The sequence below is a fragment of the Salvia splendens genome, chromosome 3 (assembly GCF_004379255.2).
Source record: "Salvia splendens isolate huo1 chromosome 3, SspV2, whole genome shotgun sequence".
Taxonomy (NCBI): Eukaryota; Viridiplantae; Streptophyta; class Magnoliopsida; order Lamiales; family Lamiaceae; genus Salvia; species Salvia splendens.
Window position 1 is genome coordinate 43,213,953 of NC_056034.1, and position 60,119 is coordinate 43,274,071.

Genomic DNA, 60,119 nt, shown 5'->3' on the forward strand with positions numbered 1-60,119 from the left:
AATAGTGAAGTGGAGTCTACCTACCATTTATAGTAAAAATGAATTGAGACATCTAATCACAGATAGACTAAATTGGTAAACTGACACTAATAATGACAGACAGTGCGAGTAACTCGTAGAATCAAACACAATGAAGGTAGAGACATTATTGTGGCCGTTGTTGAAAATGACACACAAGAAATAGACGTATACCAGTTACGGCTGAGTTGTCATAATACGCAGTCGACGACAATTCCTAAATCGAGTTTAATAAAAGTTCTCATGACAGAGTGTAGTTGGTCGACCCTCTAATTCCACTTAGATTCACTATTGATTGTCATTGCCACTGCCATTAGCTGTATGTAAAATGACAATTTTTTATGGTGATTTAGTATAATTAGTCAGTATTTTTAAATACAAACTTACTTTTATGTTATTTCAATACTCTTGGTATGCATAATTCTCCTCACACAAAGATGTGTACTCTCTCCGTCCTAAGTTACTTGAGTCGTATTCTATTTTGGATTGTTCCAAATTACTTGAGTCATTTATCTTTTTGGCTAAACACAAAACATCTAACCACATTTACTTTATTCTTTCTTTTACTCTTTCTTTTACTTTCTTATTTTTCCCCTCTTTTACTTTATTCTCTCTTCTACTTTATTTAACTCATTAAACACAGCTTTCTTAAATCTCGTGCCGAAAAGAAATGCCTCAAGTAACATGGGATGGATGAAGTATATAACTATAGTGCCGCCATCGAAATCATCATCTTCATATATGTCAATTTAATCCAATAAGACATTGGACATGTGTCAATTTTTGTTTGAAGGTGATTTTCGATGACATGAAGCATAGTTGGCATTTGGCTAACCGTTATAGTGTCAACCTAATCAAACTCATTTAACCAAAAATAACATTCAAATAATTGTTGTGCTAAAACTTTAAATAACAAAAAAAATACAAAACACATTCCTAAGGCTAAGTTTGTATGTTCATCTCAAACTCAAAATCCAATATTATCTGTGATTTTGACTACATTTAACTAAGAGTCGAAATTTCAGAAAATTAATATTTTAAATAAAATTGGAATACTAAAAAGGAAGAAGGGTAGAACTGGAATGTGAAGGGCACGTGTTTCAAGATCGAGCGACAAGAGTTGACCCGGTCATTTACGCGCTTCTCAACTGTATTAAACACGCTTTTTATAGTCCCTTTTTACTTTTTGTCGCTTAAAAATACGTCCAAGGAAACATGAATTAACCCTTTAATTAAATACACATCTTTTTATTGATCATGATAATTTTACAATTTTAATATTTAAAATTATAAATTTATTTTTTCATAATCATCTTATATCAAACTACATTATTCAATTATGTGTTTAGTTAAAACAACTCCGATTTATATGATATGACATAGTGTTGTTGACACGTCATATTTGATTTTGCTACACTAGTTTTTTTATTCTGGCAATTATGAGACGATTGTAAAAAATATAAAATAATTTTTTATACAGTTTCAAAGTTATGATTATGGTTTAAATAATAATTATACTTTAAATTTTAAAATAAGATAAATTGTGAATAGAGAAATAATGGTACTATTTTACAGATAATGCGGTAAATTAAATTTTCGTCTCATTACTACCACCTCTCAGTCCTTTTCTACATCCGCCGCACATTACTATTCATTAATGATATTTACAATAATTAATATAATATAAGTATATAATTATTAAAATATTTCATGCTCACTGCTTCAAGAAAAAGTTGTTCTTATGTCTTCTTTGGAAAATTTCAAACATCATCATTTATTAGACTCGGTAACTTGTATTTATATTGTTGGCAATAGACAATTAATGAAACTTAATATTTATGTTTAATTACCAAAAATATTAATGGCCATTTTAGGATTTAGGAGCAAGAAGCACTTGATCTTCTGATCAGTAGCATATTCCATTGAAAAACACAGCAAAATATTCAATAGTATAGAAGACAGTTTATTTCACATTGAAAAAACACAGAATTATTACAATGATTATATAGTTTGTTCTGATTAATAATTAAGCTCGAAGAATATGTCGTCGATATTTACCAATTGCCCATATTGGAAATATATTTCGATAGGATGAATAATTCAAACTGCAATTCTTGAAGATCACTCATATCCTAAGTCCTAACCATTACAAATGCAAAGTAATTAAGAAAATCACGCAAAAGAAAAAAAATAGTTTTTTTACCAAAAATTTTGAATCGTCACCGTAAAGGGAAATTAATACATAAATAATGTGATAATGTGTTATAATTAATTACCTGTTGAGGAAAGTCTCCATTTTCCAATTGCGAATTGATTAACCACCTCATTCCACGATGTATAGGTAGCGCATCAATCTCACCCTGTTTTACGCTAAATATTAAAGATAGATTAAACAAATAAAAGCCACTTACATTATATATCTAACTATAATAAACTCTAACATGAGCAATAAGGAAAATATAAAGTAAACAGAATAAGATGTAGCAATAGAAAAATATGCCGAAAATAAGGAAATTGATTGATTGATATAAGAGAGATGTTTTAACCTTGTTTGAGGCTGATAGAGAACTCTCACCCCATCCACCATCTGGTAACTGTTTAGACAATAGAAATTGACATGCTTTTTGAAGTGTTTGAGAATTATGGTAAGTCTTGCTATAAGAGCATCCACGGTGGGGCGGACTATGCCCGATGCATCGTCTGCGGACGAGCGCCCAATACATCGTCCGCGGACGATGGCGTCGGAACACGCATTGTCTGCGGTATCGTCCGCCCCACTGTGGGTCACGCGGACGATGCAACGCGTTTTCCTTTTTTTCGAAATTTTTATCTATTTAAACCCCCATTTCTCTTCCATTTCTCATACCAATAATTCTCTCCCATCTCTCAATGCGCAACCAACAAGACCATGCTCAGCTCATGAATGACATGATTGAAGAAGTTTGGGACAGCAACCGCCGTTGAGAATTTGTAGTTTTTTTTATTTCGGAGTGTAATGTTTGAATTTTAATGAAATGAAGTTTTTTTTTCAATTTTTGTAGTGTTTTAAATATTCAAATAAATAAAATGCTTAGGGCGGACTATAGGACGACCTATAGGGCATCCCACTGCAAGTGGAAGGGTAGAAGGATGAAATGCTGATGTGGCGGAGCATAGGGCGCCCTATTGGGCGGATTATAGGGTGCCGGAGTCCCACTGTGGATGCCCTAAGCTACCAAGAACCCCACTGCAAAAAATGTAGCATGTGTGTAACATGTGCCCCAATAAACATTATTCTCCTCATACATAATAAAAACACACACATATATAAGGCAAATTTTCCGGAAAAAACATTAAGTTTGGTCAAATTTTGGTCACTCTCGCAACTTTTGAAATCAGTTGGAAACAAATATGAAATATGTTATTTAACCAAACAATTTGGTATGGTGACGTCCATGTATGATTTTTGGGCTGTCATATCAGAAATACAATTTCACCGAAAGTTTTTGGTTGTTGGATAATTGCGAACAAATTCAAATTTCATGATTTTTTTTGTTTATATTTAAAGATACTACTTTTCGGGACTGTTGTGTTCAATTCACTAATTCTACTAACTAGAAATAAATAAAATCCCAAAAATAATTTGCTTAGTCTCCAAATTTTATATGATGGAACTGCATCATAATCTCATTTGCAGAATCAAAACATATATATATCAAAATTTCGTGTACATAAAACCATATCCCCATGTTATACATTAAAAAGCACCATTATACTACTAAAACTAATCATATTCTAAAATTTGCTGTCGTTGCCAGGACAATTGATTTATTACAAACTGTACAAATACTAACTATTTTGTGGGAAATAGTAAATATTACTAGCACTTGTAACTTAATCATGTGTGGTATATAATATAACTATGCTATGCTCCAAGAACAAGTCGATGATATTCACCAATAGCCCATATTGGAAAGATATTCCGATAAGATGAATAGTTGAGAGTGCAATTTTTCATAAATGCTCCAGTCATATCACCCTGCTCAACCCAAAATCAAATAAATACATTATTAGATCAATTTGATTTATGTATACATAAAAATTATGTGATTTTATGTCATCTCCTTAATTACCTGCTGGGGAAAGTCCCCATCTTCCATTTGTGAATTTATCAGCAATCTTATCCCACGATGTACGGGCTCCGGATCAATACCACCCTGAACGACACGAAACAAATATAACTCTTAGATTTATGATCATTGCAAACCGTACAACCAAATCACACATAGAAACATATAAAAGTAAATGTGACTTTAAATCACGTACATATCGAAAATCACGTATATCCCATATTAAATTTCAAAATTGTTGCACTAACCTGTCCAGCTTTCATTAGTGACAACAAAGCCCATGAAGTTTGCACCAAGTTTGATCTGTTACCTTCAAGATTAGTGTATACCTACATATCCCACAAACATACATATTATTCATACATCAATTAGGCTAAAAAATACATCAATTAAGTACTCCTACAACCTTGTCTCTGTTAGAGAGATAACTCTCACCCCATCCACCATCTTCCAACTGTTTAGACAAAAGAAATTTACATGCTTTTCTGAGTGAGGGAGAGTTGTCATATGTTTTTCCACATGCTGCCAATGCTTCCACAGCAAACCATGCACCATAGGTGAAACATATGCCCCAATAACCAGTCCTACATAATCATAATCATAATAATAATAATAACCAAAATCATTATTAGCAATATTTTTTTAAAATATTCAATTTTGTCACATCTTTCTTTCTTTCTTTCTTTCTTTCTTTCTTTCTTTCTTTCTTTCTTTCTTTCTACGACAGTATTTTTTATGTGAAAATTGAATCGTAGGGTACCTCTCTAAAGCTTGTGACATTTTACGTTAAACATTAAAACGATGATAGCAAATCGAATATTTACCAAGAACCATCACGCTCCTGAACGTCGTCTATGTACTGAATTCCCCTGGCAATGCTGATCTCAATCTCCTTACTTCTGTAGCCCTTGTGCATCTTTCTGAACATTGCTAGCGCCTGTACGGCCGACGACGTGCATTCCACATGTCTGCTTCAAACAAACACTCATAGCTGAATTCCAAAATTCACAATAATATACTTATTTAGATATGTTTTTAACACACAAGTATATATCCCTTCATTGCAAAGGCATGAGTTCGATTCCTTTTTTTTCAAAGTAATTCTTCATCACTTACTCTCGTTCAATCAGAGTATCTTCAAAGAACTCCGTGGGGTTGAATTTCTGAAAAACAAAAAAAGTACATGGGATTTATATTCATGCATTTTGTAGATTGTTCATAGAAAAGTCGTATCGTGTAAGATGTTTTACCTCCAACCATCTGGGTGCTTCGTTAGGCTCCCATGCCGGGAATCCGCCATTGTCGCTCTGTAGAGACAAGATGACATTGACAGCATCGTAGATGCGCTCCATTTCGAGTCCTTTTCCCACCTCTTCCTCAGCCATTTTAGATAGTAGGAGTGCACACTGCCAAAAAAAAATCATGTTGTAGGAAAGAAAAATTTTAAAAAAGTAAATCTTGTAGAAATCCATGGGTTGCATCTTAAAATCAATTGGTGATAAGAGGAGAGGCTCGTGAGACTTATATAGTGGATTAAGCTCTTTGTATACACCGACGTGGGATATTATTATATTCATTTTTATGTTTCAATTGCCAACACTCTCCCTCAAACCCTTCAAGGTGAACTTGGAGGGGTTGGACTTTTTTTCTGATCGATTAGACAACTGACCCAATTTTTTTTTCCGATCAATTGGACCACTGGCCCAAATTTTAAGCCCAAATATGCTGTTGGATCAGTCATTTTTTCGGTTTTAGCCCAGATATACTGCTGGGTCAGTTAAATATGACCCACAGTCGGCTATCTGCTCTAATACCATGATAGAAATCCATGGGTTCCATCTTAAAACCAATTGATGATAAGAGGAGAGGCTCGTGAGACTTATATAGTGGATTAAGCTCTTTGTGTACACCGACGTGAGATATTATTATATTCATTTTTATGTTTCAATTGCCAACAAAATCGAACATGACAAATAGTCCTTTTTTGCCATTTTAGTCTGTGACTGTCCCGTAAAATTCACTTTTTACTTTTAGAAACATTTTCACCATATGTTACACTATGAATGACGTGGGACTCACTATTTAGTTAATACTTCAACTAATTTTCTTTTTCTCTCGTACTTTACCTTGAGTCCTTCGGACGTGCAGTCCGAGACTTGCCAGCCATGGTCCTGTATAGCGAAGGTCCAAGCGCCTTTACTAGTGTGGCGGTACATGGCTTGATAATCCCCGGGCGGGTTGTCACGAACCTGCGAGGCTTTTATAAAGCCGTGTGCCTTTTTCAGTGTTTGTGCAAATTCTTGAGAAAGATTAGCCGACAGAATAGCTTGGATTGCGAACGCAGCGTCCCACATTTGACAACCAAACGTCTGCACATAAAAAGGATTCAACCGATGTAGATCGACCGTTGAGGAGCAGAACGAGAGCGAGAGAGAGAGAGAGCATGCCTGCATTTTAAGGCCGTCTTCGGCTAGCCAGAAATAGTCCGGTAAACGAGCAAGATGGCGTTTGCACGCCTCCGAACCGGGATCCTCCACCCAGCAAGCCAACAAACACAACGCCTAATTAAGAGGACAAAACATTAGTATACAATAGTATATTTTTCCAATGCAAAGGTATATACCTTCTCAACATTTCCTATGCAAAGGTATCTAGTGTTGTTGTCCTCGTAATGAATATGCTTCATTGCAAGTCCCATTGCTTTCTCTCTTAGCTTCGAAAACGGCCATCGCTGCAGCACTGGCTCTCCCAAATGGTGAAGGAAACCCCACAACGTATCTTGGACTAATGGGTGAGGATAGTAAAGATCTTCCTGCAAAAATAAATTTATAATTTTGCAATAGTAATTAGTATAGTGTTATAATATAATTAACATACTATTGCAATATACTCACCATAATTTTAGAATATACTCCCTCGGTCCGCGAATAGGAGTCCCGTTTTATCATTTTAGGTCGTCCGCGAATAGGAGTCCCGGTTCACTTTTACCATAAATGATAATAGGTCCCAACTTCCACTAACTCATTCCACCCACATTTCATTTAAAACTAATATATACAAGTGAGACTCCTATTCCACTAACTTTTTTCACCCACTTTTCTTAAAACCCGTGCCGCCCATAAATGGGACTCCTAATTGCGGATGGAGGGAGTACTATTGAGAATAATTTTACAATATACTCCCTCCGTCCGCCATTAGGAGTCTCATTTCTGGGTGGCACGAGTTTTAAGAAATGTTAAGAAAAGTGGATAGAAAAAAGTTAGTGGAATAGAGGTCCCACTTGTATATATTATTTTTAAATGAAATGTGAGTGAAATGAGTTAGTGGAAGGTGAGACCCTATTACTATTTATGGTAAAAGTGAAACGGGACTCCTATTCGTGCATGGACTAAAATGGCAAAACGGGACTCCTATTCGTGGACGGATAGAGTAGTCAGTAATCAACATAACTTTGAAATAAATGATAATAGTGTTAAATGGAGAGTGTGGTGAAGCAAACCATATCCCACATCGGAGAATGAACAAGAGTTGCAAGCATATAAATGGGCTACCCCAACTCCATTAGTATGAGGCCTTTTGGGGAGTACCCCAAGAGCAAAACCGTGAGGGCTTTGCCCAAAGCGGACAATATCATACTAATGTGGAGTTCGGGTGTGCACCACCGGGACCCAACAGAGAGAATAAAGTAAAACAGGGAATGCGTTTATATTTTTAGTAATGAATCGTCTTGGTTGAGACAAATAAAAAAGGAAAGTAGATCATCTTAAGTGGGACAGAGGGAATATCATTCATTGCATACGAAATTTAAAGTTTAGAATTATTTGAAGAGATATTGATATGGTTTTTAGTTAAATCTAGATTGGATACGATGGACATATACCTTTGCGCAAGTGTTTCGAGCTTTGTTCCAATTGATTTTATGATACGGTTCGGTGTAAATCTCTTCTCTCATAGATTGAATCAATCCAGTGATCGGCCCCACAAATCTCTTTCCATATAAATATGACATTGGCATGTACACCAATCTACAATAGCACAACAATTTCCCTGCAATTCTCTAATCATTAATCACTACATCAAAAATTGGCTAAAAGAGCACTATAGTTGGAAAAATTAACCACTCCACATCATTGTAAAACGAAAATTTTGAACCAATATAAAAATCTCTACTTATCATCAATGGGTTTAGTTGACTCCTATAGACTTTTGCTAGTCGGTCGCCAAGTTTAACTCACTCAACACTATATCTTGGGCTACGCATAAATATAATCAAAACCACTATATGACAATAAAAAAAGGTAAATTTTCACGTTTGAACTTTGATCAAGAACCTGGATGAACCGGTGACGATTTCGGGAGCAACCAAAACTCCGGCGGTATCGGATTGCAGCCATCCCACTCGTAAATTCCCAACACCTTAAATAACAAAAAGAGAGAGAAACATATTACCTTTTATTTTCAAACAACAACAAAACAAACTATTATCAAATTTGTTGAATGGGCCTTACACTGAGCCAGAACTTCCCCCACGACGCAATCCCGACTGCGCCGCCATGGTCGAGAATCCATTTCCGGCCGTTCGCCATCGCCCCATCCTCCCCGCCTTCCGGTCCTTCCCCGAGCAACCTCAGTGTTATATAATTGAGCAAAGAGCCAAATGTTGTGCTGGGGCCCATTATGTGGAAACCCCAACCTCCATCTTCATTCTGTTCCACAAATTAATAGTTGCAACATTAATTAATGCGACTTTATAAAATTATGACATATGATGTACTGTACTAATTAACAAAATGTGGACGTAACAAAAATTGGAACACTTTTTTTTTATAAGAAATGGAAATTAAAGAATATGACCTGATGGTTGTATATGTACCGTTTGATCTCAACCTGATGCGCTGGCGAAAGGGCATCGTCGATACCTCCGGTTAAGTACAAGGCCATCACCTGCATGCATGGGGCGAAGCTAGAAAATTATTTTCAGAGGAGCAAAAATATATATGGTGAAAATTTTAAAATTACCAAAAAGAGAATGGCTAAAGACATTTTTTAATGCAATTACATATGATCATGGTTAAATATAGCACGGGCGCGGCTCGTGTTTGACTCAATTACGTACCATCATAGGGAGGAAAAATAGAGCGCCGGTGGACTCGGCCGGCCAGTGGCCATCGTGGGCTTGGATGGATGAGTAGAAACTGATGGCGCGTTGTAGTGTCGTGGCGGTGGCTTCTTTTGTAATTTTCTCTGCTTCTTTCAGTTTTACGGCGGTTGGGATCTCGCCGCCTGGATTCTCCTTTCTCAACTGCATTCATGGTGTCAATCACAATTTTAAATCTTTAGAATCATATGAAACAAAAAAAAAGAAAAAAAAAACTAAACTATACAATGTTCACTATCATAAGTTCATAACCTCTCTTACTCTCTTTCTATATAGTAGTACATATATTTGAAAATGAAGCCAAATATCAAATTCAAATGACAAGTCAATTGAATTCCATTACTTCTCTCTCCATATACTTACAAGTTACAACCATCTTTTATGATATCTACTTTTTTCTTCTCCACATTTTTATGTCTTTTATATTCCATTTTTGCTCAAGATGATCCAATTGTAACTAATTGTGAATACTTAACAAGATATACTAATATAACTAAATCTCGACATTATCCATTTCTCAAATAAACTTAATTGTGTCCAAGTTTATAGATTTGAATCGAACTAGTAATCTGTTAACCATTAGACAGACAGATAGATAAATAGATAGACTGACGAGAGAGAGACCTGCATGCGCATGAGGAGGTCGGCACTTTGTTTGATACGAAACCTGTTTTTCTTGAATTCTTGTCGCATAATTTCAACTTGAGCTCGTTCCTCTGGAGTTCCGCCTTCTGGATCAAATTCCCAGTGTTGTCTTCCGACATGATCGTTCGTTGTCGTCAGCCACTTCCCGCCCCCTTCTGCAATCTTCAACCTCCACATTTTCCCTGAATCATCATAATAATATTTCAAGAATATTTATCTTGCTCTAAACATTATTTTTTATAGAAAATGGTAAAAATATGATTGTTACCTTTCAAATATGTTTGATGTAACTAGATGTCGTTTGTTCATGTACAATTTCTATAACAGAATGATAAGTATATATAGAAAAAAGAAGAACAAAATCTCATATATAAATGTAAGTGCAAAAACATTTTATTCTCAAATCACAATGAGGAATTAGAGAGTCAAAATTTTCCAGCCACTTGATAATCATTAAAGTTGATAACTAAATAACGAAGTACTACTTGGACGATTAGTCATTTTTCTATCAGCATGTCATTTTTAATTTATTCAAATAGCATTTGATTACACGTTCGACTTTTATATTATTCAAATAATTAAGCACCAATAGTTTAGTTATTTTCGAACGATTTCAATCGGAGAAATTTTACAACAACGAACTCATACTAGCGAATATATTATATATATAATTAGGGAAATTTCCTGATAAATTTGAATCCACTTAATTAATAAGTATATTGACTATTTACATTAGAAATTTATTGATAAATTTGAATCCACTCAATACTCTTTGACTATTTCAATCGTAGATATTTTACGCATATACATATCATTTTCTGTCGAATATTATTATTGACGATCTACATTAGACATTTCTTAATAAATTTAAACCACTTAATAGTCATATTGACGATATGACTAACGTTTTCAATTGGAGATATTTTACACATGTCATTTTCTGCCGAATTTATGCTAATATTATTATTGACGATCTACATTAGAAATTTCTTATTATTGCGGAACCACTAAGCTACAACATATGTAAATATGAATCTATTATATGTAATGGATGAATTTTAAATCCAATTATATTCTTAGCCCCTGTTCGGTTACTCTGCATATGTGGCTTTGAAAAAATCAGTAAGAGGCCCGCACCGAAGCCGGCATAACTAATGCAATTTGACTATTTTAATTAGACTATTCATCTAGCCTTACACCCTTCAACTAAATCAATCCTAGATAAAGCTCATTCTATCAAAAAAGCCTATCTCTGTTGTATCCTATATTGTTATCCGCCATTATTCTATATGGTTAACCGAACGGGCACTTAAAGTTTTCCCGTTGGAGACAAAAGATGATTTTTTTAGTAAAGATAACCTACTTTGCAAAAGTTTAAAACAAAATTTGCATATTATAAAATCTAAAAATATCATTTTAAATAGAATAAAGATAACATACCTTTTAAAGGTTGAGGTCACGGGTTCAAACTCCACCACCCGCTGGGAGACTTCCGGCCTTAATCCGCAAGCTCAGTCGAGCAGGATTAATCCGATTCCGCCGAAGGCGGATTCGGAACACATGTGGTCAAACCAAAAAAAAAGGTTGAAATAAATTATTTATAATATAGTAGTAAAAGTCTAAAAACTTTGTTACAGACGATAGAAATCATTCAACTAAAAAAGTACCCCCCTCCGTTTCTTCATAGTTGAGGCAAAACTTTTCGGCACGGAGTTTAAGAAATGGATGTTAAATGTGTTAAATAAATAGATAAAAAAGTAAGAGAGGGAAAAAGTAGAAAGTGAATAAAGTAAGAGAGAATAAAGTAAGAAAGAGATAAAAGTTACTATATAGAAAAATGACTCAACTATAAGGGAACTTCCCAAAATGGAAAAATGACTCAACTATGGAGAAACGGAGGGAGTAGTAACTTATTAGTATTATTTATAATGAAGGATTTTTTATAAAAAAATAAAGACAAAGATTATAATCGTGAAAATATAAGAAATATAATAAAAAGGATTAGTCGATTATATAAACTGCTAGTATAATTTTATATCGCACCCTCATATCGAAAATCCTGGATTCGACACTGAAGTATAAGAATTAATTATTTTCATATGGGATTTTTCAGGTCCTTATACTTGTAAATTTTGATTTATAACAATCTCAAGTTAAGGATTCTAGAAAATCCGATACATAAAGTTAATGAAATGCTGTAAAACAATAATAGTAAACAAATCTATTAAAACATAAAATTGCATAGAGAATACAAAAGTACAATTATGTTTTTTGCTATTTTTCTAATAACGTATCAATTTTACTTATTTAACGTTCTAGACTTTTCTTTTATTGTTCAAATACTTAAGTACCAACAGATGTGATTAATATAGTCATAGGAATGTGAATATGTGATTAGTTGCTAACTATATTAACACGAAGGTATTTGCATATCAATTAAATTGTACTGACATATAAATACCTTTGTGTTGATTACATCTATAATATAGACTAATGACATAGTTAACTGGTTTACAATTTTAAAATAGTTAGCAATCTTATAAGACCCTATGGTCATATGTCTATTTATTAGCCTCCGAAATTCTACCAACAATGTTATTAAGTTAGTTGTTAGTACTAGAGTATCAAAACTTAGTGATGCCATACCTAATGGTTTCGTAGTATGAACTACAAAGTCAAAATTGAATAGAGTAATTTATATATAAATATACTACTGTCTTCGTCCCATAGTAAAAATATCAACACGATCACATTAAAATGTCAACACATATTTGTGTTGACATTTTAACAAACGGTGTTGACATTTAAATATTAATGTCAACACAATGTATTAAAATATCAACGTAAGTTTATGTTGACATTTCAGTATCATCGTGATGACATTTTTAATACACTGCGTTGATGAGTTAGCAAGTTAGCAATTTAAGAAAAGTTAGCAACGGATCACAACCCTTGTATTGTGAATTTAGTTCTTCATTTAATTATTTAGGAAAATATTGTGACATTGGCGGCGATCAAATCGAGTCGCCTTTAGATGGAGAAAATGCTATAGGCTTTTCACTTTCTCCTTTCAAATTGAAAATAGAGAGAGACAAATCAATTTTTGATTCTTATATAATCTGAAAATTTAATGACATCTTGGTTTTAAAAGTATTAAAACTAACCAAAATATGCAAAATGATGAAACTAAACCTAACTTGAACTAATCGAGAGTGGTGTTGATAATACATTGGATGGGAAAAAAGTTAATCATTAATCATACTTTTAACTAATTATCAGTTAATTGAGTAATTAAGATAGATAGACTATAGGAGGCTGCAAACTACCACTTGTTTTCCTATATAAACTACCAAATTAAGTTTTCACTATATTTCATTTCATACTATTCCAATTTCACACGTAACCAATTAATCATAAATCAATGCAAGAAATTAGTGACATGAAGCTTCTCATTGTCTCTACCCTTCTCCTCATCAGTCTTATCCTCTCCCTCTCTTTAAGAATACATTATTACTCCAAACCTAAAATATCCCACACCAACTGAAACCCTAGAATTTTCCATCAAAAGTTCTTTAAGAGCTCCATTGCGGAGGACTTCTCGCCGGACGTCGGACCGGCGTGCCGGATGTCCGCGCAAAACGTCCGCCATTGGGTCGGGAGAGGCCGACGCGGACGTCCCCGGTGGACGTGAGGTATCCGCGGCCATCGACGGACGTCTGCCATTGCGGTGCCACGACGGATGTCCTGGCGGACGTCCCGATTTTCAATTTTTTTTAAAACTCTATATATACGGCTCGTTGCAAATTCTATATACGATTTTTTAAAAAACTCTAACGCATGTATTATCGTCGAAAATGAAGGCCTAAAACAAAAACATATCATACTGTCGGGATGGTTTGGCTAGCGGCAAGCTATAGAGATTCAAGGCATAACATGTACTTTGTTTGAATCGTTTTTTTGGTTTGAGATGGTTTTTTTTTTGTGAACTATGTACTTTTTTAATTTAAATATGTATGTTTTTTTTAAATAAAATCGTTGCATTTTTCCCGTATTCGTGTCAAAATTTTAATTCCGTAAATTGCATATTTGTGAATTTGCGAATTTTTATTATTGTGGATGTCCGCCGGGATGTTCGCTATTGTGCAGTAGGATGTCCTTATGACATGACAGTGCAGTGGGAATGTCCTTATGACGTGACAGGAGGTGTTTTTTGGTGTCCGCCGGGATGTCCGTACGGACATCCATCCCCATTTCGGATGCTCTTAACAAGAGGATTAATGATACTCGCCTCGTATTTTCAACTCCTAGCCGCTTACATAGAAGACGACACTTTCGTCTAAACAAGATTCTCATGGAGTCATGGTCGCGGTGGCAACGAGAGCATGGGCGAGACAGTGTACTATTGAAAATATTATATATTTTCATATTTGGATAGTACAATTTTTACATAGATTCCATGCTGATTAAGGGCCATTTTTAATCAGTGATTGATTTTTTAAATCTTATGTTGTTATACAAGCAAAAAAAATATCATTTTGGTTGGGACCTTATTTAGATCAAGACCGGCCATGTCTTATAGTGTCATTAATATTGTGAATTGTAGTTTTTTTTCAAAATATTTGAGTTATAGAAGATTTTATTAATAAATACTATACCTCCGTTTTTGAAAAATAGAATCTTTTGAAACAATATGGAGTTTAATGCACAATTGGTAAGATAAGGACGAAGAGAAAAAATAGTAAAAATAGTGTTAGTCGATTATGGGGCCTACATTATTAATGTTGTGTTAATGGTATAAATTGTAAATAAATTGATGTACAAGATAATAAATGGTTCAAATTTTTCCTAAAATAGAAAGTTTCTATTTTAAGGGACGTGCAAAAGTCAAAATAGTTTTATTTTTAAGGAATGGAGGGAGGTGTATATAATAATTTTATCAGAAAAAAAATATAGTTTCTGAATTATTGAAAAATGAAAATGCAGTACCATGAGATAGGGGGTGAATTATTTCTCATACTTATGAGATTAGACATTCTTTCATATATGATGATAGTATTTAATTAAAAAAATTGTATACTATAATAAGATTTAAGAGTGGCTACTAATTATCTACTTTCTGGAGGTATCTTTTCATTTTCAGCCTCCTGTAAAAGAATGGGCCATATTCCAAAATCCGAGGCCCTAGTTAAAGCCCAATAAAGTTGGGCTATGGGGTTTCTATATTTTTCTTTTTTATACAAACATAAGACGTATTAGGCTTTCTATTTCTAATATAAAAAAGAATGGGCCTTTATCCTAAATCTAGGCCCAAGTTAAAGTCTGATAAACAAAAGTTTCTCTTTTCAGTTTTCAGCCTTCCTGCAAAGAATGGTATAAACATAAGTTTTATTCGGCTTTCTATTTCTAATTTCAATCTATAATTTAAATAAGATACTAAAGCGTTAAAATAGATTATTAATTGATAATAATAATATATTTTTGTATATATATTCGATATATATCATATAGTTATTGAACTGATATTTTTGGATAGTGTATCATATTGTACCGAAAATAAAAGTATATAAATGATAAGTGCAATATACCAGGATTTCAATATTTTTCCATCCCTAGATATATTGCTCTAAAAGTAATTTGTCATTACTAAGTATTTACTTCCCGGTCCCTATAAATTTGGGTATCTCTTTGGAAATTTTCACTTTTGTTTTTCTCGTTGATGCTACTTTGTGTAAACATTATATAATTATATTGAATATTTGTGTTAGGAAGTGACCTATTATGATGGATATAAGATTCTCTAAAATGGACAATATTATGCAAATATAGACATATTTTTGCTCACATGTGCAAATGTGTGACATGTGACCGAGATGACTTTTATAAATCATAACCATTACAATATATTTTCTGTCGTTGTAATTGTCTATTATTGCAACTAATTTAAATTCTTTTTCTTGTCGCATACGTTGCGCCACTTGTTATATAATAGGAGGTATTAATATATTAATATTAATATGACCATACAGGCACTATAAAAATCTTTATATTGAATAATTATTTTGCACCTTTCCTTCGTGCAAGTTTGTTACCGTAGCTGTTTGTTAATAATCTAATTATTAATTTCAACGATTTATTCGAAATAATAAATTTAAATTTATTAGTCATGACAGATAAGGAGAAATTCTTGACGTTGGCCTATTATTTACAGGAATAGCTGCAACTCTTTGTATTTAGTTATTTAAATAACATTGCCGTCGTTTTAAAAAAAGTAATTAAAAAAAGAAAATAAAACAGATGATTCATGAAATTTAATTTATTATATTCGGTTTTGTTATTATTATAGTTTAACCACTGGGGTAGAAATGTAGAATAGAAACAATATGGTTTTGACATTAACTAATTACAATTTTGTCAACGTTTCTGAGGTTAAGGGCATCCACATTCGTGCTCTTACGCAAGAGCATGGATGTGGGCCCGGACCCATATTTATTCAGTTTTTACTCTATACTCTTCCACAAGGGCACAACACTCACATCCATGCTTTTCTGCAAAAGCATGCTAAAGGGTCCCACCATTCTATTATCAATTTAAATACTTTAATTACTAAAAATATTTTCACAATATTAAAATGCATTAAAAATACCCGAAATACTATTTTCAAGGCTCCCACCATTCTATTATCAATTTAAATAATTTAATTACTAAAAACATTTTCACAATATTAAAATGCATTAAAAATACCCGAAATACTATTACAAATTACTAAAAAATTAAAAATTACATAATTAAAATCCTAAAAACTAAAAATTAATTAAATTCATAATCAAAAAAAATTGAAGTATAAATGAGAGATAATTTGATGTAAAGAATGGATTATGAATGTGAGTATTTATAGATGATTTTGGGATAAAAAATATAAAAAATCAAAAAGTGGTAAAAAAAGGCTATATTTTTGGGAATCCGAAAATATTTTTTTTCCTTTTTCCGTATTATTTTTTATTTTTTATATATTTAAAAATAAATAAATTTAACCGAATAAAAACGAGCCAATCAGGAGGTGCTACGTAGGCGTGCTCTTCGGCACGGCGGTGCTCTTGCTATCGAGCAGGGCCGTGCCGTCGGTAAGAGCACAACAGCTCACAGCGGTGAGCATGGACTCGGCAAGAGCACCGATGCACATGCTCTAAAATATGGATTTTCTCTTACTATTAATAGTATGCCTTTTTTACCCTGAAAAGGTTTTGCGCGTCATTTAAACGTGATTGATTTTGTAATTTTTCCTTTGGATTAATTATAGTTCAATTTGCATTTATTAATATTTCTTTTGCTACCTGGAGTATTAATTAGTACTCCATTTACTACTAATACATTAGAAAAACAAGTGTTTTGCCCGACAGCAAAAATATATTGACTCTTTTTTAATCGTAGCCCACCGTATTGGAAAAAAGTGGAATCCCACCATAATCATAGACATTATATTTGAAATTAGTGCTTTAGCACCTAGTTTCAAATATTCAATAACATACAATTTCTCAGTTTTGATATTACATCAGAATAGTATGGCCCATAATTGATTATTTCAGAATTTGTGAAAACAATTATACGCTAAATGCCAAATTAATTTTTTGCATGTATACGCCATTTAAGAACCATATGTTTTCTTGAGTTAGGATTAATATTTAAAATAGGATTTTTTAATATTAATCCTAACTCATTAAATGTATCATATACATACATACAGACTGACAATATTTATAGCTACCCAATCGACACTCTTCATTTTAAAAAAAATTATATGTCGGAAATGTTGGGTATTTAGCATATACTACTATATTATAATAAACTACTGTTAAATGCACTTAAATGTGCTGATTAGTTTGTTAAAAATTATTATAACATGTCACTTTCAATTTCCCGAGAAGCATAGCTTGATTTTAATTAACGACTTATATCACTTTTTAAATCAAGGTTTCATCAATATGTTTTTCTAATCGAGACTATAATAATATTTACAATATTACAAATGAACCTAATTAATAACTATTTGTTTTCAAATCTAATTAAACCCTCACATTTTAAATTCAGACGACTATTGACGAATGTCATATTTATTTAATGTGAAGAATTCGAATCGCATATTTTCGATTATTGATTTCATGCAACTGTATACATATATATATTAAAAACGTAAAGTCATTAGGTAGTCAAAATTGATTTTATATAATGTGTACTTACAGTATCAATATGCTCACATGGTCACAGTCACACATTGAAATAAAGTGTATTTGACTTTCAAATATGAACGAAATAGTAAAATTACAAGGTTTCACATTGATGAATTTCAATAGTATTGAGATGAGTTTCGTGACCTCTTCCAAATGAAACTGCTGAGAAATGTGCTGCAGATTAGAATCACAGCCCACATAAATATATTAGGAATATAATATTTCTTGATTACCCACCCTTTTTTGAAGCCACCCGATTAAATATTATGATTAAAAATTGTATAGCCATCCCACTTTGACCTCTTATTATATTCGCACCACCCCCAAAAGTTGTAAAATTAATATTAGCATTATTATTTAATTTCATATCTTCTTTCCCACCCTAAGATTTATTTTTGGGTTTACTATTACTACAAAGAAGACGCCGTTTACTGAAGGCAATATCCGTCAGAAACTATCAAAAAATTGTTAGTAAACAGTATTATCGACAATAACATTCATCGATAATAGAAAATATTATTATGAGAGAACCTTGGTCTTGTTCATTCTCTAGTCAGTCTTTTGTTAATGCGAACTTTGGATACTAACATCTAATCCATGTACGAAGTTTCTAAGATATCCGTTTTTTCTCAATCTTTTAATTAGACTCAGACTATTAAAAAAATCACTTTACTGTATAGGTACACACAATGTCAAATATGAAAGCTCAACACTAAATCACAAAATTTGGCTAGGTCAAGCACACGACCATGTGTTTGGTTCTGGTTCTGGTTCGAATATGACGTACTGGCACATATCTTTATTTTATTTTATTTTCATATAGCTACGAACTAGAGGAATAAATTAATACAAAATATTTATAAAAAGCTCATAAAATCTATAGGAAAAATTAGTATAGTTTGATTCATGTCAACAAATCAATATAGTAGTCTAACCATAAATTAGTTTCACATTTTAAAAAACTTATACATGGACATAGTAAATGAGATAACCCATGACCAAGTGAGCCAAATACAGCCTGATTCACTTTGACTTGAGTGTGATTAGATTTAGCTCAACACGTTCATTAATTTAAACAAAATTTGATCTTCGAATCAATCTACAATTAAATAACTAATCGAGCCCATCGATACATGTTAAATTAAACCAATAAAATAAAATAAAACCGTGGATCTTGGCATTTCATTTCCCACATTACCATCTTGTATGCCTATAAAAAAACTCCAACTCCCTCACCAAAATCCTCACACAAACCACATTTCCATTTCCCCCAAAATCAAAATATGGAGCTCTTCTACGTCTCCCTCCTCTCCGCCTTCGTCGTCGCCGTCTCCGTCTCCCTCCACTTCCTTTTTTCCAAGCCGGCCGCGTCCGGCCTGCCCCCAGGCCGGACGGGCTGGCCAGTAATTGGAGAGAGCCTCGAGTTTCTCTCCACTGGCTGGAAGGGCCATCCGGAGAAGTTCATCTTCGACCGGATCGCCCGCTACTCCTCCTCCGTCTTCCGCACCCACCTCCTCGGCGAACGCGCCGCAGTTTTCTGCGGCGCGTCCGGCAACAAGTTCCTGTTCTCGAACGAGAACAAGCTCGTCCGCGCGTGGTGGCCCGCGTCGGTCGACAAGGTCTTCCCGTCCTCGTCCTCGTCCTCGTCGTCGCAGGAGGAGGCCATCAAGATGCGCCGGATGCTCCCCGGCTTCTTCAAGCCGGAGGCCCTCCAGCGCTACGTCGGGATCATGGACCACATCGCGCGGCGCCACTTCGCGGACGGGTGGGAGGGCCGGAAGGAGGTGGTGGTGTTCCCGCTCACGAAGAGCTACACGTTCTGGCTGGCGTGCAGGCTCTTCGTGAGCGTGGAGGATCCGGCCCACGTGGACCGGCTCGGGGGGCCGTTCGAGAAGCTGGCGTCCGGGCTGATCTCGGTCCCCGTGGATCTGCCCGGGACGCCTTTCAATAAGGCGATCAAAGCGTCCAATTTTATTAGGAACGAATTGCTGGCGATTATAAAGCAGCGGAAAGTGGACCTTAGCGACGGATTGGCGTCGCCCACTCAGGATATTTTGTCGCACATGCTGCTGACGAGTGATGAGAGTGGGAAGTTTATGCATGAGTTGGATATTGCTGACAAGATTTTGGGGCTGCTGATTGGTGGCCATGATACGGCTAGCTCTGCATGCGCCTTTGTTGTGAAATATCTGGCTGAGCTGCCTGAGATTTATGAAGGAGTCTACAAGGGTATGTTTGTTTATTCTCTCTCTCTCTCACACACAAACACACACACTAGACGTGCATTCGGAATCGAATCGGAGGTTTCGGTTTTTGAATCGTGGTCGTCGAAAACGGTTGGAAATGGAAATGGAAACGGCTTAGCTGTTCAGGCGGTCTGGTTCCGGTTCCGGTTCTAACATTTTCGAAATGTGAACCGGTAATTCGAGATTGAGGAAAATGGCAAAAACTGATGAAAATCGGAAAAGAAAGATAAAAATCTGGCGGTTCTGAATTGAAATTGAAACCGCTGAGTTTCGGTTCATAAATAGAATTGTTGATATCTTGTTTGGCTGGTTACGGTGCCTTTGGTGGAACCGTGACATCGGTTTGGAACACAAATCGGTTGTTTTTGAACCGGTGGCACTTATAACGCACACTATTATGATCCGGCAAAAATAGGTTTATTAGTAATTTAAAATTGGATTTTAGTAGTAGTAATTGGGATTTAATGGATTTTTGGAGACTTTCAGGTTAAATATTTTGATTAACTAAACTTAATATGTCAAATTAGAATTTTAGTATCATACAAATTGTATTCCGTTACTACAATTGGTTAATACTAGTGATATCTGAATTAATGTGAAAATTGGTTAATACTAATTGTCAACAGAATATGGTTTTGTTAGTGTATAAATGTGTACTTAATTAATTCATCGTCACAAAAGTAGGCAAAAAATTTATTATTAAGACAGCGGCCGGCTTCACATAGTCAACAAAACCTTCTTTTTTAAAAATTAATATCTTAGTCTCAAAAAAAAAATTATCATTATTTTAAAGTAATTGACATAATTATTTATTTTTGTGCAGAACAAGTGGAAATTGCAAATTCGAAAAAGGAAGGAGAAACGCTAAACTGGGATGATATCCAAAAAATGAAATATTCATGGAATGTAGCATGTGAGGTTTTAAGACTTGCGCCGCCACTTCAGGGTGCTTTCAGAGAAGCCATGTCCGATTTCATGTACAATGGCTTCACTATCCCCAAGGGCTGGAAGGTAATTTCACATTCTCATTAAATATATACAATTAAATAACCATCACTTTTTTTAATAAACTCATATACTATAGAAAGGAGGAAATAATCTATCACTTGTCGTAATCGATATGATTTTTTAACTATTGCACACTCATACGTGTTGTAGATCTATTGGAGTGCAAACTCGACACATATCAACCCGGAGTGCTTCCCCAATCCTAAGAAGTTTGACCCATCGAGATACGAGGGCGCGGGGCCCGCACCCTACACTTTTGTCCCATTCGGGGGAGGGCCAAGGATGTGCCCCGGGAAGGAGTACGCTCGGCTGGAGATCTTGGTGTTCATGCACCACCTAGTGAGGAGATTCCGATGGGAGAAAATCATCCCTGATGAGAAAATCGTCGTGAATCCGATGCCGATTCCGGCCAAGGGATTGCCTATCCGTCTTTACCCGCACAAAGCGTGAATAATCTTCATCTATTTAGTTGTTTGTTGTTTGTATTAAAATCTCTTCTATATTGAAATGTCAAAACTAAATCAAGAGAATGATTTATTCTCTCTCCAACATTTTTGTGTTGTGGTTGTGTAAGTTGAAATCAAACAAGTACTAGAAAAATTAATTGTCCCATTATGTACTTACTCTCCGTCTTTAATTGTCTCATTAAGAATAACACAGTTTAAGAAATGCGAAGAAATATAAATGTGCTATAATAAATGTTTTTAAAAAAGAAACGAGTGATATAAGTAAATACACGTCATAAGATTAATGAAACGAATATTTTGTTTATCGAATAAATAATTCATTAATTAAGAAATGATGATTCGTCCTATTTGTGATGTGGTGAAAAAATTTATTTAAATTTGACAAATTAAATTAGATTCCGCCAACAATATAATTAGGTCAAACTCGAATTTTTTATTATCCTACTTTGGATTGGATTGAATAGTAGTACAGGTTAAGAAAAGGAATAAAGACGTGAGAGACGAGGCCTATCATCAAGCCATGATATAGTTGTTTTAACTAAATTTATGTAAAGTTGAGAGTTTTAAATTAGTGAAATTAATTTAATATTATAACAAACATAAGACTTTGAGATTTGGAATCTAGAATTCAACATCAACTAAGCCCTCCATCTTTGACACTACATGTCACTAATCCTAAATAAATATTTAATCTCTCTCTCTCTTCGATCTTCCCTCTTAGTTAGGGGCATCCTTTATTTTAATTATTGAATTCTTCATATATGTGTGTTCGAATCACTGTTTTTAGTGGTTGATTTAGTCCACTCATTCACTTTAGAATGAAAGGAAGAAACTTAAGAGAAATTTAAGGATTAATTAATTAAAATCGATGTGCAACTAAGCCAAGCATTTTGTCCCATCAATTTAAATACTAATTCTTGACCATTTTCGTGGGGGAAACGCGACAATAATTTGAAAATATTTATATAAAATATAGAGTACGTTTTTATGATCTTGATGGATATGCTTATAATTGTTTGAATAATTAGGATATTCAAATTAATTGTTTGAAACCGTAATCAGCAGTTGAACGCAAGTTCTGACTTGTAATTGGAAAAAGAATTGGAAAATTAGGAAACTTGTTGAAAAAACATCCAAAAACCAGTATTTTGAACCAAAATCGAAACCGGAACCGATGGCATCCTTAGATCAAGTACACATATACATGTTTGCATCAAATGTCTCTTTTGCAAAGAAAAGGTTAATATGGGATAATATGACATATACTATATAAAACGTAGTATAACATAAGAAACTTATGGAGTCCTATTAGGCTGCTAAATAGCATAATTTGATAACTTTTCAAGTTGGCATATAAAAAATATCAACACGATAATATTAGTATATATATCAATACAAATCTAGCTAACATATTTAATTTGTGTTGACGTACTAATAACATCGTGCGGATATTTTTAATATGCAATATTGACAAGTTAGCAAAGTTGCAAAGTTTGTAAATTAAGCTAGTTCGTAAATTTAATTGCACCATTTGGAGATGTACGAAGACTTTTAGTTTCGTAACTCTTTCTTCTTCTTCTTACCACATTAATTACTACTACGATATATGGTGATCGCAAAATAAAACCATGTTATGGAATATCTAAAAAGTATTGATTTTAATTTAATTTTTGTTCTTGTGTTTTTATCACTTTTATTTTCTTTTTTCTAGACGTCCTAAGCATAGTTTTATTTATCATTAATTATGAGATATCTGAAACATGATCCAGAAAATGTTAATTATCTGGCTAGTACAGTCTTTTTTATTTTATTTGTATTGGCAGCTAGAAGTATTGATTTTGCTAGATATATGCACATGCATATGAGTTGTGATCTTAATAAAATTTTAGTTCAAATATGAAGGTCCAATTTATTTTATGTACTAGTATAAGACTAATAATATTGAGGTCAATTTTAAGATCCGTAATCATCTCGGACTTTTTTCATGTATACTTAGTCATTAATATACTTTAGAATTGTCATACATACATAGTATGATAGGACTAGGAGCAGTTCAAATTAAGTTCATTATGATATAGTATATGATGATATTTATTTCAAAACTTGATAATCATTTTGAACTTTTGTTCAATGTGAATGAAATTCGGTATTTTTACGTTCTCGGGATAATAAGGTTTTTATTTTTATCAATTATTTTGCCTATAATTATCAATTAAATATACGTAGGCTAGACCACTACACCACCACATAAGGTGAGAAATATAATACTCTACACCATGCACAAACGGATTGAACCTTAGATCTTTCACTAGAGAGGCTCTTATAGTGTCATAAATTTGTCGACTACTTGAACCTCTGACCTATTGGTTGGAGGAAAAACGTCTTACCAATTGAGCTGCGCTTCTTGTCAAGAAGGGACTCAAGTTCTCTCGCCAATATATAATTATATATTAGGAATAATTGTGCTACAAAACAATTTTCAAATTACAACGTGAGAACACTTGTATTAAACAGTAGTACCAAATAATTTTATTTATAATGAAAACTAACTACACTTACAAAAATAGGCACTCCAAGAATCAAACCCTTATATTGTGAATGCAACACTTCGTTCTAATCAATGTTTTAAAAACCGGACCGGACCGGCCGGTTCGACTGGTTCAACCGCGAACCGGTAGGCAGTCCGGTCCGGTTCACCCCTAAAAACCACTAGCACATTGAACCGCCGCGAACCGGTGGAACCGGCCGGTCGGACCGGTCCAACCGCGAACCGGAAACCGGTTTTTCAATTTTTCAAATTTTTTTTTTTTTTTTAATTTTGTTCAATTTTTCAAAAAAATTTTTTTTACAATTTGTTGTTGCTAAGACTTGAACACATGACCTCATCTCTAAATATCAACTTCTTTACCACTCCACCACATGATCATTTTGAAATATTATGAACATTAATTATCCTTATACATTAAATCTGAAATTCTTTTTCCACCAAAACTAATAATTCATATTAGTTTTGTATTCTTTTAAGATAATTCATTTTAATTTTATATTCTTTTAAGATAATTCATTTTAATTCTATATTCTTTTAAGAAATTGTTAAGTATAATATATTTCTTATATTTTAATTATATTTTTACAATCACTATATTTTACAATATAGGAGTTTATAATTATACATAGACTTTAATACTAGTTTTTAATATTGTGTATTATAGTTTATTATTGTATTCAAACTTAACGTCATTAAATATTCTAATATACTAATATAAGACTTGTTTTCTATAATAATACAATTAAAAGTATAATACTATAATATTTATTGATAAAACATGTAATTAAATTTTATTATTTATAACTAAATAAATAAATATATATGTATAAACAGTATTACGGTTCAACCAATGGTTCGACCAGTGAACCGGTTGAACCAGTGAACCAGTAACGACACCGGTTCGCTGGCCGGTCCGGTTTTTAAAACATTGGTTCTAATCTTATTTAGAGCAAAAATAACATATATAGATTTTATGTGCTTATCAATATTTCAAACGTAAAATGCTTAAATACACATGAGATCTATATTACCACTAAAAATAGTACTCCATCCGTCTCATGTTACTCGCACTATTGATTTTAGGCCGTAAATTTGGAATTGATTTTTTTAATGTAATTAAATTAGAATTTTAAGTGTAATGAGGCATCACTTCATAAAGGAACTCTTAACCTACACTAACATATTGATTAAATGCATTAATTCTAACTAACATATTGATTAAATGCATTAATTCTAACTTAAACTATAAATAGTGTAATGATTTTGTGACGAGCCGAAAAACAACAGTGCAAGTAACATGGGACGGAGGGAGTATCTTAAATCCACAGTTAAAAATCAAAACAAAGCAGTAATTATCATAAACTTCCTCTCCTCAGCTGTAGCCCAGGAAAGAGATTTAGCCTGATCATACATACATAAACCTGACACAAAATCAGTCACCTTTTTCCAATTCTTAATTATATGTTGTTTTTTTCAACACTTCTAATTTGTTCTCTGCATCAATCTGTAGTCATCGGTTGGCTCATACAGCACCTGAAACGAGCTTTCCTCACAGTAGTCATGATCTCCGTCTCTGCAGCCTCGAGCATTCTCACCACCTCGCTGAAGGACGGCCTAACATCAGGATTGCCATCCCAGCAGAGCGTCATGATCTGGCTCAGAGCAGGCAGGCACTCGTTGGGGATAGTTGGCCGGACACCTTTGTTCACAACAGCGAATGCTGCCTGAACGGCAGTCATGTTCTGGAACGGGAGCATCCCTGTGATTAGCTCCCACAGGACAATCCCAAAGCTGTATACATCAACCTTTTGGGTATAAGGCCGGTGTTGGATCATTTCTCTGCAATTTCATAGCACAAAGTTATGAACCATCAAGAAATACAGAAGAATAACACCATGTTCAGAAAGGGGCATTCATCGATAAAGTATTATTATACCAAACTCGAGAAGTGCAAGTATACGACCACTAAGGTAGTAAGGTGTAAGATTCAAAGTTTTGGTCTGAAGGCCATTATCAGTCTCTTCAGCAGGACCAATTTAATGGAGAGGCCTCACAACTCAAAAGGCTCAATACAAACTAATATCCTCTGTGAGTGAAATTGCTGGCATCAAGATACCACTCTACTTCTCATTGCTTTTGATAGGTTCCTGTAATGCATTACTATTATCCCACAAAAATTAAAAATCCCCACCAAATTCATGGTGGAGTACTCCCAGCTACGAAGACACCAGAATTCATTTGAACTTCTAGAGTTTGCATGTGCAAGTTGGGAGTTCAAATGCATACACTTTCATCAAATCAAAACTAACCTGTGATTGTTCTCCAACAAATTTGCCTGGGGGAACCACAAATATGCTTGAGAACTTCTCCAATCAACTACAAATATGCTTGAAAAACATCTAAGCTAATGCAGCAATTTCTATTTAGCTTGAGGACAGCTAGTATGCCAAAAATCAATGTTTTACAACTTGAATCTATAGTCCTTTGACACAGAAAAGTATAGGCATGCCAGTTCTTATTGAGGTGGATAGATTGAATATACCTAAAGATCTTGGCATATTCAAAAGATCACACAACTTCTCTTAAACTAAAGCAATTTCTAACTGTGTTGTGGTTTAAAAAGCGTAACAAAGAATAATATGTAATAACATCCCTATACCATGAAATAATACCAATTTCACCTAAAGGATAACTAAAAGCAGTCAATTACTCCCTACTCTACAATTAAGAATACACAACTTTAGACTTCAAAAACCACCAATAGGTCAGTGAAGTGAAATACAAAATCTCATGAAATTTCTAGCAGTGGGACACATTAATCATTCCAACACTGGATGAAAGAATTGGCAGGCATTGATTCCATATAAAGAAACATTTAGTGGCTAGGTTAAGATGTAGTAACATAAATGAAACTCTTCTAACTACATTACCACAATGCATTGTGGGCCATTAGCATGCCAAAAATGCTCTGATTCCACAAATTGATAATATAGTTGTCTGCTTATCTGCCCAAAGGCATACACAAAATACTTTTTAAGATCATAAGTTAAAAGAAGCAATTAGATGATTATTAAATCAGTCTACACTCTACAGTTCCCAGGGGGGAAAGGGAAATATACTGGAGGCTCACGATGTTTGTAGGTAGGGAAGAGAAAAGGAATGTGTCGTCCCCAAATGCAAAAGTATGATATCAACCGAATAAAAGCAAAGCTAAGAGAGGAGTAAAAACTTACGGGGCCATCCAACGGTATGTGCCTGTTTCTGGTGTCATTCCTTCTGTCTGTACTTCAATACGAGCTACACCAAAATCAGCAATCTTAATAGACTTGTCAGCAGCAATCAGAAGATTGTCAGATTTCAAGTCCCGGTGAATCAAATTCAATCCATGAACATATGCCATCCCCCTAGCAACATCTAGGGCCTGCTTGACAGCCAACTTCAAGGGCACTGCACGATTCTGACGTTTTGTCAAGAACTGGCGCACTGACCCACCCTTGGCATATTCTGTCACGATACACCAGACCAAGGGTTTTCTGCATGCACCAATGAAGCGAACAATATTTGGATGTTTAAGCGTAGCCAACATCATTACTTCTTGTTGAAACTGCTGCTCCATCAATTGTGCCTTCTCTGGGTCATTCTCTGGCCTTTCCAAAAGCTTAATTGCAACATCATCACCATTATATGTGCCTCTGTAGAGCTTCCCAAAAGCACCCTGAGCAAAAGCTGGTCCCATGTTGAGCTTTCTCAGGTCAATTGTCCACTCATCATAATTTCCAAGTCCTTCAGTAGGATATCGAGGATCCATCAGAGCTTGAGCGAGGGCGTCATCACTCAGCCCATGAGAAGCTCTCCCATGATTGACACTGGCAGCAACAGAATAGTCTTTGACATGCCTGAGGCCATTGTGACCCAAGATACGAGTGTGGGAATCATTCGACCCAACACTGCTGTTGTCTACTGACATCGCAACCGAGCCTCCACCATTGCTCATCTGCAAGCTCCCATAACTTTCAGTCGACATATTTGATCCCTCATTGAGCTTGTGATAAAAATGCATGACATAATTGTCATTATTATTGTTGTTTAGGCCTACAATTCCAGTAAACTTGGGAGCCTCCAACATTTTCTTTTTTAGTGTTCACCAATGCAATCTGCAGCAAGAAACCTCGACAATCTTCTTATATCTGCTGCATTAGTATTTCCACCCTCAAGCTCGCAGACCAAAACCTTCAACGACAAATATATAACAGTTTAAAATTTTTTAGCATACACTCAATATATCCAGAACCTTTCGCTTAAGCAACCAAATTAAACCCACATAACAGAATCTTTATTTTTGATGGATCATTCTCATAGAAATCCACGACCTTCCCAAACAAAACCTGTCTATAAATGAAATTTCTTACTATATCTAAAACAACAGATGAAGATTATACTACAATAACCACCAGAACTCCCCAAAATATAACCTTTTCATATGAATTCAAACGATCAAACCTAGATTCATTACTAAAGCCAATTTCTTCTTCAGTCAACTGAGCTGACCAGCATCACTAGCAATAAAATCAAAGAAGCAAGTATCCAAAATTCAGCTGTAACAATCAGAACTTTCTTCGGAACAAAACCCCCCTCTCAATGAAAATAGTAAACACCTAAATTACAGCAAAATTACAGCAGATAAAAACTTAATAAACCCTAAAATTCGCAAAATTACACGGTGATCCGAGGGCATAATCGAGAAACAAGTAGAGAAATGCACCTCGATCGAGAGCCAAGAGCCTAGGCTGTTCTCGCTGGCTACAGGTAGACGCGATAGAACTCGCAACGGAGCTCGGTGAAATTTACAGCTCTGACCCTCACTTCTCACAAGCCTGCTTACGTTTGCACATGAAACACGCAGTGATGGAGAGAGTAACGACAGATTCGGAGAAGGACAGCTCTAGAGAGAGAAATGGGGGAATCAACAGCAGATTATTCAGAGAGAGAAGATGAGAATGAAGGGAAGTATGAGCTGAGTTTCTCTCTAGTCTTCGTCTCCTTTTTCTCTCCCCATTTTTACAAATTTTATTTATCATTAATTAAATCTAAATGAGTAGTTATCCACTGTGGATCGTTTGCGTACAATCGACGTCATAGAATTTGAGTTCAAGATTTTTGATAGATCGAACTAAAATAATTAAATTTGATAATTTTCAAATTTAATCGAACCAGAAATTAGAAACTTACTCTATATGGAAATAAAAAATTGAGTAATTATACCAGGAGATAAGATTACAATTGTAAAGTTATAAAGTGGAGTAATAAATAAAACCAAATCCTAAATATGCTATTAATAAATGAGGAATATTCTATCAAAGAAGTAGGATTGACTCGTTTCATTTGTCGGTTCTTGTTGTTTATTAAGTGGGATTATCACAACTTTATTGTTTTGTTTTACACACTCACTCGATTTTACGATAATCAAGTTTGAACAAGATCGGCGTTGACTGCATCCACCGTAGTTGGATGTTTGAGACAAGCTGAAGACATGGATTCCACTTTATTACTGTGTGCAACTCTCAAAATTAAATATTTGAAGATTCCAAGTTGGTGGGATCGGAAGTTTGACTCGTTTCATTTGTCGGTTCTTGTTGTTTATTCAGTGGGTTATCACAACTTTATTATTTTGTTTTATACACTTACTCGATTTTATGACAATCAAGTTTGAACAAGATCGGTGTTGACTACATCCACCGAAGTTGGATGTTTGAGACTAGCTGAAGACATGGATTTATTCAACTTTATTACGTGTGCGGCTCTCAAAATTGATTATTTGAATATTCGAAGTAGGTGATTGTTTACACGGGATTGGAAGTTTGACTCGTTTCATTTGTTTGTTGTTGTTGTTTATTCAATGGGATTTATCAAACTTTATTGTTTTGTTTTACACACTTACTCTCTATGTCTTTTATTTTCTTTTAATGCTTGTGTTGCTTTTCGGTAGAATAAAAGGTCGTATTGTGACATGTGGCAGGAACATCTCATATGCCCACCAACTGAATTTGGAGTTTAACTTTTTCTTTCCGAATTCAATTGGCACATATCTTGGTTAACCATGGTTTGAATATATCGGATGGGGAACATTGAGTAGAATAAGTACTAGAGTTTACGACAATTCAATTAGAAAAGGATACACGTCAATTGCATCCATCATCCACTGTAGCAGCATGACGGAGACGAGTTGCATACCGAATTTGCATCAACTTTGCTTTAATTCATCACACCTCTATCACGTGTGCGAATCTCAAAATTGATTATTCGAATATTCCAAATTGGTGACGATCCTTATGAGGGATTGGAAATTTTCATACTTTCATCTCTCTTTTTGTTGTTTATTCAATGACATTTTCACAAATTTATAGTTTTGTGACTTTGTCTTTTGACACTTACTTGCTACGTCTGTTATTTTCTTTAATCCTTGTGTTGCTTTTCGATAGAATAAAAGGCGTCTTTTATTTTCTTTAATACTTGTGTTGCTTTTCGATAGAATAAAAGGCACTGTTACAACACTTGAAAGCAATAACTCATATATCTACCAATGTACATATAAAGGAGAATCATTATTCATCATCTTAATAAAAGGAAAAAAGAACAAAGGGATAAAACGACGTCGCCTGCTGATGTAACAGATCAATAGAAACTCAACTAAAGAGGGCAACTTTTTTATATAACACAAAGAAATGCATAAATACACAACAAATCTCTTCTATTACCACTAATTTGGTATCTCAAATCCATGAAGTTAAAAAAGAGAAGGGGAGAAAAAAAATCAAAACAAGCAGTTATTACCATAATCTTCCTCTCCTTTTCTCTATCCGAGGAAAGAAATTAAGCCTGATACATACATAAAGCTGACGGAAAACTTCCACTTTCTTTACCCTGTTTTCGACACATCTAGATTTCATCCTTGCATCAATCCGTAGTCATCGGCTGACTCATACAGCACCGGAAACGAGCTTTTCTCACAGTAGTCATGATCTCTGTCTCGGCAGCCTCAAGCATTCTTACCACCTCGCTGAAGGGGGGCCTGACATCGGGATTACCATCCCAACAAAGCGTCATGATCTGACCCAACGCAGGAAGACAGTCGTTGGGGATGGTTGGGCGAACACCTTTGTTCACAACAGCAAATGCTGCCTGCACAGCAGTCATGTTCTGGAACGGGAGCATCCCTGTGATCAGCTCCCATAGTACGATCCCAAAGCTATATACATCGACTTTCTGGGTGTAAGGCCTGTGCTGGATCATTTCCCTGAAATTTCACAGCTCAATGTACTAAGAATCGCTTGAACATAAATAAGATGCTTCAAGTTGAATACAATGATAATTAATTGCAGAAAGGTTTAGGCACATGAAAAGCGATCAAGAACCATGTCAAGAAGTTCAAATGCATACATCCGCAATGCAGAAAGATTTAGATGCTTGAAGACTGAAGAGCGCCCAACATAGAGAACTATTATGCCCTCTATGTAGACGCTGGGAGATAAAAGATGTATAACACGTCAAACTCTTATTTATTTTACTCAGGGTCGCAAGAAAAATTCAAGTTTACCACCACAAACTTCAAATTCAATGCAAATGTCACAAAATAATTCACTACGATTAGAGCACTATATTCCAAAATCATTACAAAAGAAGAAGCCTCAACAATCACATACTACTATAATGTAATGTTATTATTCCTGTATTTTCAAATTGCTGACAACAAGATGTCATGCTATACTACATACCTTTAAATAATCCTGAGCAAAAATATACAGAAGATGTGCATAATGTATATCTCCGCCAGATTCATGATAGAGCAACTTCTGGCAACTAACTAATCAATTTGTAGAGCAACTCTCTCATTATTTATTCAAAAATAACCCATTATATCTGCACTTGCAAGATGAATACTCATCATTGTCAATACAGAACCATAAGATATAGAATAAATGGGCCTGCCGCCTTTAGCTCCATATCAGAGGATGTAACTGAATGTAATAAATTACCCATATAGTATATAAATGGTAGTAAAAGACACTGAGAAGTGAGAAATAAAGTAACAAAAACGATAATAAAAAAAGGGCGAACGATCAAGCTGAGGAAAAAAAATTACAATTCCCAGGAAAAGGAGGGGTGGGGGGGTCACCGGACACGTAGGAAGTTAATAGGTTGAAAGGAATTTCGTAAGTTAAAAAGATATAAAAAACAAACTAAGAAAGTGTAACCCAAAAGGAAGAAAAATGTAACTTACGGGGCCATCCACCGATAAGTGCCTGTTTCTGGTGTCATTCCTTCTGTTTGCACCTCTATACGAGCAACCCCAAAATCCGCAATCTTGATTGACTTATCAGCAGAAATTAGTAAATTGTCAGACTTTAAGTCCCGGTGAATTAGATTCAATCCGTGAACATATGCCATCCCTCTAGCCACATCCAGGGCCTGTTTTACAGCCAACCTTAAAGGCACTGAACGGTTCTGACGTTTTGTCAAGAATTGGCGGACTGAACCCCCCTTGGCATACTCTGTCACAATACACCAGACTAGCGGTTTCCGGCATCCACCAATAAAACGAACAATATTCGCGTGCTTCAGCGTAGCCAACATCATTACTTCTTGTTGAAACTGCTGCTCCATAAAGAGCGCCGTCTCTGCATCATTCTCTGGCTTCTCCAAAAGCTTAATTGCAACGTCCTCGCCATTATATGTACCCCTGTAGAGCTTTCCAAATGCACCCTGAGCAAAAGCAGGTCCCATGTTGAGCTTCCTCAAGTCAAGTGTCCATTCGTCATAATTACCAAGACCCTCAGTAGGGTATCTAGGATCCATCAAAGCTCTAGCTAGGGCGTCATCACTCAGACCATGAGAAACTCTCACGTGATTGACACTGGCATCAACAGTATAGTCCTTGACATGCCTGAGGCCATTGTGACCCAAGATACGAGTGTGGGAATCATTCGATCCAACACTACTGTTGTCCACCGACATGGCAACCGAGCCTCCACCATTGCTCAATTGCAAGCTCCCGTAACTCTCAGTTGACATATTTGATCCCTCATTGAGCTTGCGATAGAAATGCGAAAAATCATAATTTTCATGATTGTTGTTGTTTAAGCCTATAATTCCAGTAAACTTCGGAGCCTCCAACATCTTCAAGTGTTTGTAACGTAGCAGCAAACAACCTTGAAAATCTTCTTATATCATCTGCATTAGTGCTGCAACAAGGACATACAAACAAAAATTATCAGCTTCATCCCACCTTTCCCTTGCAAAAGAAGAAGCACCCAAACAACATAAATTAAAAGAAACGATCTTTCACAGTTTCAAAAACATCTCAAATTAGACCTCCAACATATAAGTGAATCTTCTAAATACTTAATTATACTCTTCGCACTTTATAAAAGCCCCTTAAACAAACCGGAAATTTAAACTAAGTCAAACAATTAAGCCCTAATTACTAGGAGTAATTACTTCCTCCATCTATCCCCTTTCTTTTCATCCTGTTGTGTTGACCAAATCTGCAGCCGACAGATGTCATTTTACCATCAAATTATCCAAATTTCAGCTAAGAAACCAGAAATAATCAAACCTTCAAGCAAAATACAAAACCCCCAATACAAAAAAACACCAGCTTGAAGTATTCCCCCCCCCCCAATCAAACCACACGGGAAACGAAAAACTTCAGGAACCCTAAAATTCGTAGGCATATTGAGTGATCCGCGGCAAAAATTGAGAAATTAGGCGAAAAACAAACCTCGATCGAGCCTCTAGTGTCCTGGACGGCTTCAGATAACCCCGACAACACTCTAATGGTAGCTCGGGGAATTTACAATACTGCCCCTCCGCGACTCCGTCACAAGCCGTAGACGAGAGAAACACGCGAAGGCGGAGTGAAAGTGACGACGACAGAAAGGGAGAGCTGTAGAGAGAGAGAGAGAAGTAGCAGAGGGAGATTAAGAGAGAGAAAGGAGATGGAAATGAATGGAAGAAGTAGTAATGGCAAAGAGAGGGCTCATTAATTTAATAGTCTTGGTCTCCTTTTCTCTTTCTTTCTTTCTTTCTTTCTTTCTTTCTTTCTTGCTTGTCTTTTTTTTTCTTCTGATTTTTACTGAAAAAGGTGGAGGGGGATAGGGTGTGGGCGGAGCACGGGGGCAGTCATGGGACCCAGCTGAGGGGGAGATCAATTATGAGCCGTCGGATGGGGAGGTGGGACCCGCGTGGACATCGACGGCAGTGCACGCGCCGGTCAATATTGGACTCAGCGTGTGGGGCCCATTCCCCGGACGGTCATTTTGACTGCGTGTGGAGAAAACAAAGAGGATACAACTGAGGAAGCGTAAAGTACATCGTCTAGAAGCGGAAGAATTGGACAACTAATCAATTTTAAAATGATCATGACTTAGATGATAGTAAGTACCTGTATTTACTATGGAATTTTACATTTATTATACACTCATAATCAAGTAAATCAAATCATCTTGACGGTCAAATTCTCAGATTATCATTCTAAGATATTCACTATGATTTCATATTTACTACAGTATTATTGAAAAGTATATAAGGAATAGATTACATTTTAATCAATTATTCCGCTTATATCTTATTATAAAAATAGGAGTTACATTTTATTAATTTTTTCACCCATTTTTTTTTCATAATTAAAATTTCTGTCGAATCAAAATGGATATTCAAACTTTTCACTTTAGAACGATTGCACAAGGTATTTACTTTATTTTTTCACTTAAAATATTTTGATAAAAATTCAGATGAATTCAAGAACTTGGCATTAAAGAGAGTGAAATATCAAGGAATGATCCATCATACATATTCTTATAGTATATTATAAAGGGTCTTTTGTCTCATCGTTTTGGATGTTTGCTCGAAATTGTACTGCTATTTACGTAATTACCCATTTAGTACTATCATTACATATTATGAGTAGTATTATAAAGGGTTGATTTTATCTCATCGTTTCGGATGTTTGCTCGAAATTGTACCACTTTTTACATAATTACCCATTTAGTACTTATCATTACATTTTTAGGAATAAAATATCCCACAAAAATCTGGTGATTGCAATATAAACGTGATAATATTCCGTCATTTAATCAGAAAAATATCCCGTAACAAAAGTGTAAACTTTCAAGGCAGAATGATAAATTTACTTAGTGCATGTATGGCATTAACTTTCAATTGGTAAACTTAAAAATTAGGATAAGAGAGATTGACGAGCAACAAACAAGTGAAAAGATTCGTCCTACGAAAATAGAAACTTTTTCTATTTTGGTCTATCTCATAAAAATTACTCATTTATATTTTTGGTACTCTCTCCATCCGCCTAGGAATCCTGGTTTACCATTTTAGTCCGTCCGCCATTAGAAATCTCGGTTCACTTTTATTATAAATGTTAGGCAGACCTCACATTCCACTAACTCACTCCACTCACATTTTATTATAAAAATGAGATCCACATTTCACTATCTATTTCACTCACTTTTCTTTACATTTCTTAAAACATGTGCCGAACTCAAATGCATGGGATTCCTAATGGCGGACGAAGGGAGTAATTTTTTTTCTCTCTAATGAGGTGTGCCTCGTTCTCCATTAACAATATTCCAATTACTTTTCTTTATATCTTTCTTACTTAACCAATTATGCATTAAAACTCGTGATGTCATATATGTTTCTATTTTTATGAGACGAAGAGAGTATCATACTTTTAGGGTTAGTATATACTGTTTTTATGAGACGAAGAGAGTATCATACCTTTAGGGTTAGTATATATTGTAAGAATGTTTCGAGTGTGCATAGTGCTTGCATAGAGACTCAAACGAGTTTATACAGACTTAAACTGAGTGTATACAAGTACACTAAATCCACTTCTCATCCAAAGGAGACAAAGTATCATTATCATTATGGTTTGTTTTATACTTATAAATATGTGAAAACATATAACTTCTGCATTATAGACCGACTACTGGAACATGTCATTACAGTAGGTGACTCAATGAGTCCCTTGTAGTGTCAATTTGGAAGTTTTCTCACATAAGAGTATCCACTAAGGCGGACGTCCCCAATAGCCCCGCCCCCCTTTTATGTCCACAACCTCAGTTTTTTTTGTCCGCGCCCAAAAAAAAAGCTTTCCGCCACTATAGGCGGACACTTTCAATAGCCCCGAAATTTTATAACCAATTTTCATTTTAATTTTTTTATTTAGTTTCAAACAATTATAGTTAAAATCATCGGAATTTAAATAACTAGAAAACGAGGTAATTGGGACCGAATATTCATTTTATTGGAAACGGTAAAATTATACAACGAACATTTAAAATAAAATACAAATAAAAACGCCGCCACCGTCAAATCGGTGGCGGAGTCAGTTTCCTCATCTTCTTCTCCGTCTCCCTAGTTCCCACCGGCCGCCCCTGCCCCAGGAGCCTCATCAGGCAAGCCTAGACAGCGCTGGATCCAGCTTATGAGTTTCAAGTATATATCCTTGATGAACGGATCGGTTGCGGTCTCGTAGCGGTGGCAGACGTCCTGCAGTTGTTGCATCAACTGCACATCTAGGTTCTCCCTCAAGACCTCGTGGGAACCAGGGACCTTGGGCGGCGGTATAGGGGCGGGCTGACGCGACCGATGATCGGCGGGAGGAAATTCCAGCCTCTCTAGCGCGTCGGATAAAGGCCTGTTGTCCCGGAGGGCGTGCGCGCCTAGAGTGTGTAGCAGAGGGCTCTTCCGCTTGCTCGTCGTTCAGGTTGAATGATTGCGAGCCGCTGCTGTAGTCCCCGGCTATGTTGTGTCTAGTACGCTTCGGCCCAGGAGCTCCAGCCTGCTCTTGCGCACAGATGGCCTTGAATTTCAGACAGTGCTCGAGAACTTGATACTCCTCCCACATTGTGAACTTCGGCCAGCCCTCCGTGTTGTATTGGCCCATAGACAGTGCCTTCACGTCGGCTTCGCTCCGGCCACTCTCAGCATTGAGCAGGTTGTTCTGGTATATGCCCGCGAACCGCTTGGTGGCCGGCAGAATCCTAGATCACTTTTTGCGGAGCTGTTCTCCATCACGCGGTCTGGCATCTTGAGGTTTGAACTCGTTGTATGCCAATAGGACGCGCTTCCAAAAGTTCCCCTCGGTCTGATCGGTGCCCACTATGGGGTCCAATGTGACGACATCCCACACCCTCGCCACATGACTCCGCTTTGGTGTAGTGCGTGCCCCGTTTGTGTCCGGCTTCCGGCGCCGCTGCCTCCCTGCCACCACCGCTGCCGAAGCCGCTGCCCGAGCCGCTACTGCGGCCGCCGCCACCGCGGCCGCCATTGCTTCCACCCGCCCCTTCGGCCCCGCCGAGTCTCGTCGGAACGGGCATATCCGGTACGCCGGAACTGAGCAGACCCATCATTGTATCCAGGGCGTCTTGATCTGCATCGGTGAAAGGAGATTGGCTGGATTGGAAAGGGGTCTCCGGACGGGGATGGTTAAGCGCGTTGAGGTTGGGTCTGTAATCTCCAAACGCCGAGCGACTCATATTCCGCCGAAAAGGTTGGGGCGTCGGAGAAGACCTCCACGGCAGAGATGGAGGAGGAGTTGGACTTGATCCCCACGGAGGGGGAGATTGACTCCAACTCCACGACTGGGACAGAGAGCCGCCATATCCCGACGGCTGAGAAGGATATCCGCCATATCCCTACGGCTGGGAAGGATTGCCGCCATATCTCGATTCGTCCGAGCTGGGTGAGTCGTCGTGTCCACCGTGCATTTTTAGAGAGTGAAAGTGTAGATAGTGAATGAATGGAGAGTGTGTGAAAATGGTGTAAAATGGGGGGTGGAGGAGTGGTATTTATAGGTATAATTTTCGGGAAAAAAAAATTTGGAAGGGGCGGCCGGCGCGCCGATCGCCTTCACACTATAGGCCGGCGCGCCTATAGGCGAGGCGAAAGGGCACCGGCGCTTCCTCGCACAAAAAATGCCGGAGGACCTTCCGCCCCGGAAATTTCGTCCGCCTCGGGGCGGACGTCCTCCACACTATAGCAAGGCGGGGCGGCGGCGGGAGGGGGGGTGGGGGGGCGGCGCGCCACCCCTATAGTGGACCCTCTAAGAAAAACTAATGACACTATTGTGGTACAAAAATGAACATAATCTCAATTGAAATGAATCTTTATCGCTATCTATTGAAAGATTTCATCTCGGAAGTTTAGTATTCTTAATCTTTGAATACTCTATCTTGCCGGGTCGGTTGGAAATTACCCATTACCTGCTATCCGTTTCGACACCCCTATTCGTGTACTCCTACCATCCTATCATAAAGGATAAATTTTTTCAACTCATTTTTAAAAAATAATAAAATATAATTAAAATAGAGAGAACGTAAGATATGAGAGAATAATTCACTACATTATTCTCACTCTAATTTAACGTTCTCGTCCCTCTTAATTATTTTATAGTAAGTATATATGACTAGAATTGGTTTGATAAGCATTCATATTATCCCAATCTTATTTAGTGTAAATAAAAAATAATAAAATAATAAAAAACTGACGAATGAAAATTGATGTAAATATGGAGGCCCAATAGCATAGTGCTATACACACATATTACAAATAGCAATGAAAAATGAATCATCATTGCATTGAACCCATCCTTATATCTTGCCTTTTTGATAAATAAATTCTTGCTGATTAAATGCAGTACTACTTCTTATTCCTTTTACCCCCATTTGTTTTTTTTCTTCTGTTATTCAACGACATTTCCATATTTTCATTAGTAAAAAAAATAGAATTTTGTTTTTTATAATATTATAATTATTATTTGATTGATTTAGAACTATAAAAGTGTCAGTGAAATTCATAAGAATATAAATAAAGATACGAAGCATATCCCATAATGTCACGACTTTGATATATTTGTTTGTTGTGACAACTCTTGTTTAGAAATTTTATAAATATGAGTTGTTTTAGTGCATTACTAGAAAGATTTGAATCATTTGATACGATGTGGGCCGTGAATGTCCTTGCGCCTATAAAAAGAGATCTCACTTGAAAGAATAAAAAGAGAAAACTGTGCGGACAGTTGAGTGACATTGTCAGAGAATCCTCAAAGAAGCTGCCTTGATACGATGATCATCCAAGGCTGTTCTTCGCAGCCCACATCAGGCCCAAGAAGCTGCTTCTCCACCTTCTTTTTGTTGCCGAATTCGAACAGATATAGTTTCAAGAAGAGGGCTACAACATTGAAGCATGAATTGGATGTTGTCAGCTGTCGTTTCAACTCACCGTCCACAAATTTCAGGATTCAGGCATTAGAAGCCAACAAGGTTAGTTTTTTTTTCAAGATTTTGAGACCCATTTTCTCAATTAGTTGATGTGCTTTTTTACCAGTTATTAAAATTTTAGTCTGAAAAATGATTTGAAAGGTGATATGTTGAGTAATGTGTTTTCACTGAGCTGCAATTGGGATTGCTGTCAGTGATAGTTTGAAATTGAGAATCATATTCCAAATTATTAAGATGAAAGAACAAATTTTTATAACTAAAAACAGTGTTGGCTGTGTGAAGAAATTTGAGACAAGGAAAATCTTAGATGCCAATGTGATGAAAAAATCTATCCACAAAAAATAGTCTTGGTAGTAGACGACACGTGTTTTAATGCAAAATTGGTATGTTGAAAGAGAAAAACTAGTTAAAGTATTGTTAATGGAAAACGAGGCTCACCTCATTGGAGAAAGAAACTTACGATAAATAGACAGAGACTAGTTTTGGTAAAGGCGCCAAAATGGAAAAACATGACTATTTTTCGTGGACCGAGCTAGTGTTTATAGTTCCGTTCTTTGATATATGTATCCAATTTTAGTGTTATTTGAAGAGAAATGGCTTGAAAGCACGAACACGAGAGCCCGTTGTTATGCTTCTTTAGCCTCACACTGTCTCTAGTTGAAATAGTATGCTCAAGTTTAAGTGATTCTGTACATCGTGTTCCATTTTCTGCAGTTGGATGGTGTTAAAGCAGAAGGTTCGAGAACAAATTTACAGTATGATCATCTTACATGGCCTTCTCCGAGTGACAAAGTTCCGTTCTGGAAGAGGGAGTTTCCATCTTGGGACATCAGCGACAGCGGCCATGTTGACATCCGGAAGGATTCTGACCCTATCCATATCATTCATGTCACAGCTGAAATGGCACCCATAGCTAAGGTGGGAGGTCTTGGGGATGTTGTGACCGGGCTAGCCCGTGCTTGTTTGGTGCATGGCCATACTGTGGATGTCTTTCTACCTTTCTATGAATGCATCAACAAACAGCGTATCAAAGAGCTCACACTGATCAGTACGTATGGCTCGTATCATGATGGGAGCTGGATCCCCACGAACGTCTATCGTGGAGTAGTTTTTGGAATTCCTGTTGTATTTATTGAACCGACTAACCATTTCTTCAAGGGACAAAGCGTGTACGGAGGTTCATATGATGAACTGGAAGCGTATTTGTTCTTTAGTCGTGCCTGCCTCGAATGGCTGCAGGTATTGTGACTGTTTGTGGTTGATTCTCAGATAGATTTTGATTTTGAAACCAGATATTGGATATGGTTGGCTAAATCGAACTTGTTTGTAGGTCTCTGCAACTCAGCCCGACATTATTCATGTCCATGAGTGGCAGACTGCTGGTTTGCCGTTGCTCTACTGGGATATGTATCAGTATCTGTCCCTTCAGGTGGAGGACACTTTGTAACAACCGTTACTCGGTGAAAGTCATTTATTAGGTGAGGTTATGATCCATATATCTCTTGCTGTCTTGCAGAAACCACGAATTGTGTTGACGATCCATAATCTGGAGCACTATGGAGAATGCAGGTATGATACCGAATTGTTTCCCATTTATTGCAACTGCACCTTACCGAAAACTGGCTTCAGCAATCCCTTCACACGTTAGACGAAAAATCCTTCTTTTCTACCTTGACTTTGTTGATGTGATCCTTTTGAAGGCAAGAGCAATTGAACAAGTGCGGTCTTGATGGATCCGCATATGCGACTGAAGAGAAGGTTAGTCTTCAATACGTGTGCATGCTATAGATGTATGTGATTTAATTAGCCTTCTTACCTCTCCCCTTTTAAGGTGATCTCGGGCTGCTGTGATTTTCATTTCGAAGGCGTGAAGCGTTGTTGCCTATTATCTCCATGATAAATTACCATTTATTATATAGCATAATTTTTCGATTAGTATTGAACTGACTATAAAGAGTTCACTCTCCAATTCGAAAATTGGCAGGCTATGGATGATAGAACAATTGGGCACAACCCCGAGAGATTAAGTTTGCTAAAAGGAGGCATTGTCTACAGCAATGCGGTAGTGTAAGTTACTGTGGATCAACTGCTCTTTCTCTTTTTTTCATGTCGATGCATATAGGCCTCTTTGACCACTGCTACCTTTTCCCCGACTCGAATTAATGAAACTCTAAGTTCGTGAGGCAAAATCTGGCGGTTGGTAAGCAATTGATAGAGCTTCTAAGTATTCTTGTAATCTCCAGTACAGTTTCTCCAACATATCTCAAGGAAACACTTTACTCGGGATGGCTTGCTGCAACACTGATACGACATCGTGACAAGTGAGCACACCCTATCAGTTGTTTTTCACTATTTATTTATAACCCATGAAATCTTACATCTAGCCGCATCTAACTTGAAACACTGCTACACATAATTATTTCTCAATAATGGAAATGATGGACTAAATGGATTGTTTAATGCTTTTGGAAGGTACTTCGGTATTTTGAACGGAATAGATACTGCAATTTGGAACCCTGCCACAGATGCATTCTTGCCTGCTAAGTTTGATGGTAATAATCTTATCTACTCACATATTGTTACTATACTTTTCTACTGTTATTTACTAGATTAAGATGTCTGGCATCTAGATATAAGGTTGGAGCTAAGAAATTCGTCAAATTGCATTTTGTCACTGTTGAACAATGTTTACGTTGTATCATCAGCAGGCAGTGGTGTTTACTTCTGCCTGCATATAAATTATACAATGTTCATATGCAAAACAGAATTTAACCGAGTTGGATGAAAGGTCGGTCAATTTTTTTTTGGTGGTTATTTTGTTGCCTGCTTCCTTGATTTTGGCAGCTAACCAAATCGAAGGGAAAAAGATCTGCAAGCTTTATGTGCAAAGAGGGCTTGGTTTGGTTCCCGAAGAACAGGACTCTGCTAAGGTGCCCCTGGTCGTCTGCATCACTCGTTTAGTTGCTCAGAAAGGTCTCCATTTGATCACTAATGCAATCAGACATGTAGAAGCCCTTGTACGTCTCTCTCTCTCTCTTTCTCTGGATGCAACTTCTTTATCTTCAGTGTTATTGACACGTAGAAAGAATCATTTGTCGCGAGTCGTGACCTTTGCACTCCCATTAGCAGCGCTGCTGAATATGCAATCTTGTGGAATCCTTTTATGCCCGGAAACGACATTTTGGATTAAAAAAAACAGAGAGAGAGATTTTGAATGTTTCAAACTTGCCAGTGAACTGAATCTTGGGATCCAACTTAACAATTTACAGAAATTGCAAAAGTTGTCTATATAGTAATATGCCTTCTATTTATGTATAATTATATATTCCCTTTCTTGTGTTGGAAATGAGATTCGACGTTATTGGAGATATGTTAATCGGGATCCGTTTCAGAATGGACAAATGATCATTTTGGGGACTGCTCCAGATGCTCGAGTTGGCAGTGAATTTGAAGGTCTTGCTCAATTGGTAATGCAAATTTCCTTCTCCATTCAAGTATCTTAGTTTGATGTGCAAAATATCGGAACAAGTTCTCCTACAAAAATGTCGAACACCATCTATGTTGGTCGAGGCACATACAGTAGGCGATAATTAAGTGTAGTAAACCCAACTGACTTCATTTCATCTTCTAGCACAATGAAGGTTCTAGCATTCGGATTCTTCAGATGTACAGGTGATTCTTCTTTCTCGTGTGGAATATTTAGCTTTATAGAGATGGCGAATGTGACCCCTTGCCTTGTTGTCGTGTGGATTGTGCAGCGAGGAGCTGTCCCACATGCTCTATGCAGCGGCCGACATTGTGTTGGTTCCATCCATATACGAGCCATGCGGACTCTCTCAGATGATTGGGATGCGCTATGGAGCGGTATGTGCATTTGCTACACCATAGCTATACAAACAAGTACGGCTTAATCACAATCCGTTGTTTCGTTAATATCAGGTTCCCCTGGTCAGAAAGACTGGTGGTCTTGCAGACACTGTTTTCGACATGGATGATCAGTCACATTCTGAGATTGCGAACGGGTAAGGATCAAATCAGTTTCAGTGTTGTATGTTTGTTTAGAAAATTCTGAGAATCTGAGTTTTACTTATTGTTAGTTTTTTTTACACTGTTGGATCAGATCTTATTATTAACTCTTTTGTTTTGGTGTTTTCCTTTTCTATTCCTTTCTGATTATCCATTACAGGTTTGTTTTCGAAGGGATCGATGAAGGATCGTTGAACTGCACTCTAGATCGTGCTTTTTCTTTCTACCGCGAGAGTAAGTAGATAGCTTTCTTTTTTGCCAAGATCACTTAGAGGTCAAAGATCATCCTAATCTAGCTGTGCGTGTCAAGGTCCTTACCGCATTGACACGAGACAATAAGGCCAAACGCAAACACTATAAGAGAATCCTGGACACGAATACAAACACGATACGACACAAGCAAACACGTACTTGAAACCCACAACAGCCCTACAGAGTCTAAATTCCCTAAGTTTAATGGTTTAGTTTTATCGTGTCGGCCCGATAGCAGGTTACACGTGTCCTTATTGTGTCGAAATGGTAAGGACACATTAGTTTTGTGTGTGCTTTCATGTCGTGTCCAAAATTGACAGCCCGTTACTTTTGGTGCAGAGCCTAATGAATGGAGGGACACGGTGAAGAAGGTTTTGCAGATGGATAATAGCTGGAACAATGCAGCAGGAAAGTATATTGATGTCTATAACAATGTCAGAGTTGAACATCATTGAAAATATGTCAACTCCCACTCATCAATAAACAACCTATCTTTGTATCATAATCACTTAAGCTATGGTCCAATTCTAGCTTTGGTCCCAAAAAAAAAACAATTTAGTGGTATTTTCAAAAGTTTCATGAAGAAGACATTAATACAACATTACAGAGAAATTTTCAATCATTTGAAATCTTGGTTATTTAACAAAGGACAACTATTCATTCAATTGATGTAACAATCTTGCTGCATTCTATTTAGAGGCTTATACAGATTGCTATTGCCTAGCAGCTTAAATAATTGCCCCACAATTGAACCAAGAAAAAGGTAAAAGAGAAAAGAAAAGGAAAGAAAGGGGAGAGAAACAAAGGCAGCAAGTATTAGACATGGGAGGCTTCTAATCCTTCCCATGCCTAAAACTACAATCTTAGCGAGAGAATAGAGAAACAAACGAACAAGACCGACAGAGAGAGAAGACAAAGAAGTATGAAGGCTATCCCAGATTCCAGCCTCCTTTCTTACCTGAGAGAAGCACATAACAGCCAAGTACTCACACAGAGAAAATGAGACAATACTAAGGGGGCAGAGATTATGCAGCGCAAGTGATGACGGCAAGCATGGGACGAATTAAATGGTCACCTCAATGATCCCAGTCAGCAACTTCCTATGCCAATTGTCAACTAATACAAGCAGTTGCGGTCTGCTGGCGTCTCAACATGGGGCTACTCCACATCTTTGTTTGAGAGGCTTTTAACACCATCTAACTGGAGGGTGTCAGCCAAGTTATCTGACAATTGATTTATTGAATCAGTAGCCAGTGCAGCACTCGTATTCCCAGCTGGGGTAGCTCGCTGTTTTGCCTTCCTATCAAGCAAGGCTTTCTCTCGCTCATCATAGAAGTTGAAATCATCAAGAAGAGAGGTTTCGGCATCATGGTTCTTGAAGATTGTGAACATTTCAATTCCTTGTTCCAGTTTCACCTAAAACAAGATGAATTAAAGTTAGTAAATACGCAACATGAAACTCAAACAGAAGAGTTTGTCTCCTTTCACAAAAAAAAAAGAAGAAGAGCAATCTTCATGTATGGTATACAAAACTGAAATCCAAATAGTTTGAAAGTGTACAAACCTCTTGTGAGTCTCGACTGTGAGTAACTGGCTTGTTGTCATTATTTTCAACAAGTATGTGGCGGAAGCGACTGTTTGGTACATCTTTGATAATATGCCATTTAACAGGAAACTGGCCACTCCACCGATCCTGCTGCCAGTAATCAGCATCAGTCTCAAAGTCAACAGGTCCAACCATCTCAGCTACACCGCAAAACTGTCCACTAGCATTCACCTGCAAGTAATCACACTTGTTACTAGAGCTCATACAGAAATGGATTTAGCAGTGAACAAGAGATGCAATTGCATGCAATTGTTACTGGCTGTGTGATTGATATGGAATAACAACAATCAATGTAACTTCGGAAACATAATGGTCAAGTGCATAACTATCACAAAAGTTGAACACCAAAAAGTCATATTTCACTACACTAAATGAGATACAGGACTGTGGCATGGTATATTAGTGGTAGCCAATCAATTACCAACGAATGTCCCCATCATCAAAAAATTTGGTTCCACGGCATAAAGCAACTAAGTTTATCAATGGTGCCATACAATTATTTTAAAAAGTAGTGTATAGTACTTTGATTGTTCAAGTTTCCGTTTCAGGAGATTGCAAGCAGCAAATCTCCCATACAAGTTTTATCAACTAAGAAGTCTTAGAAACTAAGAACAAGCAGATAGGCTTTTTTTAGGACATAAATTATTGAGAGTAAGTACAGGAATCTTACAGAGAAAAAGAGGAAAACTGGACAACTGCCCTCCATTTCTTTTGCTTCATTATACGCAGCATCCAATTTTCTGTTTCCAAGTGGTGTGCTGGCCCAAACACTGTATTTAATACTTTTATGGATATTGTCTTCACTGAATGACTTGATGACAAAGAATTTTGCGCGTTCATAATCAGTTATGAAATCCGGAGAGTTAAAATGCTGGACATGAAACCTAGAAGTAGATTCAACATCTTTATTGCCAGTGGCTCCCTCTTCAGATGAAATCTTGCTTGTGGGCTTCGAAGCCCTAGGTCCTCGGTTCCGATCACCAGAAATACCAAGTGTATCTGTAGAAACATTGATAGTGTCTCTGTCCCTATCACGCCTTCCACCTCTGTCACCAGTAAATCGGGACCGGTTGGAATTAGGCCCAAGAGTGTTCTGGTAAGAACCACCATGGGAAAAATGCCTAGCCGAGGAGTTCACGGTTAAACCAAAACCCTGATATGGTGCCTGCCATTACAATATCAGCAATCCAGAAAAGGGTGAGGAATTAATACGCTGGATACTTCAAAGTGTTTTAAAGACACGTTTCTATATATCAACGATAGCTACAATGTTTGCATTTTGCACAAGAGATACTAGCATTAGATATTCAACAAACAAGGCATGAGAGATCCGCATACAGAGCTTAACAGATGTGTATACAGTAGACCATAAATGGTTTCGAGTATTGTGATTTATGAGGATTGCAAGTGAGACAATGAGCTCACAAAAAATGAACTGAAGAGGACTGCAAGTGAGACAATGAGCTCACAACAAATGAACTGAAAGTATAGGGGAAAAACAATAGAAGCAGAGTGCCTATCAAGCTATCAGCTTTTAATTAATCACCTGCTTGTGTATGACAAAGCCAAACATGATATGGAAGGAAGAGAATGAGATATTTTCATGCAAGTATGTACTTTTACCAAGTTCATGACTCTGTTAATCTCCCTTAAAGTAGCCTACCATCCATCTTATTAACAATTTAACAGACCTAACAAAGTTTTCTAAACTTTCTAGGCAGATATGATCTTTCATTGCTCAAGCAGATTTAACACAATGTGAATTACATGCAAGAATATATCTTTTTTCTGCACATAGTGTATATAATGTCAAAAGGGTTTAACAAACCTGCGCAACATTTTGCTCATACGATCCAAGTATGCCAATAGGTTGAGGATACACATTTCCAGAAGTCAATGGAGACATGAACCTGCTGGTATCTAAGGAACTTGAGCGGCTTAGCACTGGTTCATTGGATGCATACTCGACAGGGAAATTGTAAAGACCATGACCACTATTTCCAGAAATATCTCCACCAGCAAAAGAACCAAATGGTAGATAGTAACCTGATCCTGGCCCAAAAAATGCATTGTCAATAAGATTTTCTTGATTGCCATTTCCTGATGGCATCAATTCAGTCTGTGAAGCCGGAAGTCCCGAAGTAACATGGGGTGGGCCAGGTGAAACTGCTGGTGGATAGTAAGGGGGAGTCGCAGGCATTTGGTGTGGAGAGAACAGCTGACCATCAATCATTATTGAAGACATTGGGCTAGCAAGCGGGGAGAACTGTCCATATGCCATCTGGGAGTCGAAGCCATAGCTTGGTGGATAGAAAAGTGAAGAATTATCATTGTACATTCCCTTTTACAAAGTTAAAACATAGATTAGTGTCCATGGCTTCCATTCATACAAAAATACATATATGACAAAAATATTTATACTCACTGGAGGTATGCCATGCAAGTTGTTGGCATTAACATAGTTAGAATGTTCATCCCAGTTACCGCTGCCATTTTCATAACCTAAAAGGAGAGCAACGTCAGAGTTAACTCCAAATGATGGAAGGTATAACATAGACATGCATGAAAAGGACATAATCGACATTCATTGGTAGCACCCGAAAAGGACATGATGGCTAATTCTAACGATAACAACAACTTATATGCTTGTAGAAGCTGTGCTAGAAAAAATAAGAGCAGTGGGCATGACTGTCAAGCCTAAAGTCAAATAGCTACACTTGAAAGTATGACTGTATGAGTGCAGTAATTAATTGCTATACATAGATTATAATTATATGGGTTTAAATTTTTCCTGCCCAGCAGAAGCTTGAATGATTATCCTGCTTTCATCTTAATCATGCAAATGTGCAGTCATTGTCAGTATCATTGGAGTCCAAAAGAAAAATGGAAGCTCCATATAAGGTCATAAATTTCTATGCATGAGCAACTACAAATGAGATCATTTGTCTATGGATACAATTAATCATGTGACTATTGTGCTAAATAAAAAAGATTCCATCAATAGGTTCTTCAATAACTACCTCCAAAATATAAACCCTGTTCTTGAGGGGTATACGCATTGAATGGATGCACTGCAGTAAGAGTTCCACTTGGTTCTGAAGTTGCTGGCTGATCTTTGGTGGTTCTTGAGGCACCAGAAACGGCAGTATCTGGAGAAGGATTTGTAGAAACAATCCTTTCACCCTTGGGTGAGGTATGCTGGTAAAAGGTTGAGAGAGAAGCAGATATCGAGAACATCAGACATGCTAATACAAACATATGGATTAGAAGCAAAAAACCTAGTAAAATAAAAGATCAGATTATTGAAAAGATACCTGTTCAGGCAAATTATGTATCTCAACAGCTCGGTCACCTGGATTTAACAACACTTGTCATACGAAACCAAAAAAACTTACCATCTATATCAATATTGAACAATACTGAACTTACACACGTAAGTGACGTAACAAACTAAAATTAGTGAGCTAGAGCAATCAAAAAAGTATTCTTAAGCTCAACTATAAATCATAACATTGAGTCTACACCAACCGCAAGAGACTATGAGCTAAACGAGTTAATGAGCATTAAACCGCATAAACTGAGCCCACAACAGTTATTTTCATCTGAATTGGCACTAAACTCGTTCCTAAAAAGTAAAACACATCCTTGCCTAATGCCCAATCAACCATGTTTTCAATTCCTATAGAATAAAGAGATTCTTCTAGAAAAAAACAAGCTCATATGGTTTATCGTGATTTTTTTCTTCACTCAGAAATAGAGAACATCTCTGTTATTGCTCATCTAAGGCTTCCACCAAAACCATTCCAACGAAATCCAAATCGGTACAATATGATACATAAATGTCTCCAATACCCTAAAAGTAAACCCTAAAAAACTAAATCTGAGAGATTGAAAAAAAAAGGGGTTCCAAAATTCCAATACGAAACCCCCTCATTGTTGATGATTCAATGCTTCGGAGTGAATGTAGGGCATAAAGTCGAGGGCATGACGTGACGTGACACCAAAAAAATTAGCAATCACGAGCATGTAAACTCAATTAAATGAGCAGAGTCAATAAAAAAGCTGAGAACAAACCAGGAGATTGAATTGGGGCGAAGTGATCGAGGCTCAGCTGATTACCGTCTTCCATTGAACTCAATCGAATTAACTCAGCCAATCAAATCAAAAAACAGCCACCAAAAACCAGATCTACCGCGAAGTGAATCACTCAGTTGAAGATCCAATTAAACCAATCGAATTACTTGAATCGAGTGTGCGAGTGTGTACAAGAGAAAAGCCCTCTCCTTCCACAACACAATTGGAATTCGCTCTCAATTTTGCGAGGGCATCAAGAAATTGCGAAATCAAATTGCTTCGCGGGAGGGTTTGAAAACTAAGGGGTTTTAGAGACCTAATGTATACATACAAAATATGCATGCATATATAATAAGGGTTGAAATTTGAAATATTGATTTATGAAGTTGAGATTTTGATATATATATATATATATAGATATAGATATAGATATAGATATAGATATAGATATAGATTCAAAATTGGTGAAAGGCTTTTAAAGTTTATTGTCGAAATTGTTCTCTCATGTGTTGTGTAGTTAATTTTTTTCCCCGAATGTTCAACAGAATAGTAATGAGATGAGAATCGATGTGTCAATACTCATTTGTAATTATTCGAGCTTTTAAAGTTTATTGTTGAAATTGTTCTCTCGTGTATTGTGTAGTTACTTTTTTCGCTAAAAATTCAATTGAAAAGTAATGAGATGAGAATCAATGAGTCGATATTGATTTGTAATTATTTCGGAGTTGAATTTTTGTTGTTCTACTACTATAAACATGAGATAACAATTTCATGAATTTTAAAACTAGTCAATTAATTTTTAATATAAAGGTTAATTTTGGTTGCAAATTTGTGTTAGATTCTAAGAACTAAGAAGTTACGACTTAATACAAATTAAAAATTATTGCAATATTTTTAAAAGTAGATCTAAGGCACATAAATATTATAGAGTTTAATTTGTTAGCATCTAATCATAGTTCCATGATGCGACGAATATTTCGTGAAAGATAATTTGTATATAAAGGGCGTGCGTCAATTCTATGCAGATAATACGTAGCACCTACGTCGATCTAATTAAATTTGTTTGGGTTAATGATCACATCTCTATCCATATCATAATATAATTACATTTAAACAAAAGGTTGATTAATATTTTCGCACACAACTTATTTAAAATAAATAAATCGATCATCTTCAACATGTCATGTCACAAATCCACGGTTAATTGCTACGAATTGAAAAGATTAAGTTTTGAAAAATTGGAATGTAATTGGTACAATAATTAAAAAGTAGAGATAAATTCAGTAAATTTCAAGGATTGTGATAAAATTAAGATTAGAATAGATTCGATAGTTAACCCATTTTTTCCGGTTAACTTACTTGGAGGTGGTAATTAATTTATGGCTAAAAAGGGATATTTGCTATGTTTCACAATTTTAATCCAAGAATTGGAATAATATGGCCAACAATAATTCAATTGTGTATATAATTTGGTTAAATCACTTACTTGTGGCCAAAACGTCACAAGTTTGCAGCCACAGCCTTTTCTTATCATTTGAAAAGCACAAAAGTTTGACCTAAATATGCAATTTATCCTTTTATGATTTAATCTTTACTTGATGACAATATTTATGAAGGAATGGTATGTTTAGATAGTATGACTATGACGAATGCAATGATTCATTTCGATAGCCTTTTCCAAAATAAAATTATTTTATTCAATTCGACCAAAAAATGAGTCAAAACGACCAAGACTAATGGATGCATTGATAGAACTACGTGAGCCCAATCCATTACCAAACTTAGCCCTATCTAAGTTTTAACTTAAATACTTTAGAAAATTTAAAAGGAAAAATTGGACAAAAAACAGGATGAAACTCACGGAAAATCAAAATTCTGAAAAAGGAGAACATAAATGTGTAGCGAATTCAGGAATGGACGAAAAAAATTATTTTGATACAAGCTATATATTCTAAATTTATTTTTTATAAATCGGGGCAAGATTTTCATGTTTTTTATTAATAAATAAATGGAAATTTATCGTGCTATAATGAATTCGAACATTTTGTGATAATAGGGGCTAAAAGCACAACCATTCACATAAAATAACAAAAATTCAACAAAGCTATACAGACAAAAAGGATTCACATAAAATAACAAAAATTCAACAAAGCTATACAGACAAAAAGGATTGCTTCAAGTCCTTCCTCGCTTCTACGTGTGTTTGTTGACGCGAATTCAAAAGGTACTCGGACTATAAACTTCAAAAACTCTTCTTAACGCAACTTTTATAAATTACTAATAAGTATCCTATATCTAATTTCTTATACTTCATCCGTCATAAAAAAAATAGACTAGTTTTACAATTTTAGGTCGTCTCCCAAAATTAGATCAAGTCTAAATATGAAGTTTTTAATCAATTACACATCACTAATAATGTGGATCTCATAATTCACTAATCACTACATTTTCTCTCTCTTTTTTTTCTCATTTGTCTGTTATTTTACCAGTTATACATTAAAACTCATGTTATTTATAATTTTACTTATTTTTTTAGGGCGGAGAGAATACTAATGTATTGTTACACTTTTCTCGCTCAATATAACAAAAATCAGTGTTATGTACTAATACACTTTTTGTACCACCACCACATGTAATTCAAAAAGATATACATGTCTATTAAACTAAAAATTAAGTACTTACTTTCACTGGTTGCATTTAAAATCTCACACGAGAATTCAAATTCTAAGTTATTTTTTTTTAATTGGCAGTAATATCGTCGAATTTCGATATTTTGTGTGAATCGTTCTAAAAAAAATTTAATAGTGACGCTGATGCAATTGTCACACCTACCACCGTGCACCGAACCTAGCTCGTTCCCCACTTTCTGCAACACGCTTTTCACAAAACACATTTTTGCTTGCTGACAAGAACACCAAGCCAATGCTTTTGGTAGATCAGCAAGTACAATCCCTTTCCCAGGTGGTCCTAGAATGAAAGAGATGAAGTTTCACCCCCCCAAACTACATGTGATATCATTTGGTGAATATTTTTGTCCCTGTTATAGTGATGTATGACGCGTGTATATTGATGACGTTACTCTTTACTATACTGTTAAATGTAAAACGAAACACGACTTAGAGACGGGGTAAATGTACCCAAATTTGGCTACATGTGTAGTGAGATCTTAGTCCAACGGAATGAGACAAAGGATCCTAACTTCAAACATTAACCACTCAGCTATAGTAATAAAGTACCAGTGTGTGAATTAGTGCAATCAACAACTGCTGTTACATGCTTTTTTCAATTTATCCTAGGAAGGACTTTCCAATCCATCAATTATAAGCATATAATTTAAAAGGTCTAAATTTAACCCAAAATCTAGTAAGTAAAATTAAAAGTCAGACTCTACTTATATGTTATTCCACATTTTCACGTGAAAAATTGAAACCAGACTCCCACGGATGGGTTCACCATCCATGGGCCCATATCTTTGGTGGAACTTCTTTGTTCACACATTTGCGTAGCTCATATTTACCACATTAAATTGATAAGACTATATTTTAGAGAGGCTTAACTTAATTTATAATTCTGAAATCGTGATCAAAGGTAAATGGTTGACTCCCACTCGTTACAACAAAACAAAACAGAGTAAAACAAGGACAAATTTATTGACATAACAACATAGTCTACAATGAACGAAAAAGATGAAAGAAAATGAGAAAAGACATAAGTTACAAACTCCTTTGAGTGGAATAAAAGGTACAAGAAGGGTATGGTGGTTTGAAGAAGTGATGATGTTCTTGCTGATGTGATGAGCCACCATTGTGCATATGCAAGAGCCAGGCAGCCGAGCCCTGATCGAGCCCGACCTCCTCGTTGGTCTGGAACTGGGTCAGGTGTTGCGCGTCTGCCGGCGATTCGCCTTCGTTCAAGCTCCATGAATTGGATGACAGAAGAGAGTGAGCACTCATCAGGTCAGGAGCCATGGAAGAGTTGTTATGCAGGCCTATATCATCATAATTTATAAACATATTCATTAAAATTAAACTAGGCCTAATTAATTTGTTTTTGTGTTTTGGATTACTCACATTGATCAAGAATTCGAGCAGTGGAGTGGTGGTGGATGGCGAAAAGCCTCTCCGGATCCAAGTGTCGTGGGGGGTTTTCCCACGACGAGTTTGACAGAGAGACGGGAAGTCCGTTCAACGTAACGTTCTCCTGTCTCTGGTCTATTTAACATTGAATTTACTTCAGCATAACATTGAATTTACTTTACTATAAAAAAATGAATTTACTTTTACGGTTTACCAGTGTACAATACAGGAGAGAGAACTCCTGACGAGGCATTGAGCTGGACGGACTCAGGCTGCACCCTGCGCCGTCTGGCATTGTGGTCGGAGAGGCGCCGCCTGCAGCTCCTCTTCTTGTCATCGAACTCCGACAGGTCATGGAACCTTCCACAGGGTCAGTGTTAGGCCTTTAAAATTTATGTTTATTTATCGATAAAAAAAAAGTAGTGAATGTACCTGCTGCATTGCTGGCAGAAGCGGCGCTCCATGCCGGCGACGACGACCTTCGGGCTCTTGGAGTGCGTCTCGCAGATCCTGTGGCGGCGGTGGTAGTCCTTGGCCAGCTTCAGGTCGAGGGCGCAACCCTCGACCTGGCAGCAGGGGTTCTGCATATTGTGGTAGGACGCCCGTGACCGCTTCGTGGGAGGAGCCGCGGGCGGCAAGGGGGAGGGGAACGCGCCGAGACTGAGGCCGACGGCCGCAGCGTCGGGCATCTGCCCTGCTGCTGCCACGTCCTGATCAGGGACGTGGCAGTGGTAGAGGTGGGGGAGGGACATGGAGAAGTGGAGGGGCTTGGTGGCGGTGTAGAGGGCGAGATTCTCCCACTCGAAGGCCGTGGCGGAGGTGGTGGTGGAAGGGTGGCCGTCGTCCATTAGAGGCGGTGCTCCAACATGAGGGAGGAGGAGAGTGGGGGTTAAATATGGGAGGTAGGTGGCAGAATGGGAAAGTGTTCCCCTATGGGAAAACAGGCTACATAGGTTGCTACAAAGTCCCACAACTATCTCTCATCCCCTACCATGTGCTGTGGACGCCATTTTTTCTATTTACAACGAGACAAGCCACGCTCCATCTCATCACACAAGAAAATTTTATAAATTTATAAATCAAGAAACCATTTTGTGGTTTCTAATTTATATTCTTGCATAAATTTAAATTATGATCAATCCAGCAACTTAGAAAATAGGAGTAGCAAAATATCATAATTTTGATATATTTCTTAATCATCCCATTAATTTATGAATGAAAATTATGTAAGAAGCCGAATTTCATGATTTTTATGCAAATTTGTATTTCATTTACAAAAATAATCGATTTTAGTATGGAAAATAATACTACTGTAAGATTATAGTACTAAAGTATTTTAGCTTCCAAAATCTTACATAATTTCCACTAAAATAATCAATGCAATATTTGAGAAAAATATCAAAACTAATTAGCTTGTATTTTATAAATAAATTTGACCAAATTTTATGATTTTTATGACGGTTTGCCATAGATTTAATTGGTTCAACTTTTCACTCATTTTGATTGGAAATTAAGCCGGTTATTTTGAACCAAGTTAATCCTCTATTTTCTTATACTAGTGTATATAATGGGAGGGGAATATTAAGTGGTGATTAAAAGGGTTGTTGGAGGGGCATTAAAGAAGGGCTGTGGCTTTTGTTGTATTGCCATGTTTTTGCCTGTCAACAGCTATGGAGCCCCCAGTGAATAAGAAGGCCATGAATTCGACTGCATCTCGTGTAGGGTACCGGCTGTATTCACTGTCCTTAATTATTACTACGACTTCTCCGTTGTTCTTCGTTACAAGTCTCATTAGCTTTTGATACGAGTTTAATGAATTTATTGAGTGTGTTAATTATTACTACTTCTATATGTTCTTTGTTAGAAGTCTCATTTGCTTTTGTTACGAGTTTTAATGAATTTATTGAGTGTGTTAATCATTACTACTTTTATGTTCTTCAGTCTCATTTGCTTTCGTTGCGAGTTTTAGTGAATTTGTTGAGTGTGTTATTAGAGTATTGTGATTGTCAGTTATAGCTCATTTAGTAGACTATTAACGCTTGGTAAGATAATCACCATGATTGTATCGTGGTTTATGGTAATTATGTATCTAGTTTGTCTGTTTGGTACTCTTTATTATGTTCCTTGTTAATTGAGTCACTTCTTTCTTGTACTCGTTTTGAAAATGACATAAATAGTTAAAGTGGAAAGAAAGTAAAGTAAAAGAGAGAATAATGTATAGAAGAGTCTTATCTATATTATTGTCTCTCTTATTGAACTTTTTCTCCACTTTAACTATTTATTAATGTTTTTAATTCATATTTCGTGCAAAAGATAGATAACATGCTAAATTTCATATGGACTAAAATATTCTCATTGTTTTTTGCACTATTGAGAGTGTGAAAGATCATATGATAGGGCATCCTCTGAGCCATAAATTAACATGGATTATTTATTAAGACTAATATGTATATTAGGCTAAATAAAAGTTTTTAAATTGTTCTAACATAGCTATCGAGTGGCCTTTATTTATATGTAATGTGGCTTTATTTTATAGAGGGATACCTCAAAACAATAAAATGGGGTTCTTAATGAAGGTAGAAGATTGTACTATACTAACAAACGACTTCACTGCTTATTACATGACATATGCCTTCTCTTACATTCATAGTATCATTCTTGATTTCACATGACTCCAATTATTGTGAGTGACTTTCTATAAAATGACTTGTTTCTTGAAAGTCATATCCAGGCTAGTTTGATATGATAGATGATGTTAGTCCAGTCATGTTGTGATTAAATATTTGCATGATTAATTGCTAAAGAATTCACCAACTTTTATTTTATTTTGCACTTGTGTAGTTTATATTCGTCTCATGTATCACTTAATGAACAATATCATACTCTAAGGTCAAAATGTGTTGAATGTGTTCATTTGAAATCGAAAATTAGTGTTATTATTGCAACAATTAATCTAACATGTGTTAAAAATCACCCTATTTATAATTTTCAAAAGATAACTAATTGAATTTTTCTAAAATCGTGAACTTTGCTCATAATATAATTTTTTAACACTAAACTTAGTTTGTAATGTTAGTAACATAAACTCATCCATAATTAAATTCTAAAGTGTTATAGCAATATATACTAACTATCTTCCACTCCTAGACTACATTATAGTGCCAAACTAGAGTTTATTGATTGAATTTCTATTTTAGGGAAAAATCGCAACAAACTATAAATTTATTTACTATTTAGTAGTAGTATATTAATTTAGTGGCTATAAATATTAATGGTTATGGTTGGTAGATAATGATAGATGGTAACCACTCAAAACTATAAACTCCATTTTAATCAGAAATTATGTTGAAATAGACAAAAGGTAGAGCAAAATAATAACTAAGGTGGCGCAAGAAATCAGACGTTAGTTATGTTAAGACACCATCATAGCAATAATCTACATTAAGTTATTAACTTATTATAGCCAATAATTTCTTACTTTTAAATTTAATCCCCCACTAGCCTCACAAACGTGAATCCAATGGACAAATCTACCCGGCCCCAACCCCTCTATTTTGCTACAACTAATTTTTATTTGTGGAAAAAGAGAGTAATTTAAAATCTTTTATAAAATTGAGTTAGGTTTAGTGATGAAATTATGAATTATACTTCATTTGTCCCTAAATAAAAGTCATGTTTTGTCATTTTTGTTTGTCCCTAAATAAGAGTCTTATTTCACTTTTTATCATAAAAGGGTAAGTAGACCTCACATTACACCAATTTATTCTACTAATATTTTATTATAAAATTAATATATAAAATGAGACTCATATTCCGTTAACTTATTCAATTCACTTTTCTTTCATTTTTTAAAACCTGCGCCATAATCAAATAAGACTCTTATTTAGGGACGGAAGAAGTAATATTAATTTGGAGAATTGTGAATATGGACAAAAGAGAATTGAATAATTTATAAAAATAAATAAATTATGTTAGATAAACGAATGTAAGGATTCTAAGTAAGTATTCCCTTCGTCTTATCGCAAGTGATCAGTTAACTTCTTTTAGTTATGAGATTTAATGAAATGATAAAGAAAATAAAATAAGAGAAATAATAAAGCGAAAAAAAGAGAGCATAAATACTGGAGAGAGTGAAAAAGGGAATCGGTCACTTGTTAAGACACAATAAAAAAGAAAAAATCAATCATTTATAAAATACGTACAAGTTTTTATATAAATGAAAAAATGCACAAGATCATAAGCTGGCAAACACGATTCACAAAGAGCATTATGATAAAAAAAAATACTCACTCCGTCCGCCATTAAGAGTCTCATTTCATGGCGGCATGGGTTTTAAGAAATGTTAAGAAAAGTGAGTGGAAAAAAGTTAGTGGAATGAGGTCCCATTTGTATATATATTTTTTTGTTTAACCACAGGTGTACCGAACCCGGCGGAATCCGACTAATCCTGCTCGACCGAGCTTGCAGATTAAGGCCGAAAGTCTCCTAGCGAGTGGCGGGTTTGAACCTGTGACCTCAAGGTCACCGCAACTTCGCGCTGCCAACTGTGCTGCGACCCGTTAGTCGTCCCATTTGTATATATTACTTTTAAATGAAATGTGAGTGAAATGAGTTAGTGGAAGGTGGAGCCATATTACCATTTATGGTAAAAGTGAACCGGGACTCCTATTTGCGGACGGACTAAAATGAAAAAACGGGATTCCTATTCGCGGACGGAGGGAGTAATACAGAAACAGAACTCAATATCTTTTCTTGATTAATAGTGATATATATGTAACACATGATAACATATAGGTGGTCGGTTTTGTTTTGCTTTGACATTAGGACTTTCTAAATCACATATAGGTGGTCGGTTTTGTTTTGCTTTGACATTAGGACTTTCTAAATCAAAATTGTTTAATTAACTCATACATATGTGGAGGAGAAAAATTTTTTAGACAAGATGCTTTAAGAATTAACACGTGGTATTTGTTTCTTTTGTCGGAAAAAACACTTTGTATTTGGTTCTTTGTTCGAAATAAGTCATGTCTAAATGTATGATTATTCAATTAAATTAGGTTTAAATAGTTTTAGTTAGAGTATAGTATTAAGCATTAAAACTTTATTAAGAATTAGTTACTTACTGCCAACTTTTTTTATTGTGTGGCAAGTATAACCCAACTTTTTTTAATATGCAAAAATAGTCTTTTGTGAAATTGCAAAAACGAACTTCTTTTAATTGGAAAAAGACGATTTTAGAAAATATACAATAATGTTTGAATATATTTTTGTAAATCGCATGAAAATGCAATTTCAGGCCTAAAAGTGAAAAACAATAGTGTTTTGAATTTGGGTGAAAAACCACCTGTTCTGATTCTATAGAAGGTGAAATGTCTATATGTGATATATCGTCCATATATATTTTTCTTTCAAATATGTAATTTTCTTTATGAATAGACAATCATCGACGATGATGTCCATATATGTTTTTTTCAACCATTTTAGATAGAATTTCACTAAAAAATGGGATAATTGGAAATAAATTCAATACCTATGATTTTTTAGCTATTTTTCAAAGTTAATGGACGGACCATAATTTATTCTCATAGTTTTTCTAACAATTTGTCGTACTAAATATACACCAAAATCAAGTCATTCAAATTTCCAATCTATTGAATATTTGAACTCTCCTTAAATATTCAAAATACTCTAATGATATTTTTACTAATGGCAAAAGTGAACCGAGACTCCTATTCGCGGACGGATTAAAATGGCAAAACGAGACTCCTATTCGCGGACGGAGGGAGTATCTCTTTCTCTGCATCACTTTTCTTCTTCTCGATTCTTTATCACAATAATAAAGATACGCTAAAAATGATAAACATTCCGCAGTTTTCAATTTTCTGACCACAATTTCAGTCTTGATTTTTGTCAAGCTCTCTGTTTCTAGGTGGTAACAATTGGTAGCAGCCCTCAATCACATAGCAGATCTATTTCCAGAATGAGCAGTAAAACACAAATAGAAGAAAACGCAAATATGCATAGTTGATAGCAGAAAAGATTTGATGAAATAAATAATATATGCATACAAATAAACGATGAGAAATTGACGAGAAAATTGAGAACATGAGTTGGCATTTGATAAAAATTGAGCAGATGTATTTTGATTCTCACACAATGAAGAGAATTGACAAGAAAAAAGAGAACATGGAGGATTAGAATTGGCCAATTGGGCAATAGCGAAGAGAATCTGATAAATTTTCCAAACTAATTGCGCCTCCCAATTGTCACAGTAGCAATCCAATTGAATCTCTTCTTCTGAATTTGATAAATTTTCGAAACTCATGCCATCCTCAAGGCTATCTCTTATCCGTCTCTTAACTATT

At 35.9% G+C, this 60,119-nt stretch overlaps 7 protein-coding genes across 8 annotated transcripts; 2 read left to right on the top strand and 5 right to left on the bottom strand.

The window, feature by feature from the left end:
* Positions 1–3,687: 3,687 nt before the first annotated feature.
* Positions 3,688–10,349, bottom strand: LOC121796209 (lupeol synthase-like). The gene is made up of 17 exons (XM_042194993.1): positions 10,199–10,349; positions 9,910–10,112; positions 9,244–9,429; positions 8,982–9,071; positions 8,636–8,833; positions 8,459–8,543; positions 8,008–8,174; positions 6,751–6,939; positions 6,575–6,688; positions 6,254–6,496; positions 5,378–5,533; positions 5,244–5,290; positions 4,952–5,095; positions 4,534–4,711; positions 4,376–4,456; positions 4,131–4,214; positions 3,688–4,036 (listed from the first exon to the last, which is right to left on the bottom strand). Exons 2-17 carry the CDS (start codon positions 10,105–10,107, stop codon positions 3,923–3,925), a joined length of 2,274 nt encoding a protein of 757 aa, XP_042050927.1. The 5' UTR covers positions 10,108–10,112; positions 10,199–10,349; the 3' UTR covers positions 3,688–3,922.
* A 9,018-nt stretch (positions 10,350–19,367) lies between these two features.
* Positions 19,368–22,032, top strand: LOC121793371 (beta-amyrin 28-monooxygenase-like). The gene is made up of 3 exons (XM_042191369.1): positions 19,368–20,384; positions 21,225–21,412; positions 21,560–22,032. Exons 1-3 carry the CDS (start codon positions 19,439–19,441, stop codon positions 21,857–21,859), a joined length of 1,434 nt encoding a protein of 477 aa, XP_042047303.1. The 5' UTR covers positions 19,368–19,438; the 3' UTR covers positions 21,860–22,032.
* A 3,704-nt stretch (positions 22,033–25,736) lies between these two features.
* Positions 25,737–29,487, bottom strand: LOC121796210 (serine/threonine-protein kinase STY13-like). Its single transcript, XM_042194994.1, has 3 exons — positions 29,187–29,487; positions 27,658–28,654; positions 25,737–26,263 (listed from the first exon to the last, which is right to left on the bottom strand). The coding sequence occupies exons 2-3, from the start codon at positions 28,548–28,550 to the stop codon at positions 25,924–25,926; spliced, it is 1,233 nt and encodes a 410-aa protein (XP_042050928.1). The 5' UTR covers positions 28,551–28,654; positions 29,187–29,487; the 3' UTR covers positions 25,737–25,923.
* A 1,613-nt stretch (positions 29,488–31,100) lies between these two features.
* On the bottom strand, positions 31,101–34,521 carry LOC121796211 (serine/threonine-protein kinase STY13-like). Its single transcript, XM_042194995.1, has 3 exons — positions 34,203–34,521; positions 32,703–33,663; positions 31,101–31,718 (listed from the first exon to the last, which is right to left on the bottom strand). Exons 2-3 carry the CDS (start codon positions 33,596–33,598, stop codon positions 31,379–31,381), a joined length of 1,236 nt encoding a protein of 411 aa, XP_042050929.1. The 5' UTR covers positions 33,599–33,663; positions 34,203–34,521; the 3' UTR covers positions 31,101–31,378.
* Positions 34,522–39,436: 4,915 nt separating this feature from the next.
* LOC121796212 (glycogen synthase-like) lies at positions 39,437–44,620 on the top strand. 2 transcript variants are annotated; one of them, XR_006049715.1, is made up of 16 exons: positions 39,437–39,762; positions 40,435–40,959; positions 41,051–41,149; positions 41,237–41,289; positions 41,421–41,478; positions 41,705–41,787; positions 41,964–42,041; positions 42,193–42,272; positions 42,565–42,737; positions 43,113–43,187; positions 43,352–43,392; positions 43,479–43,584; positions 43,660–43,742; positions 43,907–43,980; positions 44,057–44,265; positions 44,338–44,500. XR_006049715.1 is itself a non-coding variant. In XM_042194996.1 (15 exons), exons 1-15 carry the CDS (start codon positions 39,565–39,567, stop codon positions 44,451–44,453), a joined length of 1,842 nt encoding a protein of 613 aa, XP_042050930.1. In that variant the 5' UTR covers positions 39,437–39,564; the 3' UTR covers positions 44,454–44,620. The 2 variants fall into 2 exon arrangements, 1 of the variants encoding a protein (XP_042050930.1); XM_042194996.1 differs by lacking the exon at positions 44,057–44,265 and having other exon boundaries at positions 44,338–44,620.
* LOC121796213 (YTH domain-containing protein ECT3-like) lies at positions 44,600–50,039 on the bottom strand. The gene is made up of 8 exons (XM_042194997.1): positions 49,679–50,039; positions 48,919–48,956; positions 48,625–48,802; positions 48,030–48,106; positions 47,433–47,945; positions 46,275–46,769; positions 45,563–45,775; positions 44,600–45,414 (listed from the first exon to the last, which is right to left on the bottom strand). The coding sequence occupies exons 1-8, from the start codon at positions 49,731–49,733 to the stop codon at positions 45,157–45,159; spliced, it is 1,827 nt and encodes a 608-aa protein (XP_042050931.1). The 5' UTR covers positions 49,734–50,039; the 3' UTR covers positions 44,600–45,156.
* A 3,270-nt stretch (positions 50,040–53,309) lies between these two features.
* On the bottom strand, positions 53,310–54,892 carry LOC121796214 (squamosa promoter-binding-like protein 12). Its single transcript, XM_042194998.1, has 4 exons — positions 54,187–54,892; positions 53,969–54,114; positions 53,749–53,889; positions 53,310–53,666 (listed from the first exon to the last, which is right to left on the bottom strand). The coding sequence occupies exons 1-4, from the start codon at positions 54,600–54,602 to the stop codon at positions 53,392–53,394; spliced, it is 978 nt and encodes a 325-aa protein (XP_042050932.1). The 5' UTR covers positions 54,603–54,892; the 3' UTR covers positions 53,310–53,391.
* Positions 54,893–60,119: the final 5,227 nt, after the last annotated feature.

Bases quoted from the DNA above. Each gene is read 5' to 3' on its own strand.
- LOC121796209 (XM_042194993.1), bottom strand. From the start codon at position 10,107: ATGTGGAGGTTGAAGATTGCAGAAGGGGGCGGGAAGTGGCTGACGACA. The intron at 5,291-5,377 runs GTAAAACATCTT...TTTGTTTTTCAG, and splicing joins AAGCACCCAGATGGTTGGAG to AAATTCAACCCCACGGAGTT. The intron at 4,712-4,951 runs GTAAATATTCGA...ATGATTATGTAG, and splicing joins CAGGAGCGTGATGGTTCTTG to GACTGGTTATTGGGGCATAT.
- LOC121793371 (XM_042191369.1), top strand. From the start codon at position 19,439: ATGGAGCTCTTCTACGTCTCCCTCCTCTCCGCCTTCGTCGTCGCCGTC. The intron at 20,385-21,224 runs GTATGTTTGTTT...ATTTTTGTGCAG, and splicing joins TTATGAAGGAGTCTACAAGG to AACAAGTGGAAATTGCAAAT. The intron at 21,413-21,559 runs GTAATTTCACAT...TACGTGTTGTAG, and splicing joins CTATCCCCAAGGGCTGGAAG to ATCTATTGGAGTGCAAACTC.
- LOC121796210 (XM_042194994.1), bottom strand. From the start codon at position 28,550: ATGTTGGAGGCTCCCAAGTTTACTGGAATTGTAGGCCTAAACAACAAT. The intron at 26,264-27,657 runs GTAAGTTTTTAC...ATGAAATTGCAG, and splicing joins ACATACCGTTGGATGGCCCC to AGAAATGATCCAACACCGGC.
- LOC121796211 (XM_042194995.1), bottom strand. From the start codon at position 33,598: ATGTTGGAGGCTCCGAAGTTTACTGGAATTATAGGCTTAAACAACAAC. The intron at 31,719-32,702 runs GTAAGTTACATT...GTGAAATTTCAG, and splicing joins ACTTATCGGTGGATGGCCCC to GGAAATGATCCAGCACAGGC.
- LOC121796212 (XM_042194996.1), top strand. From the start codon at position 39,565: ATGATCATCCAAGGCTGTTCTTCGCAGCCCACATCAGGCCCAAGAAGC. The intron at 40,960-41,050 runs GTATTGTGACTG...ACTTGTTTGTAG, and splicing joins CCTGCCTCGAATGGCTGCAG to GTCTCTGCAACTCAGCCCGA. The intron at 42,738-43,112 runs GTACGTCTCTCT...GATCCGTTTCAG, and splicing joins TCAGACATGTAGAAGCCCTT to AATGGACAAATGATCATTTT.
- LOC121796213 (XM_042194997.1), bottom strand. From the start codon at position 49,733: ATGGAAGACGGTAATCAGCTGAGCCTCGATCACTTCGCCCCAATTCAA. The intron at 48,107-48,624 runs GTAGTTATTGAA...CTCTCCTTTTAG, and splicing joins ACAGGGTTTATATTTTGGAG to GTTATGAAAATGGCAGCGGT. The intron at 45,776-46,274 runs GTAAGATTCCTG...GATTACTTGCAG, and splicing joins CAGTTTTCCTCTTTTTCTCT to GTGAATGCTAGTGGACAGTT.
- LOC121796214 (XM_042194998.1), bottom strand. From the start codon at position 54,602: ATGGACGACGGCCACCCTTCCACCACCACCTCCGCCACGGCCTTCGAG. The intron at 54,115-54,186 runs GTACATTCACTA...ACCCTGTGGAAG, and splicing joins TTCTGCCAGCAATGCAGCAG to GTTCCATGACCTGTCGGAGT. The intron at 53,667-53,748 runs GTGAGTAATCCA...ATGATGATATAG, and splicing joins TGCTCGAATTCTTGATCAAT to GCCTGCATAACAACTCTTCC.